Raw genomic sequence first — 72,089 nt, 5'->3', positions numbered from 1 at the left:
CCCGATGTGGGACTAGATCCCAAGACCCTGGGATCATGACCTGAGCTTAATGACTGAGCTACCCAGGCGCCCCATGGTGTATGCTTAATAAACATAGTTGTATGACTAAATCTTCGTTCCTCTAAAAGAAAACTGTTAATTAAACCCAAACTATGTGAATCATAACCCTAGTTTCTTTCCTTTCTCTTTCCCCACACATAATAATCACCAAGTCCCACTGATTCTCTCTCCTAAATATCATAGTGATCCCACCATCTCCATTCTCGATGTCATTGTATTGGCTCATTATTCCAACAACCTGGCTTCCCTGCGTCTAGTCTTGCTCCCTTTAATCTATCTTTGGAAGGTGAGTGAAAGAAAAAGCCAGTCCTGTACAATGGGCACAAGAATAGGTTTAATTGTTAAGTGTTAGTAAGATGAGGCACATGGTCTCATGTTCTGTCATTATCCCACAGTGAAACCTGCCTTCCCATGGGGCCCAGAAATTAATTGGATTTGTCAGTGGGGTTTCTGGAAGTGGTGACAATGGCAAAGAAGACATTGTAAAATGAAAAGGGTCCTAAATAAGAATACGAAGTTAATCATGAAAACCGTAGGGCTTAGGTGGGGGGTGGTTGAGAGCCGTGTGGTTAGCTCCTATAGTTGATGTTAGATAGCTTCACTTGCAATGAGGTATTCAGTTAGAAACAGCAGAAGCTGTTGGCCACAGTGTGTACTGCCTAGTCAGTCAATGACCCAAAGCTATGCAGGTATCCGACAAAAGCAGAGGTAGGGAATCAAGACTATCTTTGGTAGAGACCCCAGATAGGTAATCTCCTTGAGTGAGCCTTAGAAACACCTCCTGGTGGGAGGAAAACCCATAGAAAATGATGACAAACTGTGTCCCTCATGCTCCCAGGTAGATCCTGCTAATGGCACCAGAATCTGGGGATATATAGTCTGTGCTCATTGGGTCTTTGGTTACCGAAGAGTTGTATGGCTGTTCTCAAGAAGCGAGTAACCCTGTATCCAAGCAGGAGGCAGGGGAGGCAAGGGAGGTTGTCTTACTACACAGAAAAACTAGCCCTGGAAGTGGGTGAGAAGAACACAAATGCTGCTTTGAGTAGGGTCTGAGGAGAATCTCCATACCCATTAGCATGGACATCACAGGCTATGGACACATGAGTGTAGAAACTCAAGGCAAAGAGTGGCTGAGTCCCCTGCTTGGTAGAAGCAATATCAGAGGCATTGTATGATAGTGCGGTGCTGATAAGATCCCCCGTAGCCAAATCAAATTAGGGGTGACATATATAGCTTTGTGATAGTTGGCAGTATGGTCACTGCCCTAGACGGGTACAGTCTGTCCATATCTGGACTAGGAAAAGAGAGGGTATTTGCCCCTTGATACTCTACATGCTTCCCAGAGTTGGATCTGTCTATGCCCAACCAGTTGGGGTCCATGAGCTCCCTTCAGGAATGAACCAGGCCTTATTGTATATGCTGGAGTGAAAAGCTTCACAGAGACCCAGGGCTAACCATTCCATTACCAAAGGGAGTCAGTCTCTTGACATCAAGGAAGATGGCTACAGTGTGAAGATGACTTACTGCAGGAGCATAAGAACCACAGGAGTGTCCTCAACTTGCAGGGGAGAAGCCTGCTTCTCCCTCTCCCACTCCCCCTGCTTGTGTTCTGTCTCTCGCTGTCTCTCTGTCAAATAAATAAAATCTTTTAAAAATAATAAATAAATAAATAAATAAATAAATAAATAAATAAATAAACTTGTGTTCATCCACATTTCCATGATCTATGTAGTAAAAATTTTCCAGCTACTCATTATGGTCAATGCAGGTCCGGAGAAAGGGGGAAGTATGATTCCGTAGTGTGGTGCCCATGCAACTGTGCAGCCAGGACTGTGTTTGTGCCAAGGTCATGTTTCCTGGAGACCACTTCCAGCCAATGATTGAGCAACAGTGGGGGTACGAATGCAGATCCATTCTTTTTTTTTTTTTTTTTTTTTTTGGCTTTAACAACATGTATTGTGTTGATATTCTGAATGAATTATATGTGCGCACAGCACACGCACCTCACGGTACAAAAGAGTATAGAATGAAAAGGAAGTCTCCCTCTTACCCTGTCTCTCAACCCATAAATTCCTTTCCCTGGATTAAATACAGTTACCAGTTCTTTGTGCATGCAGATCCATTCTTATGAGGAGGAGAACCCCTGTAACAGGTGACTTCGGCTCAAGAACTCCCCATCAACCTGGCTGAAAATTGCTTGGAACTGTACTATAGCCTAAGATCCTTTGTACCCTATCCTCCTTCCTTCCTTTTCTGGAGGCCTGTGAAGTATATTTGCCAGTATGAGTCAGTCCTGTCTTCCATAGTATGACCAAGTTCACCCTGAATTACCGGTTCATGAAGCTGCCTGTGAGTGCAGGCTCTGGGGGGCTTCGGTAGCTTCTTTGTATGTCAAATGACAGCCCTTCATGGTGTCTGTTACTGTGCTGGGTCTGGACATAGATCTAGTAGGCCACACATGGATATGGATATGACTGATGTCTCACGGGCTCAGTTGACTTACTTCTTGCAGATGCTTTGCTTTTCTCAGGATGTGGCCCTTTCTAGCAGACAAATACATATGTGACTTATTAATTGAGCTTGGGGTTGAGTTGTATTTGTTTTCATAGGGTTATGACTTGACTAGTCTCAGCCTGGGTCGCTTAAAGGCCTGACCTGAGTGAGGCCATTCGCAGCAGCCCATGAGTCCATGAAAAGGTGTATTTCGTCCCTTGAGGAGTGGAATGCTTTATTACCAAAAGCAGCACTTTGCAGCCCCCACACTGTGCAGAGCAAGTACTACCACGGGTTGTCAGCACTTACCATGGTCAGAACAGATGGCTGGGTATTCTACTGAACTTGTTCACCCATCAGTGAAACAAGTTTCCTTGTATGGTACTCAGTTTCAGAATTGCGGCCCCTATTAAGCCAGTCACTCAGGCAAAGCAGCCAATGAGGGCATCTCAGTTCTTGTTGAGTGGGTAGCCACCTATTCTTGCAGGGGGCTTAACCCTCGACCGGAGGTACTTCCATTTCACATTTTCTCAGCTTGTTGCACATTGTCAATGATTAAGCGATTGTCTCTCAGTTCCAGACCATTCTTCCGCATTCTGCTCTGCTCCGTCGACAGTGCTGCCTATTAGGTTCTGCCCCTAAGAAGCTCTGGAGGGAGACTGGAAGACCGTGGTTCGTGGTTCTTCACTCTGGCAGGAACATTTTGCTCCAGTGGCAGCAGCTGAATACAATTTCCAGATCCCCCTGCCCCTCAGAACCAGCATCATCACGTCTGCTCAGAGAGACCAGCATCAACCAGCTGGCTGGCACACCATCCTCAGTGGTCTAAGTCCCAGCCCCATGGGGGGGGTCTTCCCATGGGTTACCAAGGTACCAGTACCAACCAACAGCATCCCTTTCCTAGAGGTCTGGGTTTGAATTCTGTGGGCCTCTCCTTTGAGCCTCATCCCCCTTTGTTCCCCCAGGCCTCAGGATGGCAGATGCTTCCTGCAGACCCCACCTCTGTGTTACCTTAATGTTCCTGTTCTGAATTTTCAATCCTTGAATGTCTGTCCAGCCAATCTCTATGTTAAATTCTCTGTTAAAAGCACTGGTGTGATTTCTGGTTTCCCGACAGCACCATCGCTGATGCCCTGATGTGATGGAATTTAGTTTAGTGACAACAACCCATCGCAGGCAAGTTGGAACTGAGAATCACATTTTTTCCTGCAGTGAGACAATGTTTCCCCACCAGAACCAATAATTGTCATTCAAAAGGCATGTACCATTCAGTGGTGAAGAGATGACCCATCCATACGCCGGCAGAGTCTTATTGCCAGAGGCATCAGATGTGAGAAGACAGGTCCCAGATACTTAAAACTCCAGGAGTTACGGGGACAGGGCAGGTATTACTCTGCTGCCTGTATTCCTTCCGTGGCTTTACCACAGGGGGCTCCGATCACATTTGGCCACCAGGCTGATGACTTAGGACAGGTTCTTAAATAACATTCCTAGGTGCAGGATGTGCTGCCTCTGATACCCAAAGAGGTCAAACAGGTCAGAAGGGCTCCTTCTGTGTAGCTAATGTTTGCAAGGCCAACAGTTTTTCCTCATTAGGCTGTGGAATAGCTCTTTGGGCAGCTGCTCATATAGCCCCCAAGCCAGGCACTCAAGTGGCCTGGTCCTGGTCTCTATCCTGATTCAAGGTCTTGGCACCTGTGCACAGCTGTGCTTAGAGAGCTGTGAGGGCCACCAGAAAAATATCATCAAGAGAGGGGCACCTGGGCGGCTCAGTCGGTTAAGCGTCGACTCTTGATTTCGGCTTGGGTCTGGATCTCAGGGTCGTGAGTTCAAGCTCTGCATTGGGCTCCACGCTGGGCATGGAGCCTACTTAAAACAAAATATCATCAATATAACGTAATGGACTTGCCCAACTCATTACTGATATGTTGCAGTTATTAAGTATTGCTGGGGAAGTTCAAAACACCTGAGGCAGGACAATAAAGGTAAACTTCATGCTTTGTCAGGTGAAAACAAAATAATTTTTTTTCTTCCTAGAGAAATCTGGAGAAGACATTAGCAATGTCTAGGGCAATTCTGTCCAAGAATAATATAATGTGAATCACATATGTAATTTAAAATTTTCTAGTAGACCTATTTAAAAAAAAACAAAACAAAACAGTAGGGGCGCCTTGGGTGGCTCAGTCGTTAAGCGTCTGCCTTCGGCTTGGGTCATGATCCCAGGGTCCTGGGATCGAGCCCCACATCAGGCTTCTCCCTCTGCTCCTTCCTCCAACTCATGTGCTCTCTCTTTCTCTCAAAAACAAATAAATAAAATCTTTAAAAAAAAGAATTGGTGAAAATCCTAGGATGTTTTACTCTCTCTAACTATGCCTCCTCCACCTTCTTCTTCCACTTATATAAGGACCCTGTGGTTACACTGGGGCAATCTGGATAATCCTTCCATCTCAAGGTCAGCTGAGTAACAACTTTAATTCCATATGTATCCTTAATTTCCCTTTGCCATATTCCAGGTTCCAGTGATTAGAACATAGATATCTTGGGGCGCCTGGGTGGTTCAGTTGGTTAAGCGTCTGCCTTCGGCTCGGGTCATGATCTCCAGGTCCTGGGATCAAGCCCCAGATCGGGCTCCCTGTTCCGCGGGAAGCCTGCTTCTCCCTCCCCCACTCCCCCTGTTTGTGTTCCCTCTCTCACTGTGTCTCTCTCTGTCAAATAAATAAATAAAATCTAAAAAGAAATTTAAAAAACAGTAAAAAAGAGGCAGGTATAACTAATGGTAATGACATAGTTTAGTTAACCCATTAGATCCAAAATATCAAAAATTCAGTATTTAAATATAAAAAATAATTAGTAAGATAATCTTCAAAATAAGTCTTCCAAATCCATTGTATATTCTGCACTTAACAGAATATCTCCGTTCTGACCAGCCACGTTTCAAGCACTCAACAGCTGCCACATGTGGCTAGGGGCAGAAGAACTGGACGGTGCCACTCTAAGGCCACATACCAGGTGCCAGGAATGGCTGCAATCAGTTCAGTCACCTGTTGGTGTATCAGATGCTTTGAGTGTCATGGTGGCCACTATTAAAACCACAATGATCTGCAGTCAGGGGCCACAGACACTGGATTTACTCACTGGCTAAAGAGGGCTGGGAATTAAGATACTGTGGCCTACCACTCCTTCCCGGCAATGGGATAAGCCTTGTATGTATTATTTCTCACCTACTGATATGTGATTGTTTCAACTGCATAATCCTGGCAGGCTTTGGAAATATAAGAGGTTCTGCATTCACAGGGTTGAGGGAGCCCAGCATGTCCATACCTATCATGAAGTTTGACAAAGGGACCAATGGCATCTGCAGTAATTGTGCTGAGTCTCTTGGCTGTAAGTGAAACCAGTCTCAAACCCTGCCAGGGAAATTCATTTACCATGCACTTACTGGTCCAAGAACAACAATGTCTTGGGCTCTAGGGTCTGGGAGGTCCAGGTCTGCTGAATCCTCCCCACACCTGTTCTAGGCTACATGGACCAGGACAGAAAGTGAGCAATCCCCTTGACGAGGGCAGAGGACTGGGCCCTGGGCCAAGTTTGCTTCTGAATGAACTCAAATCTGAATTGAAGGGCCCTCTAGCCGTTGGGCTAGAAAGTCTCCGGGGTGGCATAGAGGCCTGTTGGAGATGGGGAGTCTCTGAGAGTCTCTTTCAGCAGCATTAGGATGTGGCTAACCACTTGGCTTCCTCCTCTAGAGCCTTCTTCAAGGACACGGGAGGCTTTGCAGATTTGCTAGCCAGGCAGTAGGGAAAATGAATGGCTTCCATCTCCAAAGGGAATCCCCCCACCCAGGACCTCCTGGCATCAGCTCTTTATAGGGGTCTTCTTGATGTAAAATCAGTTATTGATGGGGTGCTTGGGTGGCGCAGTCGGTCGAGCATCCGACTCTTGATTTTGGCTCAGGTCATGATCTCAGGGTCGTGGGATCGAGCTCTATGTTGGGGGTCTGTGCTCAGTTGGGAGTCTGCTTGGGATTCTCTCTCCCTCCCCCTCTGCCTCCCACCCTCTGCTGGCTCGTTCACCTTCTCTCTCTCTAAAATAAATAATCTTAAAAGAACAAGTTCTTGTTTCCTGCACACCTCCCTATGTTCTCTCTGCAACCTCCTTAGAGTGATTTAGGTTACTTAGCCCATGGGCCTCTCTACTTTTCCCGTCTATCTCCTTACTCAGGCATCCCTTCATTCAAGACCCAGAGCCATAACATGCTGCCTGATGGAGCCTCAGAAGAGGTCTGGAGTGGTGCTTTGATGCCTTTCCACTTTTGCTGAGACCTGGGGCACCTTACAGGGCCCCGTATCTCATCTTCCCCCCTTTGGATGGGGCCTAAGTGAGCCCCCAGAGGATTATCCCATCCCTTACTCCCTGACAGGAGTAAAATTAGGGCTGTCTTCCTCGTGTAAGACGCCATCAGCTTTGCCAGCACTCTCTGAATTCAAGTCATTTGCTCACAAGTTATCCCTGACGCCCAGGGTTTTCCTACAAGCATGCTAATAAAGTCAGAGTGCCTCAAGGCTGCTGGGACCTCAGCAGGGATGTCTCACTCTGCATTCAGTGTCTCAGGAAAGTCTCCTCTTCGTGGCTGTGTGAATCTGACTTCCATGAGCATCCAGTTCAAGCCCAGGGCAGGCACATTTGCTCTCTCCCCATTGGTCAGACTAGGCAATTCATTGGGCAAAAGGGAATCCTGCGGTAAACCCCAAATGCTGGTCACTCAGTGTCACCCACCTCATGGGTGCAGCTTCTTCATCATGCAAGCGGTTCAAGCCTCGGGATTCCTGTGACTGTTCGTGTACCTCAACCCCACCCCTGACAAGCCCCTGGGTGGTACACTGCCCAATGAACAGGGTTCAAATCCAGGAAGTTAGACTGAATCTACTATTCTAATGGCACTTGGAACCAAGGGCTCTCTTCTCCCGATTTCTTTCTTCTTAGGGCTCATAGGGCTGGCTGACTTGAGAGTGCTGAAGGATCAAATTGTTTCAATTGGCCTTCCATGGAGGACTTTCCAGGGCCTTTGTGGCACCTGGACTGGCCATAAGCATCGAACTAACATGTTCACCAGTGATTTCAGCTCAGCCACGTTTCCCACTACCCTCGGAGGGTTGCTGTCCATCCTGATATGGCTTAGTTGATCCCTTTTGCAGTTTCCAAAGGGCCAGGGCTGCAATAAGTGGCATTTGCCTCACACTGGTCACCATCTGTGAAATAGTGGGTGAAGGCAAACAGCACACCACCATACAAGAGGAAGAGGTTTTAAGAAGGGAGAAGTACCAGCAAGAAGAGGCACATGGAGACCCATCTTCTCTTGCAGAGATGCAAAGGTCACGGCACCGCGGGCTGCACCTTGGGGCTGGACTCCGGGGGAAGGTTATTCCTTCTCTGGGGGTCTACCCTTCCACAGGGCAAGCCTGACGGCAGCCTTGTACACAGATGATCACATCAGGGCTTACAACTCCCAGCTGTCAGGGGAGCTGCCTGGGAACCCAGACGGCAGGCACCTGTGACCTTGTGGGACGCTGGATCTGGACTGTGGGGCAGAAGAGCCTCCTGAGAGTTGGATTTGGGCCCAGTCCCTCCTGCTAGCTGGTTACAAGGTAACTTGACAGGGGCTCCCAGAGTCATGGGACCATCCTGTCTGTCCCACCACACTTCAAGTGGAAACCTGATCATTTCAGACCCTTCTGAGGCTCCCTGAGGTCCAACCTCTAACGTGGCACCATAGGCCTCCCTGGCAGTACCTCGTCTCACCTCTCCCTCAAATTCTGTGCTCTAGCCACACAGAACTCTTGGAAGCTTCCCAAATACAGATTTCCTCATGCCTAGATTATTGCCCGCAGCACCCTTACACCTGGCTAACTCCTCCGATCTTTTGAAGATTCACTTCACCTGAGCAGCCCTGTACTGGCTCCACACCACCTCGCCCTGTGCATTCTAGCACTTAACCGTACCGGATGCTGCAACTGCCCATTGACTCAAGCTCTCCCACTTGACAGTGAACTTCTTGAAGGTCTGAGATATCCCTGTATCCCCAAGAAGCTTGTGAAGTGCCTGCTATACAGTAAATATTAACTAATGAGAGTCAGAGAAGTCAGGGGGGTGGTTCATTACCACGGACTCTCTGTCGCTTTCTCCATATAAAACATGAATCCTTATTAATGCATATACAACTTTGGAGTTGGGATACCTTAGCAACCATTTCTTTAACACAAGAAAAAAACCAAAACATGGAGATGAAATGACTTACTCAGTTACCACAGAGCCAGTCTATGCCCTGGACAAGTGTGGAATCTACCCCGTAATTCCCTTTTCCATAGCGTAACTCCCTATGTCCCTTCCTGTCACGTAGTAGCTACACTGCATTTTCAACTTTTAATGATATATATTCCCTAAGTACCAGTACTGTTTTTTGATGCAGTATCTTACAGGGTTTGATTTCTAGGGAAATCTGACAAAGATGCCTTAGTATTTACCAAAGGAACTTTATACCTGAATAAATAAAACAATTTTTTCCTCCCCGCATAAGCTATCCAAATTTTGAATGATGCCGAATCATCATCATATACCCCAATTCCCAGGATTCTGTGCAACCGTCTCTTGTTGACACTCAGTCTTCCTTCTAATTTTCAACCTACCCCTGTAATCAAGTCTATGGTATACACAAATTGGTGGGAAAACCTTTAAGCACTCAATTTTGAAGTTTAGTCTTTAATCATTTAACAAGTGCAACTTGCAGAGTTTTAATGCCTCTCCCACTAACATAATACTCCTTAGCGTTTAAAAAAAAAAAAAAAGAATGCCCCATTTCTTCATGACAAGTTCTCAGAAAGAAATGGAAAGAAAATTTTTTTAACAATGTTTATTTTTCCGATCCATGAGCATGGAATGTTTTTCCATCTTTTTGTGTCTTCTTCAATTTCTTTCATGAGTGTTCTGTAGTTCCTAGAGTATAGATCCTTTACCTCTTTGGTTAGGTTTATTCTGAGGTATCTTATGGTTTTTGGTGCTATTGTAAATGGAATCGTTTCTCTAATTTCTCCTTCTACAGTTGCATTGTTAGTGTATAAGAAAGCAACTGATTTCTGTGCATTGATTTTGTATCCTGCCACATTACTGAACTGCTGTATGAGTTCTAGTAATTTGGGGGTGGAGTCTTTTGGATTTTCCACATAAAGTATCATGTCGTCTGCGAAAAGGGAGTTTGACTGCTTCTTTGCCAATTTGAATACCTTTATTTATTTTTGTCTGACTGCTGTTGCTAGGACTTCTAGTACTATGTTGAACAATAGTGGCGAGAGTGGGCATCCTTGACGTGTTCCTGATCTTAGGGGAAAGGCTCTCAGCTTTTCCCCATTGAGGATGATATTCGCTGTGGGTTTTTCATAGGTGGATTTTATGAACTTGAGGAATGTTCCCTCTATCCCTATACTCTGAAGAGTTTTAATCAGAAAGGGATGCTGTATTTTGTCAAATGCTTTTTCTGCATCAATTGTTAAAATGTCTATGCTACCCAGAGCTATCTATACTTTCAATGCCATCCCGATCAAAATTCCAATGACATTTTTCAATGTCATTGAACAAACAATCCTAAAATTTGTATGGAATCAGAAAAGACCCCGAATCGTCAAGGAAATGTTGAAAAAGAAAAATAAAGCTGGGGGCTTCACATTGCCCAATTTCAAGCTATATTACAAAGCAGTGATCACCAAGACAGCATGGTACTGGCACAAAAACAGACATATAGACCAATGGAACAGAATAGAGAACCCAGATATGGACCCTCAACTCTATGGTCAAATAATCTTAGACAAAGCAGGAAAAAATACGCAATGGAAAAAAGTCTCTTCAATAAATGGTGCTGGGAAAATTGGACAGCCACATGCAGAAGAATGAAACTCGACCACTCTCTAACACCATACACAAAGATAAACTCAAAATGGATGAAAGACCTCAATGTGAGACAGGAATCCATCAAAATCCTAGAGGAGATCATAGGCAGTAACCTCTTGGACATCGGCCACAGCAACTTCTTTCAAGATACATCTCCAAAGGCTAGTGAAACAAAAGCAAAAATGAACTTCTGGTACTTCATCAAGATAAAACTTCTGCACAGCAAAGGAAACAGTCAACAAAACAAAGAGGCAACCCACAGAATGGGAGAAGATATTTGCAAATGACACTACAGATAAAGGGCTGGTATCCAAGATCTATAAAGAACTTCTCAAACTCAACACCCCAAAAATGAATAATCAAGTCAAAAAGTGGGCAGAAGATATGAAAAGACACTTCTCCAAAGAAGATATACAAATGGCTAACAGACACATGAAAAAAATGTTCATCATCATTAGCCATCAGGGAAATCCAAATCAAAACCACATTGAGATACCACCTTACACCAGTCAGAATGGCAAAAATTGACAAGGCAAGAAACAAATGTTGGAGAGGTTGTGGAGAAAGGGGAACCCTCTTACACTGTTGGTGGGGATGCAAGTTGGTACAGCCACTTTGTAAAACATGTGGAGGTGCCCCCAAAAATTAAAAATAGAGCTACCCTATGACCGAGCAATTGCACTCCTGGGTATTTACCCCGAAGACACAGATGTAGTGAAAAGAAGGGCCACATGCACCCCAATGTTCATAGCAGCAATGTCCGCAACAGCCAAACTGGAAAGAGCCGAGATGTCCTTCAACAGATGAATGGATAAAGATGTGGTCGATATATACAATGGAATATTACTCAGCCATCAGAAAGGATGAATACCCAACTTTTACATCAACATGGATGGGACTGGAGATTATGCTAAGTGAAATAAGTCAAGCAGAGAAAGTCAATTATCATATGGTTTCACTTATTTGTGGAACATAAGGAATAGCATGGAGGACATTAGGAAAAGGAAGGGAAAAATGAAGGGGGGGCGGAAATCAGAGGGAGAGATGAACCATGAGAGACTATGGACTCTGAGAAACAATCTGAGGGTTTTAGAGGGGCAGGGGGTGGGGGGATAGATTAGTCTGGTAATGGGTATTAAGGAGGGCACGTACTACATCGAGCACTGGGTGTCATAGAAAAACAATGAATCATGGATCACTTCAACAAAAACTAATGATGTATGGTGACTAACATAATATTAAAAAAAAAGAAAAAGAAAATTTCTTCTTCAAAACAGATTTATTGAGAGAGAGAGAATGAGAGAAAGAGAATGAGCGGGAGGGGTGGAGAAAGAGAATCTCAAGCAGACCCTCGCGCTGAGCATGGAGCCCGACATGGGGCTCAATCTCACAAGCCTGAGATCACCACCTGAGCCAAAACCAAGAGTCAGATGCTTAACTGACTGTGCCCAGGCGCTCCAGAAAGAAAACTTCTAAATAGCCCCAAATAAAATTTTTAAACAGCCCTAAATAAATATACAGTGGAAAAAATGCTCAAGATTTAAATACTGGTACCCGTGGGGCACCTGGGTGGCTCAGTCAGTTAAGCATCTGCCTTCGGCTCAGGTCATGATCCTAGGGTCCTGGGATCGAGCCCCGTGTCGGGCTCCCTGCTCAATGGGAAGCCTGCTTCTCCCTCTCCTCCCCATGATTGTGGTATCTCTGTCTCTCTCAAATAAAATCTTTAAATAAATAAATACTGGTACCTGTTAAGCCTTCTGAGCAATCAAGACTAGCATCTGCTAATGGCTATTTCAGAATAACTGGTTATCAGAGGCATCAGAAGGTCATGAAGGAAAGATGCTATTTATGGCCATGAGACAAATGGCCTCAACAGGGATCAAATCAGTATATATGGACTCTAAAAGGAATTATAGTCCTAAGCACCAGGAGCTCTAAGATCATGCTCAGATGGGAGAAAGGCCTCTGAGTAAGCCAAGCTGAGTCTCAAGGTTGATATTGCCAATAGGCTATTTATTTGTAGCATCGAAGACCACTGTGAAACCAGGAAAGCCCAACCAAATTACTCGTAGATTGGTTTTACCTACCACATCTAACGGACCGTGCTCTGCTCTTTTAGCCCTGGAAGAGTCCACAACCAGGCCGAACAGATAGCAGAGAACCGGGTAAGCACGAGGATGAAAACCCAGAAAGGCAGAAAATGAAGATGGAGTATCCAGAGGGGGAGTGGGGGAGGGGAGAGGCAGGCCATCAATGTGGAGGAGACTGTCCTGCACCCGTAAATCATTTGGATGCTAACATGGAGAACTTTGACTCGATCACCCCTCTACTTCTATCCTTTTTTCTCGGCTGTGCCAGAGTTTCTTCAAGTGACCACAACAGCCATTTCAGGCACCTTCCTCCTACAAACCCATCATTTATTTTATTATGGAGATACTGACATCAAAAGGTTTTTTTTTTTTTTTTGAAAAAGATTTTATTTATTTGAGAGAGAGAGAGAGAGCACAAGCAGGGGAAGGAGCAGGCAGAAGGAAAGGGAGAAGCAGGCCCCCCCGAGGAGCAGGGAGCCCGATGCGGGACTCGATCCCAGGACCCCGGGATCATGACCTGAGCGGAAGGCAGACGCTTAACTGACTGAGCCACCCAGGCGCCCTTGTTTTTTTTAAACTACATAGACACATTTAGTATTTTCCAAATGGCAGGGTATATTTGTGTGTGCACAGACAGGAGTATATGTTTAATATGTTTTGGTGGCACCCTGTGTAATTAACGTGTTGAAATCTTCTAACTGGGAATACGGAGAACCATTTTCCAGTAGGTATGTTTTTGCCCCTTAAGGGCACAGAAAACCTTATTTTGCAAGGCATATACGCTTTGCATGATAAATAACTCCCCCCTCCCCAGATACTCCTAATATTTGTTATATTTAGAAATTTAAGAACAGGAGCAAACATCTGTCAGACTAATTTTTTGCTTTTTCATAAGTGCAACTTTTTAATAAAAATTTACATCTAGATAAACAATCTTTAGATTTTGAAACTTTAATAAGATTTTAAAAACATCATGACTTAGAACTGAAAAACATACACGTTTAGCACACAAATATTGTAATACGAATCAACTCCAACTCCATTTGAAAACATGTGAATCAAATTACAGTTTTAGAAGTTAGTAATTCACATTTAAGCAAGTTAGCGCCTTGCTGAATTCAGCCTTTGTAAAAAAAGATACTTAGTGCATATTGTAATGGCACAATGTGCTTTTGTACCATTTTGTTGATTTTCTTCCACCTTATTAAACAAGATCAAGTTCTTGAAAGTTGGTAGATAACAGCTAACTTCCTATGACATGTGAAACTTCCAGTGGTAACAGTTACATTTTGTAACAGAACACTTTCTATAGATTTCTTTTCCTATCTTAAAATTTTAAAAGCAATCATTTGTAAGGATTGCATCAACATCAATTTAGCAGAGGAAGATCAAACTTTATTGAAACTGCTTGCATACAAAATATATTGCACTATAACCAAACAAATGTCAACATAAAATCCAATCTGTTGTCGCTAATATGTACAGAGAATATTGCCCAAGAGCAGTTACATTACAAGGTCATTCTACCTTGGTTAATTATCTACAGTATTTTAAACCAAACAGCTTACAGATGATGTGTGCAAGGTACCAATTTCTGTTTTCAAATACTATACATTCCCAGAATAAATAACTAAAAATCAACATTAATGTTTGGCAATACTTTTAAAAGACTTTTTAATATTCTTGAAATCATGTGCAGTTTGTTGCCATTTTTATATGCTTATTTGTATGCAAGGAAAAGTAACTGTAAAATGAAAATTCAAAGAAACAAACTCACAAAATACATCAGAGGCAGAACTTCGGTTTGCACGGCTCTGTACAGACTCAGTGGTACCCCTACTTGGAGTTATTTTTTAAGAAAAATATAACATCTTAAGAGTGAAGGTCCTTCACATATTTTTCCTCAGTAAATTTCATTCATAAAAAAGACTCAAAAACAGAACCAAAACCCAACACATCAAAAAACAAAAGAAAAAAAAAATTAAGAAAAGAAGTATGTGTTAACCAATTCTAGTCTGCTTTCCAATTCCGCTTATACATTAGACCTAATACTTCAAAGCTTACAAAACATTTAACCTGCTTCCAATGTTTCTTAGACAAAGTACCTGTACTTCACAGGGTTATTATGCACACATGAAAATGACCTTTCTATCTCCCCCAAATACCCTTGAAATTAAAATATGAAAAACTTCACAAAACTTGGGGAGGACAAAATAAAAAAGACTCTAAGTTAAAATTGGTCATCAGGCCAAAGAGCAGGCATATCCTACTAACTTTCGACCAGGAAGATTTGTTCCTAGCTGAAAACATTTTAGCCTCTCTCAAATGAAAAGATAGTTATTTCTTCTCCTGTCTTTACAGAAAAATTACACATCCCTCTCGATAACACTATTTGTCAAACTTCAGTGCAACAAAACAAAAACAAAAACAAGTTCTATTCTTTATACTGCCTAACCTGATGTTTCTGTAAGGAAAAAAATATGGAAAGCATGCATTCTTCTATAAAGTACTAATGTTTGACAGGGTTTGCTACATCTTTAACATTTAGTGTTTCCAACTTATCTTCCCTGAACTCTGCATCCAAATATAATATTCCTACCTGCCAAGATATAAAAAAGGCACAGATCATACAACTTTTTTTTTTTTTGCTAATGAAAATGACAAACGTCACATCACACACATCTCAGGGTCCACTAAAATACTGGAAAAGTGGACCAAACATAAACTGACACAGGACATGAAATGACATAGTATTTCATGGACTTCTATAGGAGATTGAAAACAGAATTGTAATATAATTACCAAAAATGCTATTTATTCAGAAAAACTGAAATGTACCGGCGAGTTATCACCCGATGCAGGAAAATGGTCCAAATTAACAAAAAATATCACTGCTCAGTACTTCAAAAAATAAACCAAACTAAAATCCTGCCCTGAAGTGCTAAAGTGTACTTAAACTCAATGTTTCAAAATTTCAATGTATCTTTTTGTGCAAATTTGAAAATTGTTGCTTATGGCCAATACCAAAAAATAAAATTCTTAACAATTTGTATTCATTTCATGCCCTGTGCCATCTTGCCTACTATTTGTCTTTGGCCTAACAAAGTTTTCTAATATGGAATAAGAGTTATGGAAATGGTTTAGGAAATATAACTTCAGAATTATGCAGTTTAGGGTACTCCGTTCACAAGTGGTTGTTGACCATCCATGCTGTCTGGCTTTTCCTTCTTCTGGTTACGATCTTTACCCGTGCGCAGCCGATTACCTTCACTGGAGGTATTCTGTAATGTTTTAGTGTGGACACTCCTTTCATTATTGCAGTCAACTCTGATCTAAAACAAGTTATAGTTGTTATATACACAGACCATATCCTATTGTAATCTGTAACTGGCCTGACAAGAAATTTTAAGCCTGAAGTGTAAGTTCCACATGTTAAAAGGGGAAATGGGAGTGAGAATAGAAGAAGTGCAAGAAATTAAGGTCAGGTAGGATTTTTTATTTAGTTTATGATTTTAAAACACTCTTCTTCTTTAACTGGAACACATTGGTCATCTCATTGCATCCAAAGTTAGATAAAAACTCACAATCCTACTGTGTCTTCTTCTAAGCAGAATAAAATAGCGAGAAACAAATAGTTAAAATGAATTACTATTACTAATTACAAGATAACATATACCCATAATACTAGAGTTCAAAAGAATGGGTTGTTCTTAAAGATTGTGAAACCCATGAGGGACCCATATTGATGCCTTCCTATTCCACCTTTAACAGGGTAAGAACTCAACTCACTTGTTACATAACTAGCCTTTAGTTTACACCTGAATTATCTATCACAGTATCTCTATACTGAGGCTCCCACTGTCTTAGAGCAGAAAAATTTGAGCGTTGCTTTCTTAAAGCTTGTATTTTCAGTAAGGCAAGTCAGATGATCATACAACTTGAACTCTGTCTGAAGAATAATACTGATATAGGGAAATTCAACAACACTAATGTGTGGAAGGACTGGAATCCCAAGACATGTGTAAAGATGAATGCAATTCAGAAAATAATATCCTAAGATTCATACAATAGTTTAAGTGTCAACACGGAACACTTAAAACACTGCTAATAATTCCAGATGCTGTATAAAAGGAAGATAATATTGACCAACGGGCTTAAAACAACTACATATACTGATCTGCTTGAAGTACAAAAGCTATATAGATCTCAAAATGGTTTGCTCTAATTTCAAAGTGTGTTCAAGTGCTGGGTCTCAGTGTGTCTTCTAAATGTTTGGCTGTCAAGGGTTTAGTGCTTTGACTTGGATCTGTTCTCCTACAGAAAGCACAACCTTTTTATTTGATGTCCCATTTTAATTATAAATATGACTATGCATCCTTTTAACCGATAACGATCAGATTGCCAAACTCCTGGAATATGTCACCTTAAGCAGGGAATTAAAAGGCCGGCAGATAAATGCCTTACATCTCTGTAAAGCACATATACGTACATCATTTCTTCATCTCTTTACCTAGATCTAAGGTCTTTTCTATTCCCTTAAGAACCTGCCAATAGTTAACACTTACTTGCAACTACTATGAATCCTATGAAATATTCTGTCATGAAGTTTCTGCTCTTAAAAAGCATCTCACTAATCTTGGGTGTTGGTCCTAAACCAATCCATGGTCAATAAGGTACCCTAACTACTTGGATTAAGGATTAAGAGTTAAAGAAGCAGAGGAGAATATGGGTTCTGGGAATCATACACCAGGGTTCAAATATCACTCCACCGTATACTATGTGACTGCAGACAAAGGACTGAATCTTTCTAAAAGCTTCAGTTTACTCACCTAAAGAATAGAAAAATAAAACTACTTACCTCAGGGGGCTGCTGTAAGATTCAATAAGATAACACACACACAAAGCACTTAGCAATGGTGTCTCACATGCTCAGGAGTAATTTTAAAATTATTTAACAATGGGTTCAGCATAGGTGATGACCAACTGAAATGGGATCTCAGAATAGAGGCTGGTTCTAAACAAACAGCTGGCTGATTCAGCACGTACTAGCTGAGAGCACCATTGGCCCAGTCTATCATGATTGTTACCTATGAAGTAGACATCTTCTTTTCCTTATATTCCACTCAAAGAGATGACCCTATCCCTGCAACTCAGGGGAGGAGGGGTCCACAGGGTTTACTCAGGTCTCTCTCTCAATACAGTCCAGGATGTCCCTTTTCTTGGGGGACTTGGGGGGGACCACCAATGTGGTATTGAAATCCTAATGGACTGTCAAAGTCTTCACAAATGCTTAAGACTGCATAATCTCTAGAGAAATTTTCTTTGTATATTTGTCATGAGGAACTAAGATTGCATACAATTATAATGTTGAAAGGAACACATTTCTTTGCATGTACCAATTTTGCAACTTTTGAACATGTTTAAAAATCAAGTAAAATAAACTCGTAAGTCTCAAACTATAGTAATTCAAATAATTTAGATGTAAAGAGGCACACAGTTTACCTGGAGGGATCCATCTGCTGTTCTTCCTTTAGCCTCTCTTGGATTACGTGGTCGATTATCTGTTCGGGAGTGATCGTCGTTTCCTATAGGGTCATTTTTAAAAGGTTCAACAGTTAACTGATTCTGACATGCTTATTGGAAGTTCTTTATTCCCACATTCTCAGTTTATTTAGACCACAGATTCTAAAATATAGTCAACAATCTAGTGATTCCAGTTACCTAATACTTATAAATACAGCATGCTACTAAGAAGCAGAAAATATTTCAAAAGCATTATAATTCTGCATCAACTATGGTACAGGTCAACCTGAGCTAATGATCACATTATGTGTAGAATCCCCAAAGCAGCTGAATTAGTTATCAGTGTTTATTCCTATATTCTACACAAACCATGGGAAAGCTAATGTTCTGTTGATTACTGCTGAGCCTTTCCTCTGCTGACCAGTATAAAACAGGAAAAATGGGGTTTTAGTAACACATCCTTGAATCACCAAGATGTTTCACAGAACTTCCACTGTTAAAATTCACATTTTTTTTTAAAGATTTATTTATTTATTTGAGAGAGCGAGAATGAGAGAGAGTACATGAGAGGGCGGAGGGTCAGAGGGAGAAGCAGGCTCCTCGCTGAGCAGGGAGCCCGACGTGGGACTCAATCCCGGGACTCCGGGATCATAACCTGAGCTGAAGGCAGTTGCTTAACCAACTGAGCCACCCAAGCGCCCAAAATTCACCTTTAATTATTAAGAAACGAACATCTCTGTACCTTTGAAGCCACCTCCACGTCCTCTTCCTCCCTGTCCTCTTCCTCCACCGCCACGTCGTCGTCCGTCTCCTCTGCGTAGAAAGTTCTCCCTCTCTTCCTCTGTTGGAGCTAATGACCAATCACTGAGTTCGTCTCTGTGGTCAGATTCTGTTTCAGAAGCATTTGATGCTTCAGAATTAGTTCCTATCGAGAGTTAAAAGTTATATACCGTTGTCCGACTTAAAAAAAAAGTTAGGTTAACAGAAGCTTCCAGAGACGTTTCAGGGGTAATCCAATACTCTTCCCAATTTATAAGCCCAAAGAGTATTATCACCTTCCATTTTGTAAAACAAATTATCTTAAATTCAAAATGAAGGGTTTCACAATATTTGAGGTTATTTTGGTTTTAAACGTTTTTGGTTCTCATTAAAAAAAAATAAAAGGTATTTTATCAGCCATCTAAGTTCAAACCTGAGTATGCCACATCATTAAACAGCTGTGCTCCTTTAAACATCTGCGCTCTCTGGAGGAAAAGTTGTCTACAACAGTTAAATGCAATACCTTGATAAACAAACCTCTATAAAGAGAGTTCCTTTTAACAAGGTTTGGCCCAGGGACAGCAGGGAATGCATATATATATTTTGGTCACCTTTGAGAGGGTGGCAAAGGCCACCATGGCAACTGTCTCAGGGAAGGGTCTTTTGTGGGATCAGGGATTGAACTTAGCTGAAAGGGGATATGCTTGCCTGATGCTTGGTCCACAACCTTCCCTCCCACTCCCACTGAAATAATTTATCATTAATAAAGGAATTATTAAGATAAACTCATTATGCATGAGGGGGTGGGTTAATGATGTAGGGGGGATGGGGAAAAGAGCTCCATGGTGAGGTGGGACTTCAACAGCAAAAAGAACAGACTGTTGGGAGAGGGGTTAGGGGTTAGGTTCAAGGTTGGCCTTAGGAGTAGGTGTCTCTCTCCCCCACTCCAGAATATCAACTCTACTACCTCTCTCTCTTCCTCTGTTGGAGCTAATGACCAATTATAGCTTCACCATTATAGCTTCTTTCCTGTGGATCTTGAAGGCTTTTCCATCTTAAAGAGTTCCTTTTTGAAATGCAAATATTTGTGAGATGGATTATACCTTATACCATCATTAGCAAGTTACATAGTAGATACACAGTTGAGCAAGAAAGACAGTAGGCACTGGCAGGTGGGGACAGTGTTCAGTGGAAGGTACTGGGAGAGAAGAAAGAAGCACTGACAGAAGAGCTGGGAAGGCAAAGAGAAACTTTGCCTACTTCTTGACTGTGCCTAGGGCTGACTTTGGCCATGACACTCAAAATCACCTTATGAGCCATAGGATGCAGAGCCCTGATTTACACAGTCCATCCAGCAAGTATGATCAGCACATGCCTGACAAAAAATGAGCCACAGTACACAAATGAAAAAAATTTTGGCTATACAGTAATAAAATCAGGAAAGGCCTTAAGAAAGTCATCAACACACAAGGGCTTAAGCAGATTTATCCCCAGTCAGAACGTGGACAGAACTCACACCTGCCCTGTAAACTCTAAGTGTTATCATCAGGTTTTAACTCTACATGTCTCTTGCAACACAATTTGACCCACTGTGAATCGGAAACCATGTAGTGATAAACCGTTATAATGGGGTTCTAATGAATATTAGAGATTAGCAGCTATTAAGTCTAGGAACAGATAAAGTTACTGAGTAAAATGCTTAGTTTGTACCTGAAGTATATCCAGGACCGCGTCTGCCGTGCCCCCTATTTCTGTAAGGTCTACTACCTCGACCCATTCCTTGACCATCATCAGTCACATAGCCTTTTTCCTTATCTGTACGATTTGGTGGTGGTCTAGAACTAGCTCCAATCTGTCGCAACTGCTCATCAATTTGTAATCTCTCCAAACGCAACTGGTCTACTTCCTATTTAAAATATACAAGATAACAGTAAAAATAATTTGACATTTTACTTAATAATACCTTTCTCCTTTTCATCAGATAAAAAATTATACTGGAAATATTTCAATTTCAGTTCTAAATTTATAGTAAACACTGTTACACAGAATTATCAGGAAATTGAATGGTCTCCTTAAAAAGAAAAATTACTACAGATAACAGATTACTGATGTTCATAATTAGAGATGTAACAAAAATACTCAGCATTAAAATTCTACTGAATAGAATTTAAAGTTGTTTGATTTGGCACTATTATTCAATAGAATCTGTTAAGGCACAGATATGCTAGTTGGGGGACTTCTTGATGATAGGATATTCAATAAAGCAACTTTAAAATGCAGGTAAATGACATTTAAGGTTTAACGAGCTAACCTTAAAAAAAATCACACACTGTAAATAATCTTAATTGAAATATATTTGCCAGTTAGTATCTTAATTTATGAAGCACTGAGTTCGGGTCATCTTTTGCTTTCAAAGAACATATATTATGGTAGGTCTTTGGATGTGATTATACCATTAAGGAAAAATTATTTTCAGGGAACCGAAAATGCTCCTGTTCCTTATATGGCAGGGAAGGGGGGAGGGGAACTATTTAAGAGCTAACCAAAAAAGTTAGATCTTAACATCATGCCTTGAAACCTCTTAAAGACTACAACTGTGCTAGAACAAGTACAACGAACAGTATTAATGTTGATCAAAAATATACACCTGGGGTCCACTGACAGACCCTTACACACAGTGCTTCTGATATGTTGGGTTCTGTCAAATCCAGATAAAGCCTCAATTCTAACCCCTGTCCTTCCAATCTACCCATAAAACATCTCCTTTACTGGCTAAGAGGGAACTGGATCCAAAACTCTAATAGTACTGGGTGTCTTGAGTAAAGCAGCGGCCATCATAGGGACTGTCTACATGGACAGTCACTGGATAAGCCCCTGTTAAGCTAAGTTCTTAAAATCTTGGTTGTGGAAGCTTCTGGAAAAGAAAGGGCAGATACGTTTAATCTGTGCTCCGAACCAGAATTTCTGTTTTACAAAGGACTTGAGCAAAGGAGAGACTGAGTAGCTTACTCCAAGAGTATAGTTATAGCTCATGGAATGGGTGTTATCTTGCAAAACAGAATGGTAGTCCAGGTTATCCCACTGGGGCAAAGCAGTCACCTTTTGGTGAGAGATGCCAGGCCCAATCAAGGGAAGATCTGGTGATGGAAAGAATGGCAACAGGACAGCTGATAACCAAAAAAAGATATTCAATTGTGAAGAATAAATAAAAAGATCTAAAAAAAGAACATTAGTCAAAAGAACAAGGGATTGATTACAATGCAACCCTAACTCTCCAGGTCATCATAATTATTTAAGCTAAGAATATGAAGAAAAACACATACAACAGATTACAAATAAAACACATTTTAGAACAAAAATAAATAAGCAAACCAACAGGGTATCCTACCCATGCAAACCTTGCTGGATGAAACCTTCCCATTTTCAATTATTAACTGACCACTGTAAGAATGAAATGCCTAACTATTGCACTTTTTCCCCCCTTATTTGCATCCAAGTCAAAATTGTTTATTTCTTTCAAGAAATCAGCAAAAATATTCTTATTAAGATAGGATCATAAATAAAATAGAAAGCTGGATTGTTTTTAAATTCCTATTTAATACAAGTCACTTGTAATTTTGATGCATATGGATATAAAAAAGAAATTTTAAAAGTGACATGGGTAAGATTTTATTTAGTTGAATTATAGAATATTTTGGCTAAAAGAAATTTTAAAAAGCATCCAGTATAGGGAGAAGTGACTTGCCTAAAGTCACATAAGCTAGTTCATGGTAGAAGAGAGACAAGAAGCAAATTGCTGGACTGCCAATCCAGTGCTCTTTCCACCATACCTTGTAGCCTCCTAGTTCCTGATTTCCAGTTTGCAATCTAGAGGAGGCATAACTGTACAAATTCTAACTAAAACGAGCATCTACAAGACACAAGTTGTTTATATTTTGTATAAGAAAGTATAGAGAAAAATACAAAGGGTAAACATTTAAACAGAGGACTTCAGGAAACACTGGGATTTCAAATGACAAAAAAGGACAACCAAAGGCAAGTGTTAACAGACACAAAATTTGGCCTGGAAAAAACTCACAGAGGCTAGAAAGGATCAACTGGATGAAAAAGCTATGTATAGGCATACCTACATTGAGTGTAAGGGTTTAACAGAAAAATAATGGGAAATAGGGGGATTTATGGAGAACTGGGATACTGGTCCTTAAATTTATAATGATAGAAAATGGACTTGTGTTTTCAGAAGGAATATAATAAGCAAAACAAAGTGAATATTTGCTCTATTGTCATTCATTGTAATGTACAGGCTAGAATGAACCTTCACTGCTGAAAGACTGACTGTGGAGTTTTTATATTTTAGTACAAAAGGATTAGAAGTTAAAGTTCTTCTTGTTCTCACCTTTAAATAGTTCAGGTGATAATCCAGAAGAACAGTGGCATTAGCAATGCTGTCCTTTGTTCCCACAAAAACAAATGGTACCATACCCTGAAAAATAAATGGCAACAATAATCCTATAAAACAATGGATTAATCTGACAAAAATGCAAATAATTAACTAAATCCCTAGCATAGGGCCTGACAAACAGTAGGTACACAAATGTTTGTTGAAAATATAAATCAATACATGGAAACAAAAGTAGTTGGCATATTTTACACATCTACTGTGAATAACGACAGATCAATACAGCAACCCCTTGAGTGTACCAGATTATGTTTTAAATGCTACTATTAAATGTTGGCAAAATCACAAATTATGTAATTCAAAATTATACAAGCTCTGACATGAGATGCATACACAAAACGAATACTTTAAAGTACTCTTATTCATACACTACAAGTTTTATCTAGATCAAATTCTTTAAAGAGAAATTCAAAGTTAAATACTAGGGCACAGAAGTAAAAACTAAATCCGTTTTGCTAACCAAGAGAGTACAAACAAAACACAAAAAGAATTAGGATAAATTAAAATGCACTAATTATTCTGTGCGGGGGTTTGGGGGTTAGAGGCAGGTCCATGAACACAAAATTTAGCATTTCAGTAAATTTCAATAATGCACTCTAAAAATTATAAAAGGTTGAATCAGAAGGAAAGTTTGATCTTTTCCCTATGGTACTACTTTAATATAAAGATAGATTTTTACAAAGGTGTATACTAAAAGATTTATACTTCTAGCCCATCAGTACAAATGAGGAAAAAAAAAATTTCTTGTCACAAGTTCTAAGGAAGCCTAGGTGTCATGCAAACTAATAGCTGGCAATTAGGACATTCGAAGTCGAGAATACATCAGTATTTTGCTAATAGAGAAATACACATGGTTACTGATATTCACATATGACTACAGAAAACCATATGGTGGCTTTGATGAGGATATAATTTTCTAGGTGTGAAAAATCAAGAAGCTGTCTTTTAGCAAGTATCACTCTTTTAAATAAAAAGAGCATTCATTTGATAGGTGTGGCTACTGATGGGCTGCTTTTGCTTGCCTGCATTCAGGAGACAGCATCTTAAATGTGGGGCTGGAACAGGGTTTTCTTTTCCCTTCTACATGAACATGGCTGTTGATGGGAAACAAAACTGAACAATTAGGAAATAATGCTTGTAAAATGTCCTTTATCTGGTAGGCAAGGCACTGCTTCCTAGTAGCAATGACCACCTGAAGAGTCAGGTGCCACTGAAAACCCATGGGCTTCATATGGATTTTTTTGCATTGACTAATATATGAACTATGGAAATAATCAGGCCTGTGAATCAGATCTCCTTTTCTCAAAAACATTTTTGACTGTTTTTTCCCCAACTGACATTGTTACAAAGCAGTTAAACCTTATTATTTCCCAAAATGTCGTATGATGAAATGCTACACTCTTCCCCCTAGATCACGTATGTCCAAAATAGACTTTAAAACCCTATGTCATAGATTTAGTCTGATCACTTTGGACCAAACAATTTTAAAACATTTTCTCTTTCCCCACATCCAAACTTTTGTTGTACCCAAGTGCCACTCTAATTTGAGCACATCACTAGGGGACCAGAATAGTAAAATGAAGAAGGGCCAAGAGCACAACGGTGGCCTTCAATATGAATGCTAGGAGAAAGGGATTCCTTGACTGGGTAAGAACTGAGCTGCCCAGCAGAGAGGAATATCCAATCCACTTGTGGTTATATTTCTCTTTATAAAATGGCAGTTTTTGCTTTTAATCTCTGGTAAGCCATAACATTTTTCCCATAAATAGTTCTCGTGGGCCAGGTAGGGGGCCCTGAGCCTTCAAGGAACTCATGATGTGGCCAAAGAGATTAACAAGTGAATGTCTGTGTAGAAAGTGCTACTGAGAGGGATGAGCACACTGGAACACAGAAGGGGGAAATGGGAGGAGACCCGTGGCAAGTACACAAGGCAAGCTGCACAAGGAGTAAGGTCAAAGGAAGGTGGGAAGTTGGAAGGTAAAGAGCACTCTGGTGGAGGAAACATATGCATACAGAGATAATAGTGTTCAGAGATCTCTAAGTACTTCAGTATGGTTCAAGCCACTCTGGAAGGCAAAGGGGAGGGGGGGAATGGTAAGATGTGACAATGGACAGGTGAGCATCAAAGAAAGGCCTGATAAGCAACAGGAAGGAACGTGAGCTTTCGCCCCAGGGCAATAGATGAACATACCCCAAAACACTCCTCCACCATCCCCCAACCCTGATGATCACTTGTAGTCTTTCTTAACAAGGGGAATAAACATTAAAATATAAAATTAAAATGTATTTTTCAAGGAATGTTTTCCTACCTGCCAAGCCTTGAGTTCAGGTTTCTGGGATTCCCCTGCTACAATTGATGAAACCACTAACACCTAAAGCAGTATAAGGAATGCAAGTGATGTCATTAACTATAACAAATGATACACAGAAGCCTGAACGCAGGACTTTCACTGTAGGACTTCTAAACCCATCTAAACAGTTAGGTTAGTTCAAATAGTGAAAACCAGTTTCTAAAATATGGTTCTAAGTAGAAACTAAATGTATCTAACAGAAGGTACATTTTTGAGCTACCACAACCTGCAAAATTTCAAGATACAGCATGAAAAAATGAAAGACCACCCTCAAAAGAAAAAATGTGATCATTAATTATAACCCCATATTTTAGGTTTATACCATCATATTTGTCACTGTGAGTAAACTGAGAAGTAGGTATCACTTTGGTTTGTAATCTCTCATAAGATGGCAATCAGATTTCAAAAAAAAACCAAAAAACAAACAAAAAAAACCATGAGTAGACTATAAGCCTAACCAGAGAAAACACCCAAAACACCAACTGTGACATCTGGGTCAAAGAAATTCCTTTTAGTATAATTCAAAGTGACAAATATTTCTTACCCTCTGGACTTTTGTACTGTTAGGTTGAGAAAAATGAGTGTTGTTTTCCTTTATATCTATATGTTTTTTTTCTTCAGAGGGAGTAGGTCCAACCCTCGAGTTACTGGAAGGTAGGGAATTTGGTGGCATGATTTCCTTGTAAAAAACACAAAACACAAAAGAGAAAAAAGGACCAATTTAAAAGACTGTATTTAGCCCCGATTTTGTATCAGTGATCATATTTTAAGAATATAAATTATTATAAACATTTTTGGCAGACAGAATTAGAGAATGCAAATATTATGCAATAAAACCCCCCAAAGATCTAACATCAGCTAAAAGAAAAGAGGACTAGACAATGTGTGAAAATTATGGCAATTTGGGGGAATTTTATTTTAAACAGTATCGTTGTACAGAAGAGTACACCTTTACCTCCCCCCAATCCACACAAATACTTTAAAAGTTGCTACCAAAAAGCATATATTCATGAAGATAAAAGTGAGGGTTATCAAATTTAATGACTGGGAAGAGATATTATGCCCAGATAAAAATTTAAGCACACAAAATAAACATACATACACACAAACTAAAAAAGACAAAGGATGAAAGCCAGAAAACCTAACTAGTGTCCCAACTTGGTCTCTGTCAGCAACATTAAGTAGTATTTGAAAAGTGCCTTATACTCTTTTTAAAATTTATGACCATCCATTTTAAAGACTGAGAAGTAAGATTTGAAGGCATTCAAATGACTAGTCCCAAGTCACTCTCCAGCTACGAGAATGACTGGCATGACTCATGGTCAGAATTTTTACATTCCCAGCATGTGCATAGTTCAAAGGCCTCTATATTAACATGTTGAATAAAACAATAAGAAACTTTTATCAGACAAACCAGAAACACATGCACTATAACATACCTCTTCTTGTGGAACACTTTTCTCATTTTCGGCTTCAATTCTCACCCTCACAACTCCTGACTTGTCCACAATTTCCTGAATCAGTTTTCCATTTTTTCCTATTACTTTGCCTAAGTCAAGAAATGAATAATTCATGTTTGGTTTTAAAAACATATATCTCAAACCAGTAAGCACACCCCACTGTAAACTATCACATAAAACTAAGATTTCAAAACCAAAACAGAAACTCTTCAAAAAGACAGAGTTAACCTGGCTTTCTGTTTTATTAGGTTGTCACTGTTTAAACTACTTTGGTCAAGTATCAGAGGTATTTAAATCTCAATAACTGATGGGATAATTTTGAATTTTTAAGGAAGCTCAAAGATAGGCTCTTATTTTGCATAAAAGGGTCTACTTGAAACTTGCTGGTACAGTGGTATGTATCACTCTTTCTGCAAAGTTCTGTGAAAGGAATTAAGGAAAAGGACAGATAACAGAAAATACATTCGCTTATTCATTTGACAATTTTAGTTCTGTCTGTACCTGATTTAAACCTGCTTCTTTGCCCATGGTAAATATTTTTAGAATTTTATATGTCACATTTATAAAAGATAGATTCTAAGTTTAAAAGGGATTTAAGCAGCTGTACATACATCTAAAAGAAGTGCACATTTTTCAGGCCAATGTGTTAACATAATATTACTCCCGTGTATCACTCATAGATTGTATCAGTGTATTAAAACGTGAAGTGTGACTTCTTAATCTTTATTAGTCACAGAATAAAAGATTAAGAAATCACACTTTAAGATATCTCAAAACCACAATGAAAAAACTTAAAACCAGTTCAAGATTAACTACTATTCAATACCATCTGTTAAAACTCCAAAGACTTCAAATACTGGTAATAAACAGTCATGTTTTCCCTCATTTTATAAAACTCAATCATATCCTTTAACTGGGAAATGACTGCTTTCATAGCCATCATCATGCATTAGTGTAAAGCAAGACTCTGCAAATAAACGAACTATTGGTGCTGGAAGTCCCACATGTGAACTACATTGGCTTCTAAGTGCCTTCCCAAGGTACCTAAAGCACCCTTACCCCAGCCAACCATCATGTGCTTGTCCCACCGTCTCATCTAAGGCAGGGATGGGGAAAAAACTGGAAATCAAAATTTGCTTTGAGTCAATCCTACCGAAGAACCCAGGGAAAGCCTCACAACAGGAACTTGTGGTTCTTCTATCAGCATAACCCTGGCACTCTTGCCATGTCTGGCAGCCTCACTCACCCCTATAACCTCTTTTGACTGTCAGTTGTCAGGGAACAGAACTGACATGAAATCAAGACTCCTGATATAGGTAGGTCCTTTTGTCAATTATTTCTGCTCCTCTTGTCTTCAAATAAAAAGAGGTGTGGGGAAGAGAGAAGTTACATGGAGTCGTCCCACAGTTTGTTTTTAATCTTTAACACCTGTATTTTCATGAATTAATGCGATTTTAACAAAGGTCTAAATGAGTCAGGAAAAAGAAAAATGAGCTTGGCACATGTTGCTGATAATATCTTAACTATCCTATGTATTACGTGTTAACTATAATTAAATGAATAATTAAACCAATTCACTGTCAGAGTGGATGAAAAACAAGCAAATTTTTAGAAAAGAATGACACATCCGTGTACATGCTAAAGAGAGTTTGTGAAAAATATAGAGATCATAAATCATACTGTGGGACTCAAAGAAAACTCATGCAATACTAATTAGACATCTCCCTAAAGATCTGCCTTGCCAAATCTCTTATTATACAAAAATGCTTTCTGAAAACTCTCAACATTCCCAGTGTTGTAGTAGACAATCTTTGTAACAGACTTGTTTTATTTTACTCACTAGGAACAAAACAAAACCCAGACTGATTGTACTTCAGCAGGCCTTCTGGTGAAAGGTCACTGCTGGAGCCCTCTTCTCTTTAGGTATGACCAGAGGTAGAACCTATTTTTAACAGCAGATAATGCAATTCTACACTACATGGTTATTTCCAAATCCCAACGATAGCTTACTACAATTCTGCTCTACTGAACTAGATGGAATTGTTCTAAATAAGGAGGAGAAAAGAGAAGTATTTACAGAGTCCTCTACTATGTCCAGAGCTTAGGTAATGTACATCTATCTAAACCTTTCTATCTACATCTCCCTGTTTAGTTATCACGGCAACTCTATGAGGTGGACACTATTACTCACATTTTTTAGAGGTAAGGAAAATAAGATTCAAGGGGGCAGAGTCAGTTACAAGGTCAAATAGCTACCAAAAAGTGAGGTAGGGACTGAAATCTAAATCCAGCTCCAATTCCAACACCCAAGAACTTTCCCCTAGAGGCATCATGCCATCTCCCAAATGAACTTTAGTGAATCCGACACATAATATTGAAAAAACGGTCTACTGGCTATATAAGAATTTCTAAATTTAAAATAACTTTTCTAACTATAAAATGTATGCAATTGCTTGACAAACTGTAAATAAAAGGAAAATAAGTATCATTCAAAACTCCACTTATCCTGAGGTAATGACAGTGCTACACACACAACTGTGTCCTAGTTACCTCAATAACATCACATTCTTTAGCTGTCTGTAGAACACAGCTGAATGAATAATTCTGCATTAATTTCACTGGTATTTATCCTTAAACTAATTTTATTCAAGAAAAAAATAGTATTCCAAGTGTTTTTAATGGCATAGGAAGATGTTTATTAATTCTATGCCGACAAAAAATAAAAGCAGGCTAAGCAGGACTGAAACTATGGGAACAAAATGCACAGAAGTCCTCATTTTCTTGTCCTTTAAACTTTCCAAAGGGCATGCATTACTTTTTATAACCAGTTGTGATATCAGGTTCAGAAAATAAAAAATGTATAGGCAGCAGGTCCCAATTTTATGTATAAATTAAAGACATAGGTAGTGTTCTTGATTAAAAAAAAAAAAACAACCCAAAAACTGCAACCTGTTTTGATATGTTCTGGTAACAATATCTGCAGCATTTGAGAATATTGGTAGAGAGTTTCTGGTATTTGCTGGTACTTGTGATGATGATAGTAATGAAACAATAGTACTCAAAGTCAAAATGAAGAATTAGCATTGATGTTGCACAACGCCCCAGAGACATTCAGAGTTACTTTTAGCCTTACAACTTATTAGATTTAAGTAACCTACATTCAGATCTTCAACTCAGAGATAATTCAGAATGCTATCATTTTATAGCCCCATCAGAAAGATCAAATAAATACCAATATCCTCCAAATTAAAAAGCCTTCAAATGTCATTCATTTTGAAAAAATGGTTTAGGACTGATTTTTTAAGAGTTATTTATTTATTGAGAGAGAGAGAATACACAAGGGGTAAGGGCAGAGGGAGAGAATCCCAAGCAGACTCTGCAGAGTGCAGAGCCCGCTCAATCCCACAACTCTGAGGTCATCACCTGAGCTGAAACCAAGAGTTGGATGCTTAACTGACTGCACCACTCAGGCGCCCCTAAAGATTTATTTATTAGAGAGAGTGAGCGAGTGCAGAAGTGTGAGTGGGGGAAAAGGGCAAAGGGAGGGGGATAGAAGAAGACTCCCCGCTGAGCACAGAGCCCGATGTGGGGCCTCGATCTCACAACCCTGAGATCATGACCTGAGCTGAAATCAAGAGTTGGATGCTTAACTCACTGAGCCACTCAGGCGTCCCTTGAAAAAAATATTTAAGATATAGAAAATATACACTGAAGAGGCTGTACAAAATTTATCCTTCCAGGCACTAGTAGGTTTGAACTAGCAAAATAATATCTTTTGTATACCTTCTAATTTTTGAGTATCATATTTATCAAATATTTTCTGTATACTGTAACAACAGACCGTATTTCAAAGATTAAGCTTCAATTAAATGACTCCCCAAGTGAGTGGACACGGAATTCTATCGGTATAACTAAAGTATTTCCCTAACTGGTGTTTTTGTAGTGTATGTCAACAGTAATTTCTGACTCACCAACTAAGTTCCTTGGAACCTGTATGACATCTTCAGCAAATTCAAGAAAGCTTCTAGCCTTTTTCACTGCATCCTGATCCTAACAACAAAGGGGAAAAGATTTAAGACAAAAGATGAGCCATATGAAATACTGTTTGTTATTTTAGAAAAAAACTACATAGTAAAATATTTACCTCTCCATAAATATGAAATGTGCAGGTATCTTCATCTAGATCAATAGCAGTGACCCCAGGTACTTTTCTAGCTTGCTGAATATTAGCACCATGAGTACCAATTGCTAGACCCATCAGATCTTCTCGTACGATAAATTGTTCATGAAACCTTGAGGCAAGTTGCCTTGAACTCTGAAGAGAAACGCACATCTGATTAATATGCTTTATCAACTATTAAGACAACTGTACTTAGGTCAGCCATATAAATTATCTTGACCCTATATATCAGGGGCCTATAAATTAGTTTCAATTGTAAACTAAAAGGTTTTAGAAAATACCTCCCACAGCCTAACCTAAGTACTTTTTAGGTTACTGAAGGTCTATTACCATTTGATATATTTTTGTTAATAGAAAGGGATTCTTGTCAAGTTTCCAAGGTAACTTTTGAAAACCTATTTGCAAGGCTGCTTTAGGTAAACAAGGACATCAGTAATGTAATAATTAAGAAGCAGATCAAAGGTTCCCAAATAAAAACCAGCTCACCGGATCTGACAGACTCAATGTTATTTAAGTAAAAAAAATTTTTAAATACCATCTTTACAGAAAATTGTATTCATTTTTATTAAAGGATATCAGTACATATACATATTTTTTCAGTTTTTTTTCCCTGAAAACTGCACCATTTATATAATTTATCATTAGATACTGTGGTCTAGATACCCATCTCTCTGATGAAGTGGTGATATTAAAATACTCTCCTTCCCCCACCTCCCCAACCTGAGGAATGAAATCATAAATAGTTAGTGCAGTCATGAAATCAAATGATTATAGAATGCCAAAGATTTACAACTTATCTTGCATATGCACCTGCAACCTAGTATGAGAGTCTGCAAGACCTTGTGATCTGGATCCACAAGTATGATGAATTCTTTCAAATATTCAGTAATGCCTGAACTACATTACACTTGACACCCCAAACTTGTGGATAATTGCTCTCTTTAAACAGCATTATCAAAATTTAATGTTTAGTTCTAGCATGCCATTAATGAAAACCAAACATATTAGTGGCTCATGTTGAAAAATGGAAATTTCTTATCTGAATATGTGGATATCTTTAATATTAGTAGTGAGGAAAGATAGGCATGCAAACTAGTATTCAACATACCTGCTAATTGGAATGAGTGTAACTACTGTAAACAATTTAAAAAAGTCTAATATCCATTTTGTAGATTAGAATAACAAAATGTATCAAATATTCCTAGGACTTTTCAAGAAGTCTTGTTTTTTGAATCCTGGTTCATTCACCTGGTCTATTCTTTTCACTGATAATTCACTGATAAATGGTAAGTCAAAGGTATAACAGATCATTTAAGAAGAATTAGATGTTTAAGAAGAGGCATGAGTATTTTTTCCATACTACTCACAATGAAAATAAGGAGGCTGTTCTGGCCTAAAAGTTATGAGAGAATTGCTAAAGAAACCACAAATGTGTGAACATAGGGACATCAAGAAAGAATGAGAGTAAAAACCAATTAAACAGACCTCCATGGCCATAAGGAAAACAAACTAGCAAAAGGAGATATGAGTGTTTCCTCTCCTGCTAAGAGTTCAGCAATCACACATCAAGTGGGAAGGTGGCAAGTTTCACAGGGTTTTACGAGACTATAAGCCTTGACTACCTTCTCTCTTAATATGCAATTTGGAACTCTTTTTTTTTTTTCTTTATTATTTCAACTGCATAGTGTTTTCCCTCTAATGAAATGAATAATGACAAGGAACTCTGGAATCTGACAGTAATACACTTGAGTTGGGACATTAAAATCCATTTAGTTTCTATGGTTATGGATGGAAGTACTAGATAGTTATCAATGAAAATAAATGTATGGTGATGGAAATTATTGGAAGATTAATAAAAGTAGATAAAATGCACCTGAAGAGACGAAATAGTAAGTTAGGGAAATAGCCTCTGGCAGGAATCTGAAGACAGGAGTTTTAAAGAGTGACAACCAATTAGAATGAAGTTCTATACCCTTTTAAACAGAGATAAACATACACAATGAAAGGAATATGATTAGATATTTAAATACTCTCTAGTACTTAAGTGATAACATGTTATATGGAAGAAGCATTGCCTCATTTTATTAATAGCTTTGATGAACTTCTAGAAAAAGTGAGTTGACCAGAAGTTCCTTAATATATATCAACTGCTGCTTAATTCTGAAACCTTAGGCATGAAAAACTTTAGTACGATTAGGCTTTGTATAATTTAATTTTTCAAAATATAAAATATAAGGAATGGTTAAGAAACAGTAAATAAAGGACAACCTGCCCATATTCAAGTTTGTACCTCCACAGTTATCATTTCTAGAAAGCCTTATAAGCAGCACTAGGGAAAGCCACATACCTCTAGCTGCTTACTGGCTTCTTCATTTCTCAGTATCAGAGACAGCTTAGTGCGCAGACTCCGAAAGTGCATGTCAATTAGCATGTGCGCTCGTTTCGAGGTGACTTCATTGATAGACTAAAGGATATTTAAATTAACACCATTATTATCAAAGCAAATACTCCAAATGAAGTACACCAAAATAGACAAGTCAAAAACACTCACCAAAATGACAAGCTGATAATTCTCTGGATCATAAGTTACAGAAAAGGCACCAACTGCCTTTTTAAAGTCCTTATGTGCCGATTCTTTGGCACACCTAGAAATAAAAAGAATATCCACTGTGAAGTTAAGATGAATGATTGCCAACTACTGGCATAAGTATATGCAGAGACTTGCACTTAGTAGAATTGTGAATTCATACTGGTTTAGTTCCTTTGCTGTACATCCCTGAAAATACTTTTAGCCCACTCAAGTATTTGAGATTACAGAGAAAGGTTCCTTTGCTGTCCACCTCTGTAATACTCAGCCCAATCAAACATCTGAGATTACAGAGAAAGGAAAAAACTAGTTATGCTCTTAAGGGATTGCTTGTGGTCCTAGATTACTAAAGGAGACATTATTTAGGAGAGTCACTCTCCTCTGAAGCTTCCTTATTTCAGTTACATATGATTAGTAATTTTCTTAACAACTGTTGAAAACTTTTGGGGATATCTACATGGAACCCAATTTTGTTCTGCTGCTTCTTTTCTATAGAAAAACTGACCAATTTAAGGGAGAGAAGGAAATGTATATGAATCAGAAAGCACAAAAACTTACACACATATGCAATCTCTTCAGTCAAAAAGCAGAATTTCTATGTACTTTGAATTGCAAGTTAATGTTTATCTAAAGTGTGACACATCCAAATCAAACTCATTATACCCCCTTGGTGAAACCTTTAAAAAGGAATCTCTTATCTAAAAGTCTTTAAGCATTACTCCAGACCAAGGATTAGAAGACTGAGACAACCTTTGGAAGCTTCTTTAAATCTACTTATTACATATTTATCTGAAAATATTAACTTAAAGGAAAAAGACATGGAGAAATCTTCATTGTCTAGAATTTGATTTGTGACTTATGACAGAAGATCTATACTAATCGATTTTAAAATTTCAAAATTCTATGAACAAAGTTTATTTTAGAAAACAAATGTGCACTAGCTATGTATCTAGCTAATGAAGTTTAGACAAGTGCAGTGCCTAATTATTTAACTGGAAAAGCTAAATTAGACATTTTTTCACTACTTTTGCAAAAAGTAGTACCATTTTTGCCAAAGTTCATTGAATTTAAAAACTGGTATCTATTATTTTACAATTTATATTCTTTTAAATTAATTGCATATCACCTGTAAGTTCTCAGCATTTCTTGCATACTAACTTACATTTGTCGTAAGTCTTCTGGCACGTCCAGTTTGATTTTATGGAAAGTATCTTTCGTGGCAGGTTTGTTGGGATTAACCGATCGTAGACGTTCAATTGTGACAATTTCATTGTATGTAGCATCACATGCTGCATATTCGATCACATAAAACTGAGAGAAATAGATAAAAGTCATTCCTGGTCATAGTTTTTAAAGTAAGAACAATAAACTATACCTATACAGTTATTTTTAAGTTCTCTAGAGGGAAGAAAAAACTCTATTTGATCAATTAACTAAAACATACAAAACATACTGAACATGTAGAGAAAACATTGTAATAAAATAACTCAAAAGTTAGATATTACTTTAAAATAGAAATCCACACTGAAATTTAATACCTGGGTTTAGAAAAGGCAAACAGTACAAAAAAGTTTTAAATATGCAGTTTCCTACCTCACCCTTTATCATCCTCACTTTAGCTAACCACCAACAGCAAGGCTCTTTTTCATTTGCTCTGGAATAAACCTACACAAAAATTACAACATAGATTATTTCATAATTAACATCATTCAGAAATCTATAGATTATCAGACATTGAAGAAAATTCTTAAAATGAGCCAGGCGTCTTTCAAACCCATATGTTGTATGCCTTAAAGCAGACTGCAACTCTAGAGCTAGATATACATACATAATCAGAAACTACTTGATTACCTGGGAGAGCCCTGTACAAAGCACCTTCCTATTTTCTGTTTCAGATCAGTAATAATCAGTCCTCTGTATATGAATGCTCAAGAAAAGCAGATTGCTCATAAACCTGGGCATACTTGCCTTGGATAGTTTGTCAACTACAAAAATAGATCTAAAAATGTATAAACTTGTTTTTGTTTTACTCTAATAAGTAAATAACTGATTGGAAGTTACTGACCCTGGCCTATTGCTTGGTCACTAAATGGGTGAGGCTTCTGACCACTCAAGCCCCCTAAGGCTACCACCCTGGCATTCATGCTTCCTGGTGCCTAAATGAACAGCTCCTTGGTTACTCTCTGGTCTCCCATCTCCTTTCTCTCTCCACTAAAATGGACAACTCCATGCTGGCAATCCTCTGGATGGATACCACCTTCCTGCTCTCATATACTGGATCAGTTATTCTAACCGATCTCTCTGGTGACCACGTCAAAGTTCACTTACGATGTGCAGCATGGAACCTTTTGTAAAGACACTAGCAAATCAAGGTTAATGGGAAAAGAGCACAGTATACATGGAGAGATAGAGAGAAATACTCAGAAGCAGAAAGCAGGGAGGACAAGGGGCATAGGGAGGAGAGGAGAGAGAGCTCAGAGCCTAAGGCTGATGAGTAGTAACTCAAGGCTCCAATTCTTGTCTCCCTTTTACAACTGAAGTTAAAAGTCATACAACACAGTGACTAAATACAGCTTAACCTACCTTTCTCTCTTGCCCTCATCACTTCTCAATTTTGCTCTAGCCAGAGAAATAACCTCAGTTAATCATTATGTAATACAGTGAGGCCATTCTAGCAACAACACCTCATTGGTCCCCCACCCGTCATGTGACTAAGTTGGGGGAAAAGTTCCCTTAATCCATCACTATTATGAGCATTCCTGATACAGACAGACCAAAAGACCCAGTGTCTCGTGTCCCTTTCACAACCTAAGTTTGGTTATACAATACAGTAACTAATACAACTTAATTTAACCTACCTTTTCCTCTTGCCACCATCAAGCCCTTTCAACTCTGTTCTAGCTAGAGCAATAACCTCAGTTATGTACCACTGTGAGGTAGCACAGCGAGGTCACTCTAGCAACAGCATCTCGTTCGTTGCCACCTGTCATGTGACTCAGTTGAAACTGTCCTGCCTTCAGGAAGCTTGTAGTCTCCTGGGGTAGTGGACAACTAAAGGTCCTCAAGTACAGACAATGTTTGTGTTTCCTACTAGGATCCCTCACAACACCAAGCCCAGTCCCTTTTACCTAGTAGGTACTGAGTACATTTTTGGTAATTACATAGTCCTTTATTCCACTCCACTTTAGAAAGAGAAAAGAACACAGCCCTGGACATCCGGAGACCTTCCCTGAGTATTGTCTAGAATAGTACTCCTGCCCCTGTATCACCTTCCATCCTCTTACTTTTTTTTTTTCCATATGCCGTAATATTAGCTACCCAGACTAGAATGTGTTTCACTGCACCATCTGTACCCTAGCACAGGAAGTAAGAGTTCAAGAACCTAGCACACTTTACCTTATCTGTATATAAATGTCTACTTAGCTGCTTCCTTCATATCACAAATATTCATGAAGTTGCAACTATTAACAAGACATTGTAGAGAAAGAAGAGAAGCAACTCAAAATGGTGTGAAAGGGGAGGAAGGAGAGGACACTACACAGACCAATTACAACATAAAGTGGACTCCAAGTGCTTTAAGTCCCAAAACAGTTTTCAGTGGCTAGAGAAATTATAAACACAGTTTTTGTTAATGTGTTATATCTCTATAGCACATTTTGGTCAAAGACATCAATAGCACATGAGCAGGTGGTTCACAGCATGGCCAGTGAAAAGATGTTTTCCTTATATGTGTTTATGTTAAAACTCATAGATGGGTTTTTAATAATATACCACAAGCATTTACTGCTACTTAAAGAAATTCTAGAATGCTGCTCTATTACAAGGCATGATTTCTTCTCCTTTGTAAGACTGATTTTCCTAATCCATTTTGCTTAAAATGGAGACAAAGTTGTAAGCTAACAATACATTATTCAAATAAAGATTCAGAGATTGAAGGAAAGGGCAAAAGGAATTTCCTAGCAGGCAAAGGAAATTAGCAGTGACTTTCAACGATGCGCCCTCAGTGCTCCTCAGGCAGCCACATTTAAGCATCATGTAGTATTTTAGATCATTATTAAGATGGCTCAATCAAAAGCACATGTCCATCACAGCTGTAATTTTCAAGGTAGTCTAAGCAGTGTTCAAGACAAGAGGTACAAAAGGCACAGGCAAATTAAATGCTCCCACTTCTTCAGGGTTTAGTAACTTGAGGGCAGGGGCAACTTACCTCAACTTCATCACTTTCATTTATATCTTTATTATAACCTACAGGTGGTGGGAATCTCACATCATGGAATGGAATCTGCCTCTCTGGCTGCCAGCTGCAAATGAGCAAACACATAATTAACATGCTTTCCGGTTTGATGGAAACAATGACCACACTGCCATCAACTCTTGGTTAAGTGTGACCTTCTGTTTTTCTAGTTTAAAGAAGCAAATGCTTTTAAAACAGTGTTTTGCTGAGTGGGGCATAATGGCAATGTTGAAACATTTCAACAAAGTCTGCATGCAGCATAGCAGCCTTGTAGTTCTATTTGGAATATTCCTCTAAACACAATAGATCAACATTACAATTTTCCAAACAAGTCTTTCTTTCAGTAATTTCAGCCTCTAAGCAAGGCCACAACAGCAATTTCCTCTGATGCTTAAATTAAATGTTAGTATCAGTAAGTGTTAGTAACATCATCACCATACTTCTACTTGCAAAGGAATTTTAACCACATTCTAAGGACCACAGAAACTGGTCCTAAATGCCCTCTAATTCCCAAGCAAAATGGGGCAGCCAGCACATCAGGAATTCACAACTCACTTTTCCCCCTTTAAATTTAAGATCCCACGAGGTGGTCAATTCTTGCCATGGATAGCTGGCTGCTGATCAGCATGGCCTGGTGGGGTCTGCTAAACCACAGAAACCCGACGGAGACGGCCTACAGGAGTTTGGTAAGTTGCCTATGTTTTTAGATTTAAAATGATATGGAACAATTTTGAAAAACACCAAATTATTCTTTTATATCCAAAATTATATAAAATATTAAAAGACAAACTTTGCAAAAACACTGGAGGATTCAACTGCTGCAGCAGTCATTTCTGGGTTTTTTCCTAAAGAGCTTTCTTTAGTAAAATCCTGAGAAAAGTGCTAATTTTTTAAAAAAAGATTTTATTTATTTGAGAGAGAGCAAGCATGTGGGGGCGGGGGGGAGGAGGGACAGACAGAGGGGGAGGGGGAGGGAGAGAATCTCAAGCAGATTCCCTGAGCTGAAACCAAGAGTCGGATGCGTAACCAACTGAACCACCTGGAAGCCCACATTTTTTTTTTTTCCCCAAAGAAGAGCCATATATAAGGTAGCAGGGTAGATAATTAAGTCAGAATTTGTGGAAATCCAATTAGGCCCATATTAGACTGAACCCTTTCTCTGAATTATACACATTTGAAAACTATGAAGCTTTAGAAAACACTGTCTTTACTTCAGAAAAGCCTTTTTATATTTACTGAAAATTAATGACTTTTAACATGTTACAAATTCATTGCTAAATGTGATTGGAAAAACATATAATAATACATAATATAATTTTCTGGGTTCCAAAGGAAGAATTATTTTAAGTCTTAAATGTACAGAGATAAAAATTCAAATTCTTTATAAAAAATGTGAAATATGGAAGGTAAAAACATAGCATCTAAAATAAGCTGGTGTTATAGTAATAGGAATTGCTTTATGACTGAAAGGAAAGAAAGGGTAAATGCAGTCTGAAGTTCTATAAAACATTAGTTTTTTAACAGAAAAACAAAAAGGAAACACCCAAGGAAGGGCAGAGACTACTTTGGTAGAGACCAATCATACACTAGTGATGTGCTCAAACCCAGTGTTGAATCTTAAACATACTCCATGAACACAAGGAAAACAGTTCATTTGTTTCAAATTCCCAGGATGACATCTTGAAGAGAAACTTTTATGTAGCTATAAAACAGAAGAGAATTAGGAGGTCCGAAAGTAGAATAATTTTACGTTTATAGTAAAAACCTGATTGAAAACAAAAGAGAACTGATCTGTAAGTCACTGTATTAACTAGACACATTCTTAAATGCATGGAGGAAATGAGTGTTTGCTTAACACTTTAAATTAAAGACTACAGGAGAAATTGAAAGAGCGGCAAATAAAGATAACTCTTCCTTTATGGGAAACAATGTTTATCTAGTGATGGGAGCAAGCAGATAAAATTACCAAAAAAAAAAAAAAAAAAAATTACTCTCAAGTCATCAAAGATTCTTCTGTTAAGTGTGATGTTGCTGTCTAGTGTATAACCACGCAAACCCATGGACACTCAAACCGGCAGAGGCAAATTCTGGAACTTTTGGCTCTATGCATTCAGAAAATGTTATTCTATTATTCATGCTTGTATTCTGGACTGAGATTAGTCTAAGAGCTGAGAATAGGGTTGGATATTCTAAATCCTTTTATCTCTGTCCCCTAAATGTGTTGCAGGCATCCAAGAGTACTACTACTTTGTCCTCTGCGTAGCTAAAAGAATCTGCTAACAGTCAAATTACAGTATGTTTTGGTCAGATACTATATTTTAACAAATTTACTAATATTAACTCACATACCATATAATCCATCCACTTGTGTATGTACAATTCAATGGTTTTAAGTATATTAACAGATGGGTGCAACCATTACCAGTCAATTTTATTTTATTTTATTTTATTTTATTTTAAAGATTTTATTTATTTATTTGAGACAGAGAGAATGAGAGAGAGAGAGCACATGAGAGGGGGGAGGGTCAGAGGGAGAAGCAGGCACCCTGCCGAGCAGGGAGCCCGATGCGGGACTCGATCCAGGGACTCCAGGATCATGACCTGAGCCGAAGGCAGTCACTTAACCAACTGAGCCACCCAGGCGCCCCACCAGTCAATTTTAGAACACTTGCATCACCTCAAAAGGAAATCCCATGCCCTTAGTTATGACTCCTCATCCCCCTCCTCCCGCCCCCGCCTTAGCAACTACTAAGCTATTTCTTTTCTCTATAGATTTGCAACCTGCTTTTGGGATACTATCAATTCTCTTGGTACACAAAATCCAAAATATAATTGTTGACCATTCTTCAGAGTTCAGTAAAATCCTAAAGTCATGACATCGACACTCTGGCTAAGGAGTTTATATGTACTTTAGAATCTTGAATGGCTACTCTGAAAATAGCCTTTATTAATAAGTATTCAAAAACTTTAGTCAAGAGATTTGTCTCTCCTGATAAAATGCTACATCTATACCACTGATGTCTTCATATAGCTAACGTTCCTAGGCCTATAAGTATTTCTATTTACTCTTCTAGCAGAAAAGACAGGTTACCACTATTACTGATTATAAATACATGAAACATATAAAATAAGCTAGTAAGTAAATATGATTATTCCTGATAAAATGTACCAGACAACTAAAACCATCAATTTTAGATTTAATGTTATAAAACCCATATTTTTACCAATACCCACGAATCCATTCATTTTCATCTTGTAACAATTACAAACATTTCTATCCAAACTCTCAGTTACTAATACAGAAGAATTTGGTTTCTTTCTTTACATTCAAGGGGACTGGGATGTAGGGATCAAGGTTAAACGAAAGGATCTCTAGGGTCATTAGCAGGAATAGTCATTCCATTGGTTTTAATATTGAGTTGTTCAGAAACTTCCTGGTCAGTAACATGAAGATCCATTCCTGAAAAACACTCAAACTGGACTTCAGTTTTTTTAAACGAGGAGTAAAAAGAATAATTATATAAAATAGTATAGAACCCGAACATTAAAATTATATCAAGACACTTACTTGTTTTCAAATGCAACTGTTATTGAATCTTCATGAACATCCTTTACAAATGCCTGTAAGAAAAACACCAAGTTAAATTAACTTCTAAGCTTAAAGATCATGTTTTTATTTAAATTTTATAGAGATACCATTTTCTGTTTAAGAAAAAAATGGAGCTTCAAATGAAAGTCTGTCAGTTTGTGAGGATGACTCATTCATGGATCACATCTATATTTGGCCACCTACTATGTGCAAGGCCCTAGGGATACGGATTAGTTAAAACAAAACATGAAAAAAAAATGCTCCAGAGTTCAGTCCAGTGAAAGAGCTAAGTAATTGTAAATTACAATGCAGGTGTTGAGTACAAAACTGGAGGTGCACTTTAGGCTAGAATTACTGAAAATGAAGAAATTTGTTCCATGCGCCACATGCCAGCCAGTATAGATCTGTTGTAACTTCTTCTCCCTAATAAAATTTTAGGAGAATACTACAGTAAATGACTAAATATAATCTCAAATCTAGTATATACAAGCACACTAAATTTTCCTTAACAACAATACGCTGCTAATACCACTAAAATGTCCAATTACCAAAGTTTAATTAAATTCTCAATCTCATAGGCACTTGGAGGAAAAAACAGTAATACAAAGTAGAGGTTTAAATCTTTTAAATCTGATGACGCAATTGCTAGTAATCTGCAGAAAGACATAACAAAAGTAATAGCTAACTAATTATCAAGAATTCTTTAATCAGCATGCCATCCATAATTCTATGAAATGACATAACTAAAGTAATAGCTAACTAATTATCAAGAATTCTTTTAAGCAGCATGCTGTCCGTAATTCTATAAAATTAAGTTTTTAATAGGTGCAGGAAAGGAGGTTTTGTTTTTGTTTTGACAATCAGAGGAGTAGGATAAGACATAAAGAAACCCAAGGGGCTTTATATTGTAATTCATTTTAAAATGGCTTGAGAGATTTAAGCTTCTTACTCAAATCTGTTCTGTACACGTTTCTCTCCTTCCTTGGTTTCTCCCTGCCTGTGAGATTACGGCCAAGATCCTTTTCTGGCTGTAAAAGGCCCTTCAAGACCTGGCCCCACCCCTCCCCTCTCCAAGCTTCATCTTTCACATCCCTGGAGGCTGTGATCCAGCAGTGCTAAACTACTTGGGCCTCTCTCCCTAAATGTTGTTCCTTCTTTCCCATTGTCCTTCCCCTCTTTTCATCTAGCTACCTCCTATTAAGTCTTTTAGGTTTCAGTTCAGATGGCACCACGTATGGGAAAACTCAGACTAGGTTAAATTCCGTCCTCTGCATTCTCATAGCACATTCTGTGCTTATCCCTACTATAAACTTACCCCACTGTATTATTATTGCTCATTTCCCCACTAACAGTACGTTTCCTAAGGTCTTATTTTATTTACTGTTGGACTTCGGAGTGCTTACTAAGAACTCAATGAGTAGTTATTAAATGGATCATTGCCTAAGGGGTTCCTATCCTACCCTTAAAGGAAAGACCCTGTGTGTGTGGGGGGGGTGGTGAGGTGGGGGTGGTATTACATTTATCAGGGAAGACGAAGTGAGGAAGGTGAGTTTCCTTATCAAACTTTGAAGGCTGGGGAAGAATTAGCCACACAAAATGGAGTGGAGGAAAGAGGAGGCCTGCCAGGTCTAAGGGGTAGGGGGGTAAGGAACAAAGGCTCTGACCTGGAGAAACAGCTTAGGGTATGGTAGAAATAAATCCTTTGTGAACAAAGAAGCCAACACAATTCAAAGGGGAAAAAGAATAGTGTTTTTAACAAATGGTGCCAGGACAACTGCATATCCGCGTGCAAAAGAATAAATTTTTGACCCTTATCTCAGACCCTATACAAAAATCAACTGAAAATGCATGAGACCAAAATGTAGGAGCTAAAACTATAAACAAACAAGTGATCCAATGCAAAAGTCTTGGTAAACATCTTGAAAGGCTTGAAGTGAAAGGATTTTAAAAAAACCTCAAGGGGCGCCTGGGTGGCTCAATCATTAAGAGTCTGCCTTCGGCTCAGGTCATGATCCCAGGGTCCTGGGATGGAGCCCCGCGTGGGGCTCCCTGCTCAGCGGGAAGGCTGCTTCTCCCTCTCCCACTCCCCCTGCTTGTGTTCCCTCTCTTGCTGTGTCTCTCTCTGTCAAATAAATAAATAAAATCTTAAAAAATAATAAAAAAATAAAACCTTAAACTTCTTCAAATATAAAATTAAAACATATCAAATATTAATTAGTTGCTCTTAAGAAAAATAATTAGGTGAGGCAGGGCCCTGGAAAACATTTATATGGAAACTACGTAAACAGACATACCAATCTTCTGCAATTATGCTTAAAAGAATAAAAGCAAAGCTATGCTAAAAGTTTCCTTATAAGATCAAGGTGGACTATAATGGAATCCAAGTGTTTTGCTATACCCAGCATGGCTAAATTATTATTTCTAAGTTAAGTATGTGTATATATTTCTATAGATGCTGGTTTGGGGGGGGAATTCACATTTTCTTCCCATTACTTATCCTTAGCTATATTTAAATCATGAGTACTTTCTACAGCAGCTTTTGAAAAAACTGGTTTAATACCAACCATGATGTTTTAGAATATACTAGATTTCATAAGGGTGCATGCCCTGAGTACTCTAAGGGGTTGTTTGCCTATTACTTCACCAACAGAAAGGCTTGATTTTGAGTTAAAGTTACAGGAACTGGTTACTCTTAATTTTATAAAGTAAGCCCCCAAATTATGAAGAATGGGAATAACAGGATCCCCTACCCCATTTCTCCCTTCTCTTTACCTGATACCAAATTAACAATCTGCTTGTGGGGGACGGGAGTCCATCAAGGATGAAAATCAAGACTGCTATTAGGAGGTGATCCCTTATTTACCAAGAAGGGCCACTGCTTCTGTTTTCATTCTTGTCTGAAGTTTTATGTTTGTATGTCTTGGCAGTAATTAACATTAGTTCCTTACTGTATATTATACTGAAAATGTTAAGTCCTTTAGTCAGTTAAGAGAACCTTGTTATAGCTGAGTGAGGCACTGTTCTCACTTAATCAGGCATCTTTCTAATACTATTGCCCTTGTCTAAAACTATTCTGTCTACCATAGCAGCCACTGGCCATATGTGACTATTTATATTTCAATTAATTACAATTAAATAAAATTAAAAATCAGTCTCCCAGTTACACTAGCCACACTTCAAGTGCTCAATTGCCACACATGGTTTAGTGTCTACCGTAGTGAACAGCATGGGTAGAGACCATTTCCAACATTGCAGAAAATGCCATTGGATGGAACTGATTTAAAACATTTACATGGGCACCTGGGTGGCTCAGTCGGTTAAGTGTCTGAATCTTGGTTTTGGGTCAGATCACGATCTCAGGGTTGTGAGATCTAGCCCCGCCTCGGGCTCTGCACTGGGCATAGAGCCTGCTTAGGACTCTCTCTCTCTCTCCCCCTCCACCCCTCCTCCCTCTCTAAAAAAATAAAAAATAAAACATTTACAAACGTTGGGGACTGCTTTCAAACCCACCTTAAAAGCACTCCAGAAGTCAGTCTCATTATAGTGCTGTATTTTTATTTTTCTCTCTTTGCCACAAAGTTATTGCACAGTTTAATCATACTCATTCGCCACATTTGCCTAGTTCCTAAAATCAAACATTCCCTCAAAGGAGGAAAGTCTGCAACTGTTGTGACTATTAACAAAAGCTTTCAAAGGCTTCCAAGGCAATTCCGGATGTAGAGTGTCAAAAACAGTTTGAATAATCATCACAGCCTACTAGCCCATGGCCTTCAAGTTAATGAGGCTTATCTGTATGTGGATGTTCGCATGACTGTTCCAAAATCAGTCATTTTTAGTCATTGTTTGCATATTAAGTAAATACAGAAGGCAGGTAATACCTTCTCCTTGCTGCTGTAACACACAATAAAAGAAACTATTGGTTGCATCTGGCCTGCACTCACACCAAGGACAAACACCACTTTTAACTTCTAAGGCCTTTTTACTAAACTGTCATTCACTTCCAACAAGGGTCCCATCTTCCTGCTGCTCATCATATTTTCTCCAATAACCATTCTTTTGGCCACCCCTCCCTTACCCCAACACTCTTACCCTGTGCCCTGGATAACCACAGAGCACTATCACCCCACCTGCCACCAACCTGGAAAACTATGTTTTGTTGTGATCCCTACCTATCTACACCGAGCAAAGTTGGTATCTGGGGAGGAGATAGGTTCAGGGGATTCCTGAGAGGTTACCAAAGACGGCACCGTGAATAACAGAAAGCACAAAGGGCGCTGCACCATACTGAATGAGAGCTAGGGATCTTACAGGAGTCAGTAAACTTAAAATTAAGAGTTTTGCTGTGAATGAGACACAGGCTTAAAATTTTAGTTCTACCAGATAAGCTGTGAGACTCACTCTCCAAGTGGTCTCTGTGCCTCAGACTCCTCAAATGCAAGTAACAAATGGATAGAGGGGAACTGGACCTGCCTTCTAAGGGTGTTGTAATGAAATCACACGTCTACTGCCTACTACAATGCCCGCCTGGCACATAGTTGGCACTAAATAAATGAGAGGTAAAACAGAGAGGGGCGTATTTTATAAAAGATGCAGAACCATAAATACTCTTGCAGTTGAGAAAGTTACATCTTAACAAAAGCACACTAAAAAAAGATTTAAAAATTGGGATACAAAAAGAAAAGGCTGTTTCCTCAAAGATACAAAATACTGAATGAAAGGTTACCTAGACTCTGAGAAGAAAAAAAATGTGATGAAACTCTTTGGGGTTTAAGAAAGGTGCTAAAGTGCAGTGCTCAAGACAGATACAGGCTCCTCATGGGGGAATAAACAAGAAATCAAAAAGTCATTATGGGATCCCCAATTTACTGGCAAATAGATCAAAGAAGCAGTCACAAAATCATAGTTACCAAAGTGTGTGATGACTAGAGTTATCCAATTCAAACATTACATTACGAGGACTGATGAAACTAAGAAGTCCATCCTTATTTGGGTGAACTCTTACTCACCCTCACCCTCAATATCACACCCCTTAGCTTAGTAAACTCACAAATGAGTCACTGGTCACAAGAGTGCTTATTGTATAGACAAAATTTCAATATAAGGCCCTGACCACCACTGAAAACAACTACTGCATTAACACTGAAGACAACACATGTAGTGCAATAATTCTCCTTAGAGAAAATGTAGAACACTGCAAAATGTCCCTCCTAAAGAAAACACATAGGACCGGGGGTAGGGGTATAGAAATCAAACCCAAGGCTTCACATATAAAGTGAGTTACCACTTTGTTACCTTTATATGTGGGCACTAACAACATAAAGGAGTGAACAACGGAAAGGGAAAAAGCACAATTAACCTCATCAACAACCCTTCCAACCACACCACAGGTCCAGGAATACTTGACTTTACTTGGGCACTTACCACAAATTCTGAGAAAAATGCATTCTTTTTGATTCATCCTGACCCAAAGATAACACAAAGGTAGAGAGAGAATAGTATGAGCTTTCCTGTGTGTATGTAGTCTAACTTTTTAGTACTTCAGTTCTTATGTGCTTCCAACCTAACGAAAGCAAATTTCAGAGCAAGGTCAGAGATTTCCAACTTTCTCTTTCCTTAGTGGGCATTCATATGAAGAATTACAGTGTAATAATATCAAGTTGCAAGAGTTTATATAAAAAGGAAGTTGATACATAAGCTGAGTAGGTCATGACATCTTTGTATCAACAGTAAAAAGTGGTAACATCTCCTTGCAACTGTACTTAAAGAACGCTAAGGAGGTGTTACAGTAACAAAATAAAATCGAAGGTTACAATGAAATAAAAAAATGGGCAGGAAATGAAATCCAGTTCATTTCTTCAAGCTAACTTTCATCATTTCAGGAAATCAGACCATCTGATCTCAAATCCCAGATCTGAGGACATTTACTAGCTCTGATGCTTAGTAGTAAGCCACTTACCTAATCTCCTTGTACATCTTCATTCTCATCTATAAAATGGGAATAACAACAGTACCTCGGGATTGCAGTAGAGGATTAAGTGAATTATTTACTGATGTAAAAGTGTCTAGAATAGTGCCTGGCACCCAGAAAGCTCTCAGTACCTCTTAACAGTTATCGTGATCACAACTGTAGTCATCTCAGGAAGCACATTCCCACAGGGACAGAAGTCAGAAACCCAATTATTATACCAATGAATTCTGTATTTAATTAATTTGGAGGTTTTCAGAATGTGTGAACATGAAGTTGGAAAATGCACAGTTCAAAAGGGGAAAAATGATGCTTACACAAAGACACTGAACATTAAAAAGTTAGACTCGGGGAAGAAAAAAAAAATGTGGTTGACCTGAATAATTCACTTCCTTGAAGTACATAATAACACCTGTATGCAAAGTTAGATCTACAGACTTCAGAGAAAACATGAATAACGCCTTATGCAAGTTTATCTGTGGTAAACACTGATTTCTAGCAGGCTACGTAGCTAACATGACATGCTAGGCCACCAATGTCTTCCTTAAAAATATTTCTTCCTGATTGTACATTTTGTCATAGGTTGCTGCTAGGTTGCTGCTAGTTCCATAATATTACTCACCATGTTAAAGTCTGTCCTCAGATACCAAACTTAAAAACATAAGATATATTAAATGAAAATCTAAAAATAAGATACAATTTAGCATATTCACACCATATCACATTAATCAGGTATCAGTCACTATGTTTTCAGAATACAAAAAGGTGTTATATCTTATGTTTCTAACACATGATTTATCCATCTTTAGTAATTTTCATACTGGTACCCAAAACCTACGATCAGGATATATTAGTACATTCATATCAGAATGACATACATTCTATACTTAAAATGGAGTTAAATTCATTTTCATTCTCAATATACCAAAACTTAGTCCCCCCAAAAGAAGAAACGCCCAACACCAAAAAAAAAAAAAAAAAAAACAACCCTCAAAACACTACACTATTTTAGGCAGATGCCCCTAGAAGAACTTATTTCAACATTATGCGTTTAGGAAATGTTTTGTAAAGATTTTGTGAAGTTTATCCAAGTGTCTTAATTTCTTAAATAACATAAGACTCTAAGTTGTACACAAGACTTTTTCTAAGTCAAAGAAATACCTAAGCATAAGAGTAGTGGCTCTGACAACTACTAAATCTAACTTTCAAGTTTTTAAGAATAAACACCAGAGGGAAAAATAGAAATGAGCTGTCCAATCTTAGGTTTAGGTTTCATGGTTCTGTTAATTCTGAATCCTGAGCTTTAGATATTTTGCAGAGAAAGAATCCAAATATGCCCAGCTATACTCTATCCAGTTTATATTGTAAACTTGGACCATGTGCTCAGAAGATGGAGAATCATCCCTTGCAATATGGTGGTTCTGTTAGGCAAATCAAAGTTGAATTCACTAATATTGAAGTCATTTGAGTTGTTCATTTTTTAAAAGGCTTTTCTATCAATTTGATGAACCAGGTTCCCATTTTTTTCCATAAATGTAACATTTCTCCTAGTAGTTCATTTTTTATCAGTCTATTTCCCATATTTTCTTCCCATCTCACTGGACAAGCAACTGAAGTTTACTTTTTGCTTTACTTTATAACTCACAACAATACTGAGTCCTATAAAAACAAACCTTTTCATTATAGAAACGATTTTTCTACCAATACAGACCATTTGAGGTTTTCTTAAAAATAAACTTTAAGTAAATGTAACAGCAATTTCTCTACACATATTTGATCAATTTTCACATTTCTCCTCAAGGAACTAAGGGACAATCCATTCTTTTTATTAATCTTCAAATTAAGCAAAGTCGTTTAAAAAAACCCCAACTAAAACGGGGGATTAATAGCAAAAATAGAGGGCATTTCTTATTATATTCCAATCAGTTTGCAAGCAAAATCACCAGAGCAAATCACAGGTTGCTAGAAGAGAACAATAAATCCTTCAAGACCATGATGTCTTGCCCTCTTATAGCAGGCAAACTCCACTGAAAGACATTAAGAGTGGTGTCCAATCTAGGCAAATATCACAGACAAATTAGAATACTGCTCAATCATTAACCCGTGCTTGCATTTATTACAGTTAGCACCACAAATCTAGGGAGCAAAACTATCAATCTAGGAATCAGAATGATTCTACACTAACTAGCAGGAATTATTATGGATCACTGAAATAAATGCAACCAAAAATTTGCCTGCAGAGTCAACTGAAACAATTTTATGTTGGTGAGACTTAAGAACATAAATGCTGGGTTTTTTTCCTTTTACAGCTACAGGTTTCTTCTTTTGGCTAAAAGTATGAAACAGTTTACATACTTTACACACTTATGAAATATGTTGGTCTCCAAATATCTCCATAGAATTGCTAAAACACACATGAAGCCAATTGTTAATTTTCCCTTTGCCAAATGAGCCTTGTTTGAAACGTTTAAGTTAGGCTATAATTAATTTAAGAATTGTGTTGGACAACAATAGCTAACTTCCACATGTACCTTCTACTGCCCAAATACTGTACTAACGTGGGATATTACTTACAGAAGTTATAGAGGAACATTCAAGAGAAAACGAGTTTATAGATTACTATATCTACAGTAAGTACATACCAACAGACGCACGACCGATACATTAAAATCTTTTTAAACCTCCTCTTGAAAATCTAAGACATTAGTTGATCTGCAATGGTGTAACTTAAAAAAAGAAAAATCCACCGTAATACTACGCATGTCTGTCTAAAACCTCAATACTGTCCATCGCAACATTACACATTCAGAGAGCACTTGGAGCACAAAACAATTATTTCCACTCACCATTTAAAATTCTCTAGTAATGATGTACTTTCAGTTAATTTCCTTCAGTTTCATGGCATATATTCAGGCCTTCGGAGGGTTAAAAATGTTTTCCTTAAGTAGCAGAGTTGCTATAATGCTTTTAGATGCTGAAGCATCTGTATTCCTGAATTTGGCCCCATTTATAACAAGGGAGGGGAACCGCGAATATTTAAGGTTACGAACTTCTCTAATGCATTGCTCGATTATGTCAGGGTCTTCCTGAAACTTTTGGTCTAAAAATCTCTCCTGAAATTCACAAAGAGAGGCCACTAAAAATCAGTTGCCATTGTGATTCGGAACTGACTACAGCTTCTTACTACTCTTTCTCCACACCCCTTGCCCAGAACAGTGGAGCTCTCCGAAGTCCCAATGCTGGACCGGAAAAGAGAAGCCAAAGGAGATCTCAAACCCTCTTTGCAAGGCAGGAGGCTGCTCGACGGAAGCGCCCCCCGCTACTCAGCAACTACCCACACGTCAGGCCCGGATCCCACTGGGAGAGGATATTTAGGAAAGGGAAATAAGCCGTCGCCGTCACTTCGCGCGGATACCGGCCCTTCCCGCCGGGATCTTGTACCTGCCGCCGGCCCTTGCCCATCCCCAGCTCTCCCTCGGCTCCCGAGAGGACACCTCCTTCTCCTTGCCCGCTCTCATTCCGATAGGCAGCGGGGCCTCTCATAGGAGAGGCAGCGGGGCTCGAGGGGCTTCCTACAGGCCCCAAGTCCGGTCCTTCTCTCCCAAACAATATCCCAACGAGCGCACCCTGGTCCCCGGGCGCGGCGCTCGGGAAGAGGGCCCCAGGCCTGCCTCCCGTGGAGGCCGAGAAGAAAAGGGAGGGAAAGAAGGGCGAAGATGGGGCCTGCCCTGGAGCCAAGTACCTTGTAGAAAGCGCCATTGGAGCCCCGCACTTCCACCACCAGCTCCTCCATCTTCTCGAAAGCCCAGCTCGCGCCGGGAGCCCGCCCCCGAGAGGTGGGCTGCGGGCGCAAGAGGCCCAGCCGCCGCCTCCGCCGCCGCCGCCGCCGCCGCGCTCCCGCACGCCCCCCGGCAGCGGCGCCGCCGTCACCGCCGCCACCCGCGCTCGCCGTCGGCTCACCGCCCGCTCGGAGGCGGCCCCTCACCGGAAGTGAAACCGAAACGGAGCCGAGCGCCTGACTGAGGCCGAACGCTCCGGCCGCTCCGCGTGTAAACAGTGAAACCGCATCACGTGACCGACACCGCCCCTCCCCCCGCGGGCTTGGCCCCTCGGCCCCGCCCTCTTTCTCCCCGCGGGCCCAGGAGCGCGCGCATGCGCGCTACTGGGAAACCGGCTGGGGGCCGGGCCCAACGTAAGGCGCGCGGGCTTGGCGTGCGCGGGCTCGGTGGAGGGCGGGAAGGCGGGAAGGGCGGTGACAGGTCGCACCGCTGGCCGAGGTCGCGCCGCTTCGCATCGCCTGGCGAGGGCCAGAGCCCTATTCCTGTAGAAGGTCAAGTACAGGCGTGGGAAAGGTCCTTCAAATGTATTCACTTATCCGAGTCTGGGCTGGCTTGGGTTGGAGGGTTTGTTTTTTTTTTTAAGTGGGGCAGAGTCTGAGCTGGAGGTGGAGTAGGGGACAAGACTAAAGGTGAAGAATTAGATTGAAGACGACTTTGAACTAGTAACAGTGGCAACCACGGTGACCCAGGCTTGTGTGACCCTTAGAGGCAGAAGGTGAGAGTAACGCCGCCCCCTCCCCAAGAGATTTTGGGCTGTCCTATGGATACATCCTGTGTCCTCTGAGGGGCAGTGGATTGTGTCAGGACCTCTGGAAATGTTAGTCCTCCCTCAGACCCAGCACTGACCCATGTACTTCCCTTCCCTCGATTCAGTTTCATACTTGACATTAAAAAAAAAAGTCTTAAACACTTGTTAATTTCTTTACCGTTTATTTCCCTACTATTTTGCCCCTACTGTGTGCCCACCCTGTACCGGAGGGTGGGGTGGACATGTGTGCAGCAGTCAGGTGACTTATCTGCAGGGGCCAGAGCACCTGTTTTCCTTGCAGCTCTCCCCCTTTACCCTCCACAGTACAACAAACCCCAGCTCTTTCTCATTCCTTTTTTTTTTTTTTTTAAAGATTTTATTTATTTATTTGACAGAGAGAGACACAGCGAGAGAGGGAACACAAGCAGGGCGAGTGGGAGAGGGAGAAGCAGGCTTCCCGCAGAGCAGGGAGCCCGATGCGGGGCTCGATCCCAGGACTCTGAGATCATGACCTGAGCCGAAGGCAGACGCTTAACGACTGAGCCACCCAGGCGCCCCCTCTTTCTCATTCCTGTTGCTGCACTGTGCTTGTATCCACTTTGACCTAGGTTTCTTTTGGAAAGCTTGTATCCAACTGAAAAGTTTATTGAGCCTCTACCGTATGCCAGGCACTGTGCTAAGTGCTAGTGAGAAATTGGTGAAGAATAAAAAGAGAAAGATTGCCAGCATTTAACTTGGAACCTAGAGGCATAGATGGACATAAATGATCAGAAAAGTAAATGTGGAGTTGCAACTGTGATAAGAGTGATGAAGAATTAGGTACACCTATGATAGTGGGACAGGACCCAGTCTGGGGTGGATGAGGGGCAGTCAGAGCTGGGAAATGACTCCAGCTGGACTGTGACCAGAGAGAGTTGGTGGAGGTGGGGGTGAACTGCCTCAGGCAGGTGTCTCAGAATTAGAGGTGTTGTTGGGCCTCCAGTTCCCTTCCCACCCCACTCCTAGCCAGAACAGCAGTGTTACTGGGGTGGAGCTCCAGTTTTAAAGCAGTGGATCAAGGGCCACATTCCTTGAGGCCACAGTACACAAAAATGAGCCACTGGAATAGGGTTTCTGGGGGGTAGTCACAAGACGTGAAGACTGCAGGGTGGCTGAAAGAGAATCTCACCACAGCCTGGATGGGAGCAGAGCCCGCTCTTTAACCCCAATGTAGTTAAAGGGGACAGATTGATTAGAATGGTTATACCATCCACATGTAGGGTGTTGTTCAGTTCACCCAGAGCTTTCAAACATTATCAGCTCTTCAGAACATCTACAAGCCATGCTAAACCTAGTGCTGTTCCCTGATCCATTTTCATGCCTCCATGTCTCTACATACACTTCTGGTTCCCCAGAACTACCCTTATCCTTAGGGTTATCAGATGGATTCCTTTTTTTTTTTAAGATTTATTTATTTTAGAGAGAGAGAGACTGAGTGAGCAGGGGGAGAGGGGGAGGGAGAGAGGATCCCAAACAGACTCCCTGCTGAGCATGGAGCCTGACTCGGGGCTTGATCCCAGCACCCTGAGATCATGACCTGAGCCGAAATTAAGAGTCGGATGCTTAACTGACTGAGCCACTCAGGCGCCCCTCAGATGGATTCCTATTAGCTAGTTATTTTACCTCAGGTGCAGAGAGTTGAGTTAACTTTGCTCCTCAATTCTCAGCACATTATCATCATCAGTCACTGCCAGGCTCCTCTCTTATTTTCATTATTTTATATTGTTATTATTTTTCATTGTCTTACTCAATACCCACTCCCATTCTTCTTCTAGATACCAACTGCAATGTGTTGATATAGATTCTCGATAATTTAAGACATGCAGTGTTTTGTGTATGCTTTTACATTTACAGAGATGGTATTGGACTGGAAATGTGTTTCTCACTGTTTTCACTCAACGTGGATATTCTTGAGTATATCCACGTTGCTGTGTGTACACCTAGTTTTTGGCTTCTAACTGCTGCTGAGTATTCCACAGATTTTACTGATAAATTTCCCTGGTGATGGGTGTCTAGGTTACTGCCAACTCCCTGATGTCACACTGTGGTGAAAACCCTTGTGAATGTCTTTATGAACCTTTGCAAGAATTTTTTGTGAGCTCTCACAGGACTTTGTACATACTTCTTACTTCCTCACCACACTGCTTGGCATATGGCAGGGATTCAGTAAATGTTGGATACCTCTCCTATGATGCTTAATGTACTACAATCACTTATTTATATTTGTTTCCCTCATTGGATTGTGAGTTCCTTCCAGGCAGGAAAGATGTCTTATTTTTCTCTGTATCCCTGGCACAAAGTGGTTGATTTTAGGAAATGTTTGATGAATGAATACCTGCCTAGCTTCACTTCCTGTACGTGCTCTGACTTAGTCTTTCCCACTTAACTGTGTCTTAGCCTTGTTCTGATCTCTAGCTCTTGCAGTGCCCCCTTTCAGGACAAGCTTAGTGAATTCAAACATGGGCTCAGCCCTGTTTGTGAGCCTGCTCTTCCCATATTCTCTCTCTCTCAGTCACTGGCAACCCTTTCTTCAAGTTAGTTCCCCAGGCCTAAAACGGAGTCATTTTCATTATTTATTTATTTATTTATTTTTAAAGATTTTATTTATTTATTTATTTGAAAGAGAGATAGGGAGAGCAGGAACACAAGCAGGGGGAGTGGGAGAGGGAGAAGCAGGCTCCCTGCAGAGCAGGGAGCCCAATGCGGGGCTCGATCCCAGGACCCTGGGATCATGACCTGAGCCGAAGGCAGACGCTTAACAACTGAGCCACCCAGGCACCCTAAAACGGAGTCATTTTGACCCTTTCCATCACGCACCTAATCCATCAGCAATCTTTTTCTGAGTCTACGATATTTTTCTCACCACTTGCAATGCTAAGGCCATGTTCCCAGCCCCCATCTTCTCTTACCTGGATGACTGCAAAAATTTCGCTGGTCTCCCTGCAGCCACTCTCACCCTCTTGTCTATTCTGGACACAGAAGAGACAGTGACCCTATTCAGGTGTCAGTCAAGCCACTCTGCCACTCAAAACCCCTCCAGTTGTTCCCTGATTGTCTCAGGGTCAAAGCCAGAGTGCTTATTTATTCTGGCCTCAGTGCCCTACATACTCTGGCCTCTGTTATCTGTCTCACTTTCCACCTCCCCCTTCACTCCATTCCAGCCATACTGGCTTCTTTGCTGCTTTTTTTTTTTTTAAAGATTATTTATTTATTTATTTATTTATTTATTTATTTATTTATTTATTTATTTATTAGAGAGAGAGCATGCACACATAAGAGTGTGAGAGAGAGCAGGAGCAGGGGCAGAGGGAGAGGAAGAAGCAAACTCCCCGCTGAGCAGGGAGCCCAATGTGGGACTTGATCCCAGGACCCTGGGATCATGACCTGAGCTGAAGGCAGACGCTTAACCGATTGAGCCACCCAGGCGCCCCCTTTGCTGCTTCTTGAAAACACCAGGCAGGCCCTGTCTGTCTCCTCACTAGAATGTAAGCTCATTGAGAACAGAGATTTCTTTTATTCACTGCTTGTCCCCAGTGCCTAGCACAGTGTTTGGAACATAGCAGGTGCTTACTAAATATTTACTGAGTGAATGAATGAATGAATGAATGAATATGTGTTGAGGACCCAGCTCAGATCACGTCTGCCCCCATGCCTATGTTTATCTGATAGTGGAATTGATGATTCAGCACATCTAGCCTTGCCTTGGCCCCTAGCTTCCACGAAATTGCTGCCTGTTGTCTTTGCATTGATCTATTCTGTGTTATTTCCTGCTCCTTCGCAATTTGAGCCCTCTGAGTCTTTTTCATGCCTCAATCCCAGCTGAAATGCCCTTTCTCCTTTCTAATTCTAGAAATCCTGTGTATCCTTTAGGACCCAGCTAAAGCTTCACTTCTTTCATGACACTTTCTCTGACAATTTCACCTCACTTTGACCTGTCCTTTGAACTAGGTATTAAAAAAAAACTTTTAAAATTAACAGTCTTGGGCGCCTGGGTGGCTCAGTTGGTTAAGCGACTGCCTTCGGCTCAGGTCATGATCCTGGAGTCCAGGGATCGAGTCCCGCGTCGGGCTCCCTGCTCGGCAGGGAGTCTGCTTCTCCCTCTGACCTTCCTCCCTCTCATGCTCTCTGTCTCTCATTCTCTCTCTCTCAAATAAATAAAATCTTTTAAAAAAATTAAAATTAACAGTCTTTATGTTTTAGAACAGTTTTAGATTTACAGGAAAAGTGAGACAATGAGAGAGAGTTCCCATGTAAGTTCCCTGATACTCCCCTCCCAGTTTCCTCTGTTATGAACATCTTGTATTACTGTGTTACGTTTGTTGTACTTGATGAGCCAATATTGACACATAGTTGTTAACTGAAGCCCATAAATTACAGTAAGTTTCACTCAGTGTTGTACAGTGTATGGGTTTTGCCAAATGCATAATGCCATGCAGCCACCATTACAGTATCATATAGAATAATTCCACCACCATAAAAGTCCCTTGTGCTCCACTTGTATATTCATCAGCTCAACCCACTAACCTTTGGCAACCACTGATCTTCTTACTGTCTCCATAGATTTGCCTTTTCCAGAATGTCATATGGTTGGAATCCTACAGTAAGTCTTTTCAGATTGTCTTCTTTCACTTAGCAATAGGCATTTAAGATTTCTCCATGTCTTTTCTTGACTTCATAGCATGTTTCTTTTTATTGAGGAATAATATTCTATCATCTGATGTGCATGGTTTCTTTATCCACCAATTGAAGGACATTTGGTTGCTTTCAGTTTTTGTCGATTATGAAAAAAGCTGCTGTAAACATTCGTGTGCAGGTTTGTGTGGACATAAGTGTTCAACTCATTAGGGTAAATACCTAGGAGTGCAGTAGCTGGATTGTATGGTGACTATGTTTGGCTTTGTAAGAAACTGCTACCTGTCTTCTGAAGTGGCTGTATCATTTTGCATTCCCACCAACAATGAATAAGACTTCCTATTGCTACACATACTCCCGAGCTTTTGGTATTGTCAGTGTTTTGAATTTTGGCCATTCTAATAAGTGTGTAGTGGAGTCTCATTGTTTTAATTTGCAATTCCCTAATGACTTACGATGTTGAGCACCTTTTTATGTTTATTTGCCATCTGTATATCCTCATTGATAAGGTCTCTGTTCAGATCTTTTGCCCATTTTTTAATTGGGTGTTCTTATTGATGAGTTTTAATACTTCTTTGCATATTTTGGATACCAGCCCTTCATCAGATTGTGTTTTGCAAATATTTTCTCCCAGTCTGTGGCTTCTCTTTTCATTCACTTAACAGTGTCTTTCACAGAGCAGAGGTTTTTAATTTTAAAAAGGTCTAATTTAGCAATTTTTTTCTTCATGGATCATGCTTTTGACATTGTATCAAAATGTTATCACCAAACCTAAGTTCACCTAGATTTTATCCCATTATCTTCTAGAAGTTTATAGTCTTGCAGTTTCCATTTAGGTCTATGATACATTTTGAGTTAATTTTTGTGAAAGGTGTAAGATCTGTGTCTACATTTTTTTTTTTTTAATATTTTATTTATTTGACAGCGAGAGAGGGAACACAAGCAGCGGGAGTGGGAGAGGGAGAAGCAGGCCTCCCGCGGAGCAGGGAGCCCGATGCGGGGCTCGATCCCAGGACCCCGGGATCATGACCCAAGTCGAAGGCAGACGCCTGATGACCGAGCCACCCAGGCGCCCCTACTTTTTTTTTTTTTTTTTTTTTGCATATGGATATCCAATCATTCCAGTACCATTTTTTTTTTTTTTTTTTTTTTTGAAAAGACTACTGTTTCTCCATTGAATTTGCTTCGCTCCTTTGGAAAAGATCAGTTGGCTGTATTTGTATGGGTCTAATTCTGGTCTCTCTCTTCCATTCATTGATTTGTGTATTCTTTCATTAATACCATATTCACTTGATTATTGTAGCTTTAACATAAATCTTAAAGTTGGGTAGTGTCAAACCTCTGACTTTGTTCTCCTCCTTCAATATTGTGTTTGCTATTCTGAGTCTCGCCTTTCCATATAAACTCTAGAATCAGTCTGTCAATATCTACAAAATAATTTGCTGGGATTTTGATTGCAATTGCATTGAATCTTTAGATCAAGTTGGGAAGAAATGATAACAATATTGGGTCTTCCTATCCATGAACATGGAATATCCCTCCATTTAGATCTTCTTTGATTTCTTTCATCAAGGTTTTGTAGTCTTCCTCATATAGGTACATATTTTGTGAGATTTATGCCTAAGTATCTCATTTTTTGGTGCTGATGTAAATGGTATTGTGTTTTCAATTTCTAATTGTTCATTGCTAACCACTGCTTTTGCTGCAATCCATAAATCTTTTTTTTAAGATTTTCATTTATTTATTTGAGAGAAGAGAGCAGGCACGAGCAGGGGGGAGAGACATAGGGAGAAGCAGACTCCCCACTGAGCAGGGAGCCTGAAGAAGGACTCGTTCCCAGAACCCTGGGATCATGACCTGAGCTAAAGGCAGACGCTCAACCAACTGAGCCACCCAGGTGCCTGTGCAACCCATATATCTATCTTGATAAGTTGTATTTTTTTCATTTAGTTCAAAATAGTTTTAAATTTCTTTTGAACCTTCTCCTTTTACCCATGTGTTTAGAAGTGTTGTTAAATCTCCAAATATTTGGGGATTTTCCAGTTATCTTTCTGTTATTGATTTCTAGTCTAATTCTGTTGTGATCTGAGAGCAGACATTGTATGATCTCTGTTCTTTCAAATTTGTTAAGGTATGTTTTGTGGGCCAGAAGTTGGACTGTCATGGTGAATGTTCCATGTGAACTTGAGAAGAAATTATCCTGCTGATGAAGCAGTCTGTCGATGTCAATTAGATCGAGTTGATTGATAGAGCTGTTTAGTTCAACTATATATCCTTACAGATTTTCTGCTGCTCAAGCTATCAATTACTGACAATGGTATTGAAGTTTTCAAATATAACAATAGATTGGTCTGTTTCTCCTTGTAGTTCTATCAGCTTTTGCCTCATGTATTTTGATACTCTCTTTTTGGCTGCATAGATCTTAAGAAATTTTATGTCTTCTTGGAGAATTGACCTCTTTATCATTATGTAATATCCCTCTTTATCCTTGATAATGTTCCTTCCTCTGAAGTCTGCTTTATCTGAAATTAATATAGCTACTCTTCCTTTCTTTTGATTGGTGTTAGCATGGTATATCTCTCTCCATCCCTTTACTTTTAATCTATTTGTGTTTATATTTAAAGTGGATATCTTGTAGACAACATGTAGTCATATCTTCTTTGACAGTCTCCATCTTTTAATTCATTTTTTGTAGACTATTCACATTTAAAGTGATTACTGATATAATTTGATTAATATAACATGTGTGTAACTGTTTTCTATCCATTGCACTTGTTCTTTGTTTCCTTTTGTATCTTCCTCTTTTTCTACCTTCTCTGGTTTTAATTGAGCATTTTATATGATTCTATGTTCTCTTCTTAGGATATCAATTATACTTATTTAAAATTTTTTTAGTGGTTTCCTTAGAATTTGCACTATATATTTATAGCGAATTTAGGTTTACTTTTTTATAATTAACATATAATGTACTATTTGTTTCAGGGGTACAGGTCTGTGATTCATCAGTCTTACATAATTCACAGCGCTCACCATAGCACATACCCTCCTCAATGTCCATCATCTAGCCACCCCATCCCTCCCACCCCTCTTCACTCCAGCAACCCTGTTTGTTTCCTGAGATTAAGAGTCTCTTAATGGTTTGTCTCCCTCTCTGGTTTCGTCTTGTTTCATTTTTCCCTCCCTTCCCCTATGATCTTCTGCCTTGTTTCTCAAATTCCACATATCAGTGAGATCACATGATAATTGTCTTTCTCTGATTGACTCATTTCACTTAGCATAATACCCTCTAGTTCCATCCACGTCCCTGCAAATAGTTTACTTTTAAATGACACTATATGGCTTCATGGGTAGTATAGGTACCTTATAGAGTATTCTCAATTCCTCTCTCCTGTCTCCTCTGTCATTTAATTTCACTATTCATGCACAATAATCATGAGTACATTGTTGCTGTTATTGGTTTGAAAAGACAGTTATATGTATATCTATTAAATCAGTTAAGATTAAGAAAAACAAGAGGTTTGGTTTTTTTTACCTTCATTTATTCTTTCTCTTCCTGTCTTTTTATAGATTTGAGTTTCTAACCTGCATCACGTTCTTTTTCTCCAAAGAAGTTTTAACATTTCTTGTAAGGTAGATCTACTAGTTAGAAATTCTGTCAGTCTTTAACTGAGAACATTTTCATTTCTTCTTCCCTTTTGAAAGATAATTTCACTGTATACAGAATTCTAGGTTTGTTTCCCTTCCAGCACTTTAAATATTTTACTGCACTCTCTTTTTGCTTGCATGGTTTCTGATGAGAGGTCTGAGGTAATTGAGGTAATTCTCCTTATGCCTCCGTAGGTAAACCCCACCACCACTATCCCCTGACTTCTTCCAAGTTTTCTCTTTGTCTTTAGTTTTCTTCAGTTTGAACATGATATGCCTAGGTATGTATATTTTGGTATTTATTAAGCTTGATGTCCTCTGGGCTTTCTGGAGCTGTGGTTTGTTGTTTGTCATTAATTTTGGAAAATTCTCAGCCTGTATTAGTTCAAATATTTTTTCTCCTTTCTCTCCTCATCTGGTATTCCCATTATGCTAGTGTTAAACCTTTTGCAATTGTTCCCCTGTTCTTGGATATTCTCTTTTGTTTTTTTCTTCTTCCATAACTGTTGTTCTTTTTGCATTTCCATTTGGGAAATTTTCATGTACATATCTTCAAGCTCACTGATTCTTTCCTCAGCCATGCCCAGTCTACCAATGAGCCTATCAAAGGCATTCTTCATTTCTGTTGCAGTGTGGTTTTATTAATTTCATAATTTTTTTATTCTTTCTCAGAGATTTCATCCATTTGCTTACACTACTGATTTATTCTTTTGTATATTTTATACATATACATTTTTTATTATTTCTATTATCAAACAATATCAAACTTACAGAAAAACTGTGAGTATAATACAGAGACTTTTTTCCCCTAAATTATCAGGAAGTAAGTTGCTGACCTGATACCCATCACTTCCAAATACTTCACTGCATATTTCCTACAAACAAGGACATTCTTTGCATAATGACAATACCACCATCAAAATCAGGAATTAACATCAGTAAAATACTACTATCCAATCCTGGTATTCTATTCAAATTTGGCCAATTATCCCAGTAAAGCCATTTATAGCAAATGGATCCAGTCTACCATAATATTCTTACATTTAATTGCCATGTATCTACAATAGTTACTTGGTTTTACCTTGATTTTCATGCCCTTGACACATTTCAAGATTATAAGATAGTTATTTTGCACAATGTCACTCAAACTGAGTTTATCTTATCTTCTATTTTATCGATACTAGATTCAGTTTGTAAGCGCTCAGTAGTAATATTGGAGAAATGATGCTGTGTTTTTCTTATTGCCTTCTGTTTCTGCTTATTCCATTACTGTTGATGTTCCTGAAAATATTTTTCCTCAAATTTCCACTAAAACTACATTTAACCTGGACATTTTAAGGTTGTAAGGGCAGGAAAAATAAGATTAGAGACAATAGCAAAAATTGTAAGCTGGACACCAGTTGTGCGTGTGGTATCTGATTTTGACTACTGATTAGTTCTTGCATATTGTCTCCTTTTCCCATTAGAACTTTAATGTATGTAAGTCATAGTTATTTTAAATTCCCTATCTGATAATTCTAAAACCAGTGTCATGTTTAAGTCTCATTCCTGTGCTTGCTTTGACTGTTCAGACTGTGTTTTTTTCCTTGCCTTCTCATGTGCCTTGCAATTTTTTCTTGAAATTAAGGCATGGTGTATTGGGTGATAGGAAGTGAGTTAATTAGGCTTTTAGTTTGAGGTTTTATGTTAATTTGGGTAGGAGCCAAGCTGTGTTTATTCGTTGCAGCTGTAGGTGGCAGATGCTTCAGTTTCCTTTAGTATCCTTGCTTTTTTTTTTTTTTTGTCTCCTTTGTTATCTTTGGGTTTCCCTGAGAACTCCTTCTTACATAGTCTGTCGCTCAGCTCTCTTTAGTTTATGACACTGGAGCCCTGTTGATGTGGTGGCAAGGTGTCAGGGAGGGGAAGCATTCTATGATCTTATGATTAACTCTCAGAGTTTTAGTAGGTCTGAGTCTCTGGCCTCTGTTCCCAGAAGCACTTCTTAGCTTTCCCCCCCTCACTTCAGGTGATACAGGAAGGTTAGAGGGGACTAGCATTGGCAAGTAAGCCCTCTCCCAGGTCAGGACTGGCTCTGGTAAGTAAATTTCCCTTGGAGGGCAGGCCTTTGTTGTGGAGAACAGGGGGTGTATTTTAGAATGGTTTCTTTTCCCCACCTTCTGCAGGAAACAGGAGGGACTTTTTCTCTAATCTTCACTGTGAGAACCTAATGGATTCCTGGAAGCAAAACCCATGAAAATGTAGACCTCCCCCCAAGACTGATTGCCCAGGAGTTTTTAACTCTCAACCAAGTCTATCCCCAGCCTCAAGCAATTCATCAAAACCACCATTTAAGTGTTCCTACCAATAATTGGCTCCAGCAACTTCTGCCTTTGGTAATCTGATCTCTGCTGTGATTCTCTGTATGCACCTGTCTCTCCACATTTTGGGCTGACAGTTCGCCCTGTGACCTCGGTTCTCTGGGTCTAAGAAAAGTCATTTCTTTTCCGTTTGCTCAGCATCTTTCTTGCTGTGAGGCCGGGAGTGACAACTTCCAAGCTCTCCATATGTCAGAGCTCCATATTAGACATTTGATTTGGAATTTCTCTTGTACCTTGGGGTTGTGTGTCAGAACTCTGATTCATAGCCCAAACATCACCAATAAGCCTGCACAAGTAGAAGTATTAACTTTCAAGGTCAATTAAGTGTCTACTTCACTATGAGATAATTATATTATTTTCTTTTTATCTGTTAAGAACAAATACACATGCAATCTGTGGCAGGCACTGGGCTGGCTAACTCCACTTCCATTCCCAGCCTCATTCTCCCTTGGCTGCCTCTACCCTAGAGGCCAGAAAACCTAAATATGCTTTTTTCCAGCTACCCAGAGGTGAAAATGACTACAGGGTGTCTCTTTCTTTCTTTCTTTCTTTCTTTCTTTCTTTCTTTCTTTCTTTCTTTCTAAATAAAATGTAAATATGAGTTTGTTGGCAAGTTTCTGAGAAAGTGCTATTTTGAGAAAAGCAGACAAATTTGGCTGGTGTTGCTATTTCCTCTGTAATGCCTGCCTTGATTGTAGATTTGATACCTAAAGCTAGGGAATGGCCAGGTAGCATCAGTGAACCATTGCCAGAAGCCACCCACCACCAGATTTCTTGAGTCAGAAAAATAAACCTCTATTTGATTAAGCTTTCTTAAGTTGGCTTTTCTATAACCTACAGACATATGCACTTCTAACTCATGGAACACCTAACCCATATGGAATCTGAGCTATAAAACCAAGAAATGAGTGTAATAGATAAACACTAGGAAAAGCAGGAGTAAGTTTGACTACAATGAAAGAGTAATGCTGACACCCACCCATTCAAAGAACTAAAGCAAAGATTAGTCTTAATGTTGAAATACCAGGGACTAGAGTTTTACTGATTGCCATTTATTCTACACATACATTATGTGAGATGTGGAGGGAATGTTGATTCTGTGTAAGTTCAAAGTCGCAGGGACCAGTAGCATGACAAAAGGGCAATTTTTAAGGAGATGGGCCTATCGTAATGTCCCAGGGCTGCACAGATGAAATTAACCAAAAGATAGATTTCTCAAATTGTCTGAAGTAGGGGTAAGAGGTTCTTCCTTAACCAGTCTTCTTGGGCTTATTTGATCTCTGTGTGCTTCAGTTTCCCTATTCATAAAATGAGGATAATAATAGTATGCACCTCACCGAGGCAGTCTGAGCCTTAAATGAGATAATCTATGTGAAAAGTTTAACTAGTGTCTGCACACCAGAAGTGTTATATCAGCAGTGTTAGAACTGGATTGTGAACGTACCCCTCTGCTTTGCATTGCCATTACCAGCCACAAACTCACACAGAACACACATGACTGGCTTGTTCTTCACACATCAAGGAGCCCAAGAAGGGCTCCTAATAGCAGGGCAGAGAAATGTTCCAAGTTGCAATGGACCTTGATTTGATCATTTATTTGAGCTCGATGAGCTGCCAAAATTAAGTGAACTTTAACCCGGAGGGCAGTAAGTAAAGTCCTTTGGAAGCGTGAATTTGTTGAGTAACAATTGTGTTTAGAGTTCTTCCAGGAATTGACTAAGCTTGGAGGTCTGTCCATCCTCTTTGAAATGTGCAATATTGTCTGTCTTGAGTCTCCTGGCATTTTTCTCATCCTCTTGATTTCTCAGAGATTATTTACAGAGGTTACCAACTGTCACTGTCTGCTGTAGTACTAAGCCAGTACATATCGCAAGCGGGGCTCTGTTTATCAGTATGATTACATTTGATTACATATCACTCAAACCTGGCAAATATTGACTTAATTAAAGGGTTTCTAAAATATTATTTTATTTATTATTCTCATGTAATGAGAAGCCTAGAGACAGGCAATGTGGAACTATTATGGGGGAATCCTTCTGCTTTCTCCTTACTGTTCTTGATGTCCCCATGCTTGCAAGTTGACTGCTCTTTCTCCAGGCCTTGAGTTTACATTTTATGCAGGAAACAGAGAGAAGAATAGAATGTACAAGGCACATGCCAGCTGCTCCTTTTTACAAAAAATCAGGAAAATCCTAGCTTTTCAAATGCTCCATCCAATAGACTTCTGCTGACATCTCACTGGCCAGGATGTTTCATGGCCACACATAGCTGCAAGGAAGCCTGAGGATTGCCATCTTTTAGCCAGGCACATTGCAGCTCTAAAAAAACTGGGGGTTTTTTTGTTTGTTTGTTTTGTTTTTTTGTGGAGGAAGATGGGAATGGTATTGGGTATGCAGCTGGCTGTGAGTGCCACACTCTAATCCACAGTGTGGACTGCAGAACAATAATACTGAGGAGCTGACACTTGCAAGCTAGTCGATAGAGCAGAGGGTGTCGGTGAAATGTAGACATGTTTGCGCCTGACCTTGCTGGAATGGTTGCCTGTTTTGAAGGAGTAGAGGAAAGTCTAACCTCAGAAATAGGTAATTGTTATATTTTAAAGCTATATTCTAGAGCTTTCTTGCTCCTCTCTTTATTGGCAAACCTGTCTTTTCAGAATTAATGGGAAAAATATTTTGTATAACCTTTAGATAGGCAGAGCAGGGCTCAGACTCTTCCTGTAGAACTGACATAAAAATATTTCAACCATTTAAAAATTAAAGGGGCAAGAAAAGACTGAGGGATGGTAATAGACCAAAGGTGACTAAAAAGACCTAATGACAAAATGCAATGTGGTGTCCTAGTTTGGATCTCAGAAGAGATGAAAGAAGGTAGCAGAAAAACTAGTGAAATCCAAATAAAATCTGTAGTTTAGTTAATAGTAGTGTACAGAAGTTGGTTTCTTAGTTGTGACAAATATAACCAGGTGATGTGTATGTTAATACTAGGGGAAACTGGGTGAGTGTTTATGGGAGCTCTATATTATCCTTTGTAACTTTTCTATAAATTGAAAATTATTCCAACATAAAAAGATCATGAAAAAATTAGGGGAATGTTCTAGGAAAAATTGTTACATGACAAATGAGGTGTTTCTATTTAATTAATAGCAACTGTAATTAGAGTGAATGGGATCCAAGTATACTAGTATGAGCGTAAGATATTTTCATAGCTCGAATTTAGGCATGTCCAAAAAACTGATGGGAGGAAGGCCCACCATGTGTCTGTTTTTCATGAAGGATGAAAAGCCTATTATGACAGAACTTACGTTTGAGGTAGAGAGATCAAGCAAATGTGGTTCAAGGACTGGGGCCACCATGGGACAGGAGGACCAATTCTCAGTATAGTGCAATATCAGTTATTCAGATTGTATCCCAGTTCTAGAATCCCTGGCATCATGCCAGAGTTCTAGATGTAAGAAAAACATTAAAGAGCTCATAAAGCTTGCTGACAAAGGTGTCAACTGCATTGGGCCCATGATTTTCTCCAAGCAATAGACATGACACCAGCCGTTTTAGCAGTGATGGGAGTGTGTGTCCTTAATTTTCTTATTGTAGGACTGTTGGCAATGGGCCTGAGCATCAGTGGTCTGATTGGAGGGCAGTGGTAGCACAGTTTTAGTGATAGGATATGTCAGTATGGGAGAAGAGGGACATAGAAAATGCCATGGGAACCAAGAAGGCTGGCTGCAGGAGAACACATGAAGCAGAGCCAGGGGACTCACCAGAAGTATGTTTGAGATACTGAAGAGGCCAACATTTCCTCAGAACTGTATAGGAGCATGGGCAGAGAAATACTAACCTGCAACTGCCATTGCAACTTTCCTTTTACATCGAGGTTGATATGACCTGAGAATCACAGTTTATATGAGAATGCATTTTGCAAGGCCTCACTGTAGAACTGATTGCTACTTGCTGGGTTCTTTAGTACATGAAATCTGACTCATGGATGCTGACCAAAATACAGAATGATAAAAAAGGAAATGAAAATTAGTTTGGCTTGAAAGATGTGTATTTGAAAATGCTACTTTCTTCAAGTAAATGGTGATTTTGTCTTGTAAGAAAGAAAATAAGCTACACTTTAAGCATTATTATTATTCATGGAAACTGACCACTTAATTATTCAGGAGAAATTAATTCTCCAGCATTAGGGTTTGGGGCTGATGTCAATCTAATCACTGACAGTTAAGTCTTATGATAAGAAGACTATATGAAGAACACCAAAAAATGTTACAAATCTTATAATTTTTAAAATCAGAAACTTCTTTACCATAATGAATTTCTGAAAATGCTTGCAATAAATCTAGAGGAAAATCAGGCAGAGTTTTAAAATTCAAAGTCAATTTATAGCTTGAAATTAAAAATTCCCTAATTTTAGTGGAGTTACAAAGTCTTGGAAATGGAGAGGGAGAATTTGAACATATAGACCCCAACTCCAATCTCTCTCCCTCTCTTGAGACAGATGCTGACACTTCCAGCTATTGAGTGCAGGTAAAGCTTTGGGCTCTGCTTGAGCTCCAGTGGAGACAACTGCTACGGGACTTTCTCCTACATGGGCTACAGAAACACCTGGTGACCAGCATCCAGGAGTCCTGGGCTTAGGGGAAGAATGCTTTACATCCCAGGAAAAGCTTGGTGGTCAGAGCAAAATGGAGTCATCTTCAGTGCCTGCTTGCTGGGGACTGGCAATCTATTTGCTTCCATATTCGTGACCTGTGGGGCTGAATCTTTTTCACCTGCCTCCAGCTGGAGGACTGCCTCAACTTAGGGCTTTCTAAAATCCAGAACTGAGCCCCAAAGAGGGAAGAGTAACAACAAAATACTCATCAGCTCAGGGGCTCAGCAGCCAGAGAGAAAGATCCATTAAGACCCATCTAGCTGAATGGCCTGCTAGAGGAAACAGGACAAATTGGACAGAAAACAAGAGCATTTGAGGATATTCAAGAGCTAGAGAAGAAGTCTAAAGCTCTACAACCAGATCTCCCAGCTAAACAATACAGTAGATGAATTGAAGGAAAGTCACTGTTGGGATCCAATTTTGTGGCCTGGAACATCAACCCAGAACATACACAAAAAATAGAGACATGGAAATCACGAGAGAAAAGAAAGGACATTTGGAGGACAGACACATAATTAATGTGCAAATTAGTAGGAGACCTAAGAGGAGAAAAAGGAGCAGATGGGAGAGTGTCCACAGTAGAGACATGAGAGAAGAAAGACCAGGGTCTCTAGGATGAAGGAGGTCACCAGGTTTCCAACTGGGGTGATGGAAGAGTCGCTGAGGGGAGATGGGCTTTCCAGGACACCAGAAAGCCACGGGATGAGGTATTCCACAGCGACACCATGGCACCGACTCTGCTGCCTGCCCTGGCTGGGGCAAGTCCCAGTCGAGAATCAGAGAGCTCAATGTTCGTAAACCTTGCCTTGAAGGAAAGCACCCAGATTAAGGGCGCCTGGGTGGCTCAGTTGGTTAAGCGACTGCCTTCGGCTCAGGTCATGATCCTGGAGTCCCTGGATCGAGTCCCACATCGGGCTCCCTGCTCGGCAGGGAGTCTGCTTCTCCCTCTGACCCTCCTCCCTCTCATGCTCTCTGTCTCTCATTCTCTCTGTCTGAAATAAATAAATAAAATCTTTAAAAAAAAAAAAAAAAGGAAAGCACCCAGATTATTCAAATTATCCAGAATGTGATGTGAGTTTGAGACTAAAAGGGCAGCGGTGTAGCAGTAATTTGGCTACTTTCTCTAGTTTGGGGGGATCCTGCCTGCAGGGAAAGTGCCACTGGCAGCTGCACCCCTAGGTGGAACTTAGAAGCAAGGGAAAAGCCATGGAAAATTATGCTGCATCTACTCCCATACCAAGGTAGCCATTAGTGCTGTTTACCAAATATTTCTAGTTCTCCCCCATTCTAGGAAATTGGTACTATCTTAATGTTTCTGCAATCTTTTTTTTTTTGTCTTAGTCTTTTTTTATTTTTCATTTGTATTTTTTTTTAAAGATTTTATTTATTTATTTTAGAGACAGAGCACAAGAGGGGGGAGGGTCAGAGGGAGAAGCAGACTCCCCGCTGAGCAGGGAGTCCGATGCGGGACTTGATCCCGGGACTCCAGGATCATGACCCGAGCCGAAGGCAGTCGCTTAACCAACTGAGCCACCCAGGTGCCCCTCATTTGTATTTTTTAACAGCAAAAGGGAGTTGGAACCCTGAATGGAGGGGAAACCAGACATTCAAGCAGAGGCCTGAATAACTATCTCAAATGGATGCCCCAGGTCCTGTTACTGCAGATGGTAACATAGGAAATTAGGGATGTCTTGAGAACCACCTTGCGACCCCAAGAAATGAACAGTTGCTAACTTTTCAGGTAGGGATTTGATAGTACCCAGTGCTTTTAGAATTGGGAAGTAAGTGGTGACAGCAGTGATGAAAAATTTGTAACTTTCATGGAGCTAACTCTCCTTGTAGAAATGGTCTGAAATATGGAGACTACAAAATCAGGGGATTTGAATGGATACCTAAAGTTTTAAATATAGGAATGGATAATAGTAATACTGGTAAAGTTTGAAAAAACTTTGTTTTTATTAACTTTCCTCGAAAAACTGGCTAAGGAGGAAATACACTTCAAGTTAAAAGCTTTTGTTAAAAGTAACTCTTGTAAAATGTGTACTAAACCTTTCCCCTTTAAAGGCAGCTGGAATCTTTGAGCTCTGTGATTTATGTAGGTGAATTCTTTTGCTTTTAAGTGATGGTCAGAGGACAAGGATTCAGAAATGATTTTCTACATGGAATTTGACCCTTCCCCCCAAAATGTATATGTAAATATTACATGAAACTTCCCTTGGTTAATGGTCCAAAAAACAATTTCTGTCTGACATTTTGTTTAAAAGATGACTGAGTGTATGCATGCATTTTGGGCAGGTAGATCAGATAGTGTTGGGACTTTGAATGCGTCTGAGCAATTGATATCTAAGTTTTGGCATTTCCATAATGATCTATGCTCTCCAAGTGTACTGAACTGGAGTGGCCTTGAGGTACTTTACCTGAAGGATTAAAATAAGTATAATTTTAACAAATTAGGTACCTTATTTTACTTCAGACATGATTTTATTTAAGAGAGAAGATGATCTTCCTGGAGTGGAATGCTGCTGAGATGGGGGGCAAGGGAGTAGTTGTCAATAAATCCAGACTATTGTTATTGAATAGTTCTTCTCCAAGGCTATAAGACTTGGGAAAAGAGTAGTTTGTTTGCTTTTCTTTTGTTTTCTTACTCTTAGAATGTTTTAAAATCTCAGCTTGAAGCTGAGGTATCTGAGCTGGCAAATAGAGAATTTGGACCATCCCTTTAATAAAAGCTGGAGAGATATAGATTGTAAAAGATGACAGGAGTATTAAATGGACAGTATCAGACAGGATAGAAATCTGTTGTGTTCACAGTGCAACAGTACTTCTGGCATTGAGCACACAAGAGAAGAGAGAGTAGGAGGAGATCCAGCAAGATACCAGGAGAATTCCCATTTCCCCACACTGCCAGGTAACAGGGGGCTTCTCTTGCAGGTACAGCCGGAGTTAGCCAAGATGAAAGATGTCAGAGTCTCATTTTAGACCTAAAGACATCTGCAGATTGAAAGTGAGGGGACGGAGAAACATCTATCAAGCAAATGGATGTCAAAAGAAAGCTGGGTAGCAATGCAATGCTTATATCGGACAAACTTTAAAACAAAGACTGTAACAAGAGAGGCACAGTATAATAGTAAAGGGGACAATCCAAGAAGAAGACATAGCAATTGTAAATATTTATGCCCTTAACATAGGAGCACCCAAATACATAAAATAGTTAATAACAAACATAAAAGACCTAATCAATAAAAATACAATAGTAGGGAAATTTAACACCCCACTTACATTGATGGACAAATCATCTAAACAGAAAATAAACAAGGAAATGATGGCTTTGAATGACACACTGGAACAGATGGATTTTACAGATATATTCAGAACATTCCATCCTTAAACAGCAAAATACACATTCTTTTCAAGTGCACATGGAACATTCTCCAGAATAGATCACGTATTAGCCCATAAAACAAGCCTCAACAAATTCAAGAAGATCAAAGTCATACCATGCATCTTTTCTGACCACAAAGCTATAAAACTAGAAGTTAACCACAAGAAAAAATCTGGAAAGGCCACAGATACATGGAGGTTAAAGGACATGCTACTAAGCAATGCATGGGTCAACCAGGAAATGAAAGAAGAAATAAAAAAGTATATGGGAACAGATGAAAATGAAAACACAATGGTCCAAAACCTTTGGGATGCAGCAAAGTGGTTCTAGAGGGAAGTTTGTAGCATTACAGTCCTACCTCAAGAAGCAAGAAAAATCTCAAATAACCTAACCTTACACGTAAAGGAGCTAGAAAAAGAACAACAAATGAAGCCCATAGCCAGCAGAAGGAAGGAAATAATAAAGATTAGAGCAGAAATAAATGACATAGAAACTTAAAAAACAATAGAATAGGTCAATGAAACCAGGAGCTGATTCTTTGAAAAAAATCAATAAAATTGATAAACCTCTAGCCAGACTTATCAAGAAAAAGGGAAAGGACTCAAATAAATGAAATCACAAATGAGAGAGGAGAATAACAACCAATACCACAGAAAAACAATTATGAGAGAATATTATGAAAAACTATATGCCAACAAATTGGACAACCTAGAAGGAATGGTTAAATTCCTAGACACATATAAAATACCAAAACTGAAACAGGAAGAAATAGAAAATTTGAACAGACTGATAACCAGTGAAGAAATTGAATCAGAAATAAAAAAATCTGCCAACAAACAAAAGTCTGGGACCAGATGGCTTCACAGGAGGAATCTAACAAATATGTAAAGAAGAGTTAATACCTATTCTTCTCACACTATTCCGAAAAATAGAAAAGGAAGGAAAACTTCCAAATTCATTCTATGAGGCCAGCATTACCCTGATACCAAAACCAGATAAAGACACCACTAAAAAAGAGAACTACAAGCCAATATCCCAAATGAACATAGATGCAAATATCCTCAACAAATCATTAGCAAACCGAATTCAACAATACATTACAAAAA

General features: G+C 39.5%; 1 protein-coding gene across 14 annotated transcripts; it reads right to left on the bottom strand.

Moving 5' to 3' along the window:
- Positions 1-13,457: 13,457 nt before the first annotated feature.
- On the bottom strand, positions 13,458-51,597 carry FMR1 (FMRP translational regulator 1). 14 transcript variants are annotated; one of them, XR_004678669.1, is made up of 17 exons: positions 51,431-51,597; positions 41,703-41,755; positions 38,108-38,201; positions 35,494-35,565; positions 35,063-35,211; positions 33,865-33,958; positions 33,661-33,777; positions 31,278-31,448; positions 31,105-31,183; positions 27,113-27,222; positions 26,218-26,352; positions 25,632-25,694; positions 23,260-23,346; positions 20,574-20,769; positions 18,847-19,853; positions 18,084-18,166; positions 13,458-15,913 (listed from the first exon to the last, which is right to left on the bottom strand). XR_004678669.1 is itself a non-coding variant. In XM_035001933.1 (17 exons), exons 1-17 carry the CDS (start codon positions 51,479-51,481, stop codon positions 15,752-15,754), a joined length of 1,848 nt encoding a protein of 615 aa, XP_034857824.1. In that variant the 5' UTR covers positions 51,482-51,594; the 3' UTR covers positions 13,458-15,751. The 14 variants fall into 14 exon arrangements, 12 of the variants coding, with proteins under 12 accessions (XP_034857824.1, XP_034857815.1, XP_034857837.1 ...); XR_004678671.1 differs by having other exon boundaries at positions 13,458-15,862; XM_035001933.1 differs by having other exon boundaries at positions 13,458-15,862; positions 18,847-19,029; positions 51,431-51,594.
- Positions 51,598-72,089: the final 20,492 nt, after the last annotated feature.

This window comes from Mirounga leonina, unplaced genomic scaffold (genome assembly GCF_011800145.1).
Source record: "Mirounga leonina isolate KUSES-001 unplaced genomic scaffold, KU_Mleo_1.0 Mir_101608, whole genome shotgun sequence".
NCBI classification, from domain to species: Eukaryota; Metazoa; Chordata; class Mammalia; order Carnivora; family Phocidae; genus Mirounga; species Mirounga leonina.
Note: the sequence above shows the minus strand (reverse complement) of the source record. Positions and strands in the feature narration are given on the sequence as shown.

Bases quoted from the DNA above. Each gene is read 5' to 3' on its own strand.
- FMR1 (XM_035001914.1), bottom strand. From the start codon at position 51,481: ATGGAGGAGCTGGTGGTGGAAGTGCGGGGCTCCAATGGCGCTTTCTAC. The intron at 26,353-27,112 runs GTATGTTATAGT...GTTTTTTACAAG, and splicing joins AAAGTGTTCCACAAGAAGAG to GAAATCATGCCACCAAATTC. The intron at 23,347-25,631 runs GTAGGAAAACAT...TTTATTTTTCAG, and splicing joins CTGAACTCAAGGCTTGGCAG to GGTATGGTACCATTTGTTTT.